General features: G+C 41.9%; 3 protein-coding genes across 3 annotated transcripts in view; 2 read left to right on the top strand and 1 right to left on the bottom strand.

Moving 5' to 3' along the window:
* Window positions 1-21574: 21574 nt before the first annotated feature.
* LOC311208966 (radial spoke head protein 6 homolog A-like) lies at window positions 21575-28235 on the top strand (the record flags this gene model as incomplete). The annotated part of the gene is made up of 7 exons (XM_084286016.1): window positions 21575-21757; window positions 21879-22240; window positions 22713-22941; window positions 23650-24405; window positions 25939-26083; window positions 26891-27008; window positions 28028-28235. The coding sequence occupies 7 exons, from the start codon at window positions 21575-21577 to the stop codon at window positions 28233-28235; spliced, it is 2001 nt and encodes a 666-aa protein (XP_084142142.1).
* A 1584-nt stretch (window positions 28236-29819) lies between these two features.
* On the top strand, window positions 29820-61533 carry LOC311208964 (uncharacterized protein; the record flags this gene model as incomplete). The annotated part of the gene is made up of 42 exons (XM_084286014.1): window positions 29820-29875; window positions 29962-30053; window positions 30839-30928; window positions 31007-31125; window positions 32018-32137; window positions 33171-33252; window positions 33460-33527; window positions 33612-33683; window positions 34376-34427; window positions 35244-35331; window positions 35513-35639; window positions 36114-36233; window positions 37624-37782; window positions 38167-38311; window positions 38559-38656; window positions 38945-39001; window positions 39080-39247; window positions 41481-41555; window positions 41817-41939; window positions 42324-42458; window positions 43024-43201; window positions 43433-43644; window positions 44232-44546; window positions 45410-45721; window positions 45927-46068; window positions 46867-47000; window positions 47872-48093; window positions 48950-49108; window positions 49307-49534; window positions 50597-50734; window positions 51609-51809; window positions 51892-52038; window positions 53684-53896; window positions 55047-55256; window positions 55726-55935; window positions 57142-57363; window positions 57976-58179; window positions 58741-58853; window positions 59364-59461; window positions 59946-60102; window positions 60592-60851; window positions 61436-61533. The coding sequence occupies 42 exons, from the start codon at window positions 29820-29822 to the stop codon at window positions 61531-61533; spliced, it is 6219 nt and encodes a 2072-aa protein (XP_084142140.1).
* Window positions 61534-68105: 6572 nt separating this feature from the next.
* The window catches only part of LOC311208963 (radial spoke head protein 6 homolog A-like), a gene marked incomplete at both ends in the record, with an annotated part of 12393 nt that continues 11652 nt past the window's right edge, over window positions 68106-68846 (bottom strand). Inside the window, one exon of the mRNA XM_084286013.1 lies at window positions 68106-68300. Coding sequence (XP_084142139.1) covers window positions 68106-68300 — 195 coding nt within the window. The remainder of the gene's footprint in view (window positions 68301-68846) is intronic.

Below are 68846 nucleotides of genomic sequence, written 5' to 3'. Positions count from 1 at the left end.
GGATGCCCCATCCCTGGAGGCATTCAAGGCCAGGCTGGATGCGGCTCTGGGCAGCCTGCTCTAGTGGTTGGCAACCCTGCCCAGGGCAGGGGGGTTGAAACTAGATGATCTTTAAGGTCCTTTTCAACCCTGGCCATTCTATGATTCACCTGGAGAGCTGCAAGAAAATATTCCTTAGGTGTTTTGTGGATCTGTGGTATGATCAGTCTTCCATTTTCCTGTAAGGTAGCAGCAATTAAACAGTCATCCTGATACTAAAGTCTGACATGTTGTTGAGGATATTGGTCAGCACCTGCTATCATGGAGCTTTTATTCATTTGTTTACAGATTCAGACAGAGCATGTTACATTAGTGACTCACATCTGAAGATTTATGTGCAATCACAAGGATCACGGACTTGTTTAAATAAGAACTATACTCATCACAAAACATCCACTTATCTGCCATAAGATGTAACGCTTCATTGAGCAATAGCCATTTGATTATTTTTTTCCTCTCCATAGAAAGATTCGGATTCAAGCACACTTCCTTACACCTTGGTTTGAAGTAGATGGTTGTTCTTAATGCACAATGGAACGATGCTATTATAAATATCTGGCCGAGCTTTCATCCCTCCTTCAGCCTCCAAAAAAGAAAAGTGTGAAATCTCCTAGACAACGTCACTCAAATTGCCTCAAAGGAAATAATTTATTCCCACAAAGTCAGCAACCGTGAGAAGGAAATGTAACCTTTCTTGACAGAGCCGGAACAAGCAAGCAAACAAAAGTCATTTAAGCATTCACAACAACCTTGAGAAACATGCACAGGTTCACACAGTTTAAAAACATAAGCTAATAGTAGGATTTTTAGTCTTGGCTAAAATCATATTTTTCGTTTCGGTTTCATACATGCATTCATCTAACAAATTTTCCAAACACTAATTACGTGTCCCAGAGGAACTCCTACTATGCTCATCACTCTTGCAAAGGGCTTTGGGGCTTCACTTGTGAAAACTGTTACTTTGCCAACTTTGCATTCGACAGCAAAGCTCCCTGTATGTTCGCATTTGCCAGAATGTTAGTGGCCTTGTTACCCACCTGGACCTTTTAGCTGGACCAGCTAAATGAGGCTTCCTTTTGTGTACTATTACCTAAATCCTGTATTAATGAATTTCTGATCTGTCTTCTAAATGAGCACTGGCATCCTACTGCACTATTACACCAAGATACTACCTATTACATTGCTACTTCCAAGTAACTAACTGCTCCAATTCCCTCAAAGAAATGAAGGATTCCTGCCCTTACGCACCAGATCAACATTGCACTAACATACAGTTTGAGTGCTGAAACTACAGTTCACACAGAACATAAATTGCACTGGAGTCTTGTGTCAGCATTCTGCTCCAGAGCAATGCTCATACACGTTTCACGTGTACAATCTGTGTTTTGACTTTCCTGTTAGAACAGAACTCACAGAAGATAATACCCTCCTCACAAAGTAATTGGCAATTATGCCAAACAGAATCAATGTTTCTACTAAAAGATTATAGCAGAATATACCAAATATTACTTCATTCCTTTAGAACATTCCGTCCATTAAGACATTTACTAACATCCTAACAAAAGGTTAAAAAGAGACTAAAAGACATACGAAGTCATACAAAACTGATGATTCATTCACATCCAAAGGAAACAAAAGAAAAAACAAAAGCCTCATCCGAGTTTTATCGTTATCTCATAACCATTTAGCTTCAGTTTTTAATAGCTTAGTGGAATCTACAATGAGACAGGTAGCTATGCACCCAGCAGGCAGCAGGTAACAGGACCTTGAGAAAGAAAAGGGAATCCACGGGTGGGACCCCAAGGCTCAACCGTTAATAATTTCTTCTGCCTCAGACTTCCTTCCTGTCTTTGAGCAAGCCACGTCGTATCTGGGAGCCTCTCCTTTCTGCTTCCTACACCATTTAACCATGGTTAAACTTTTAGGGGCTGCAGAAAGTTGGTATTCTTTGAAGAATATTAAGTATTTAGATGGAGGGGATACCTGGCTAGGTTTAGGGAAATGATCAGGCTTCAGAGGTCAGAGTGAGCGCAGCACTGTAACTGCAGTGGGGCTGTGAGAGGAGTGAACATTGCTGCCATGTGCAGTCAGAGGCTGCTTGAAGAGCACTCCTGTACGGAACACGGCCTGTGGCCGGGGGCTCGTCTCTTGGCCTGTAAAATACCAACTGCCCAGACTCACTAGCCGGCATCTTGCTAAACATGCTTTCCAGCCAGTGTCCAAATGATAATGCTCTACCTACCATTTGTCAACATGGAAACTTGCCTGCTCTGTGATGCACGCGTCAGATCTTTTTCCACTGCTTTTCAGTTTGGCGTAGCCTGTTTAAAGCACTGGGGTACTGAAACATCCCACAGGATGGTTTGGGGTTAGGGATGTGAAATTCATGACTCTGAATTCATCCTGCGTTCACTAATTGTACTAACAAAGATTCTCACACCTCATTATTGTATGTTATACCTAAATTCCCTGCACACAATTGCAAAAAACATTATTTCAAGAAAAAGGCCTTAAAGTAAGTGTTTTAGGGAGGAAGAAAAGCAATGAGTTCTATATAAAAAATCATGAAGTAGTTTTTCAAGATTTATTGGATTCTGCATTTATGTATGCTCAAGTTTGGAAATGATAAAATAATCTGATCTGTTTAATGTTGCTTATGAAATAAACTCTTATTTAAAGAGTAATAGAGCTAAGATTATTGCAACTAACAGTTGGAGGAATAGCCATCCAACTATTAAGGTGGCCTTTTGGACTCAAGAGGTGTTGATACAGTCAGAGGCTTTCTGTACCCAGATCCATAAAGTTACTAAGGTACTGGAAACTGTGGAGGACAGATTTTTAAAAAACACTTATCTACATATGGGAACAGATATATATAAATATATAATTGTGATTCTTTTACACATACTAATGCAAACACAGGAATAAGCGATCAGACCTTTACTATAGAAAACCATATAGACAAATAACACATGGCTCTGCATTGAAGAACTCACAACATTAGGTACCGGTCCTGCATTTATTTTATGTACAGTCATAACTTTGAGAAAATAGGCAGTCCACTAACTAAATTATGATCCCCAAATGTGTTTCTGTAATTAAACCCAAATTATTTGATGACAGACAAGTAGATGTATCACTCAGACCGGGAACAAAAATACCTAAACTACAACATGTTAACAAAAACCCCTTTAAAACACTCTCATAATTATTTCCCCAAGGGATTACAAAATGTTTACGCACCCAGCATTTGATTTCAAAGGGTTGTGGTAGCTAGCACTCTTCCAAACGCAATCACAGAATTCTCTAGCATCGCAGAAGTCAATTATCCAAAATATCGCTAATTGTGACTCTTAGTTATGCTACTGCTCATCAAGAACAGTTCTACTACTTCCTATCTCACTGTCTGCACACCAGCAGTGTAGGAACAAAGAACACTATTACCTCAATGAGCACTAACGGAGAATCAGAGCACCCACAACTATTCATCCAAAGACAAGGTCTGCTTTCCATGCCACGATACTTCATGGATTTGACTGCTGACACTTCCTTGACACCAAACAAGTCTCTCCACCACTGCAACCAGTACGCTCCACAACTGATGCTCTGGTGTCAATACCTGTCGAGTCTCTTTGTGAAGAAAGAGACTTTCCAGAGGCAACCCTTTCGTACAGCACTTTCTGCATGTATTCTCCGAGCTGTCCACCCACATGAGAACGACATCTCTGTCAAGATGACTACAACACAAGAATTAACAACTTCTTGCCAGGAAGTATGGAAGCGTTTGCTGGGTTATCTCCCTTGATTAAATGAACAACCTAAACAGAAGTATTCTTCTTTTCCATAGTGATTTCCATTACAAAATGTCATCCTTAGCAATGACATTGTGTCAACGTAAGGAGTCTCTACAGCTGTAGGACTTCAATGACTTCAACAACAAGCTTCATCAATGAGACTATTTATTGCTCTATTTATTAGCAAAATGGTGTAATTACTGATTTGCAGAGTAGGAAGACCTTTCAGGAAGACCATTTCAACGCTAACGTATGTTCACATCACATAAACTATGGTCAGTCAGTTTTCATCATTTTTAAATGCATACCTGCTTTAGTACTTGTCGTGGGGAACTGGATTAGTGGACTAGCTCTGTACCTGATGAGGCTTCAGAGACAAATCGTGAAATTCCAAAGCAGGCAATTACCCAGTGCCTCCAAGTTATGGTTACCTCCCAGTATGGTGAAAAAATATTAAATTCGGATCTACAAGTTGGTTTCTACCATCAAGCAGGAGCCTTTGAATTTAAGTTAATTCATCAGTTCTTCTACCAACTTTTCATCACAAACCCCCTACTACTCACCTTCTCCACCTTCCCAAAATGCTATTCCACCTCTCTTCCAAGTAAAGACCATCAGTTGTGCAAATTACATTTCTGTATAATTTTAACCTAGCTCATTCAAAAATCCCTTATTTTTCCACCCAGTAAACACAAAACAGAGCTACTAGATTAGGTATTAGAAAGAAATCCTTTGCTCTGAGGGTGGTGAGGCAGTGGAACAAATTGCCCAGAGAAGCTGTGGATGCCCCATCCCTGGAAGTGGTTGAAGGCCGGATTCGATGGGTCTTTGGGCACCATGGTCTGGTGGAAGCTGTGCCTGCCCATGGCAGGGGGGTTGGAACAGGATGGTCTTTAAGTCCCTTCCAACATCTGGCGATTCCAGGGTTTTAACACCCAACCTTAAACACACAAGGTCAGCTATCCCTCAGGACAGAGACTTTGCAGTCTTTCTGGACACCGCTTCTGTCTGAACACCCTCGTGGGCACAAGCTTTCCCTCTTCTCCTGCCTGGGCTGTCTCCACCTGCAAGCATGGGCCTGGTGCTGCTCACCTTTCTGCCACAGAGCCCCTCAGAGGACGCAGGCTTCATCTTCTCTACTCCTTCCCTGCAGGCAGCTGTCAGGTCCACCCCTGAGCCTTCTCTCCTTTGTGCTGACCCAAGGAGTTCCCTCAGCCTGGGCTGTGCCCACTCCACACCCATCAGGATCTTTCCTGTCTGGGGGAGACCAGAAGGGGATCCTGGAGTCCAGGCGTAGCCACAGAAATTACACCAAATCAGAGAGGAAAGTGGTTGTTTACTGGGTGTTGTTTATTGCTGTTGTTGCAATGCATTTATTTATTTATTATGATTATTCTATCAGTCTGTTGCCCCGTCCTGGGAAGAGCTGGTAACCCAGCACCTTGAAGGGACTTCACGCTGCACTCCCGCGCTTCTTCCTGGCAGGCCTGAAGACTTCTGCTTCTGCAGAGGAACAGCTGTCTGCGTGCCCGTTTCCAGGGCTCTGCTGCTGTTCTCTGTGCACCGCCATGCAGGGCCAGGCTTCGTCTTCAAGCACCTCTTGGCAGCCTTCTCCGAGACACCCCACGCCCAGTGTGGCCTTCGGAGGGCTTCTCCTGTCGCCCGGTGCAGCAGCCCAGAGGAAGCCGAGTGCGCTCTTGCCCAGTGCTTGGGGCTCCGTGCAGAAGAGATGACACTTCTGCAGGAGAGGTGGGGATAGGGGATGGGGATGGGGATGAGGGGAGGGGGAGAGGCCATGGTGCAGGCAACCCTGCATGATGGTAACGGGATGGCCTCTCCCCCCTACGCGTGGCGGCGGAGGCAGGGCCGGGAGTACGGAGTGGTCTGGGTGGTTCTCCGATGACGGTGGTAGTGTCTCGCTGGTGGGAGCCCTGGCACGATGGTGTTGTGCCACACCAGATGGGCTGGAGGTGGATCCACCTCCATCGGCTCCTCGTCCTCCGCAGGCGGATCCACCTCCACAGGCTCCACACCATCCGCCGCGGCCGCCCCGTCTCCACTGGCGCTCCTCCGCCTCCACTTCCTCGCAGGCTCCACGAACCACTTGGTCCCACACCGGGGTGGGCAGCTGTCGCCCCAGGTTCTCTTCAGACCAACCATGGCTGGCATTCGCTAGAGATCCTGGGGGATCAGCGAGGGGGGGCCAGGCGCAGGGGCTTTTATAGGCGCCAGGACAACGCCGGGGGGCAGATGCCACAGGGACATCAGGAGGCCTCTGTGATGGCCGCAGTGATGGCGCCACACCCCAGGCCCGACATGGCCGTGTTGGAAGGGGGCTTCTGAAAAAGGCCTGAAAGAGGCCCTGGGGTGGGAGGAGGAGGATGGTGAAGGGGGCTGGGGGTGTCTCTCCCGGGCCATTTTGCTTGCCAGAGAGACAGGCTGCCCCTTGGGCACCGGGACTGCCCTCTGCCTCCGCTCCTGCACCCTGAGTAGGATCCTTTTTCAGAGTAGCCTCAAGCCTCAGACACACCAGCTCTTCCCTTTGACATGTTTCACAGCTCCCTGTTTACTGACTGCAATATAAAGAACCCATCATCGTGCAGTGCAGTCACTGCAGCACTTGCTTTGGGCAGCAGCGAGGACCCCAGCGCCCGGGCTTCACTCCAGGTCTGAGATGCGCCTGATTTCCAGGGAGCTTTGCCTCTTCTCATGGCTTCTCCTGGGCCACAATCCACAAGCGAGTGAATCCAGTCCACGTGTTTCTGGGAAGGCAGTTCAGCGCACTTCTGTGTTTATCCAAACCTTGCTAAGGCCGACAGGCTTATTTTCTTAAATATCTCAGTACAAGTGCCCGTGGCTAACAGCCCACACAGCGATTAGCAGCACGCCAGCCACAATTAAGCTGAGGAAAACACTGCGTGTACAGCGCAGGGAACTTCAGGGCACTCGGCCTAGCACAGGGACTGAGGTTGGGAACTGGGCTCTGCAGATTTGAAAGAAATGTACGGTGTGGGAAATGGCAGCTGGCTAAAGATCTGTTGACAGAGGGCTGGAAAGTCACGGAGAGACCATTCTCGCACACTTTGCGAGCTCAAGCATAAGAAAACCAGTAATGTTATTTAAGTAGCAGCAATGTCTTCATCTTGAGGTAGAAAAACCATGCCAAAATACACCAAGGAGGAAAAAAAAACAATATTTTGTGTAAAATAATTCTAGACAAAAGCATCAAAAGTGTAGTATCTTGATAACACAGCAAAGTTTACCACCTGGAAAATAGTCACACTAGTTTTCCCAAGAATATTCTTGAAAGCTTTATGAATTGTGTGTCTACAAATAAGGAGTGGCAGGAAGGAAAACAAAGCAGAAAGGTTGTACAGGACTAGCAAGGTGAACTTATATACGTATGCCACGAAATAAAGTTTTACCAAGTACGGCTCATGGAACCTCATTCATTTATTTCAAAACTTTATCAAACTTCTGAGCTTTTTAGTTGAGAACAGAAATCTGTCCTGAATGTTTCAGACAGCTCCTTGTTCTGTTCAGCTTGGATTTCTACTCCCAGTAAATACTCCATCCAAAAATCTCAGTAACTTCAAGGTTGTCCAGAAATGTTAAATTCTGAAGCTACCTCTCCCTCTTCCAGGCTGAGAGACAAGAGCTGTGGCAACTGGTTACATGTTAGGACCTTGCTGCACTGAGAACCAGCACCTTGTAACTTCCCATAAAATACCTTACCCCCAGTAAAACCAAATCACACGGTTAACTCCAACTTTGCCTGCGTGCATACAGAAACATAATTCTGGCAGTTCTAACTAAGCTAGCGAGAAAGATTATGGGGGGGAGGGGGAATGAAATATTTCAGTGTTGACAGTGCCAATTAATCACTGACAAAGATCTACATAAAGCTTCTGCATTGATTTGCCTATGGACAGATACAGACGAATACACAAGGTATCTAGCTATATAGCAACCAGCTGGTACACCACAATCACTACTAATCGTTTACACACCGTAGTCTGCCTACACAGTGGAACAATCGGTGCCAAGTTCCAACTGAGTATCTGGCATCATCTGATTGCGTGTTGATCAAACCTGGGAATGTAAGGGAAGCGCCTAACTGCTGGTTTTCAAACATTTCAGTTTCTTTGCCTATTTTCAAAGCCAAGATGTATTAGGCAGTCACTCAAACATGGAAATGAAATATGAAAAAACCTGCACGGAGTAGGTGTGCTCTGCTGCGGCATTCCAAGAGCTGAGCAGCTGGCTCTGGCTTAGGAGACATCTTGCTGAGGAACAAGTTTTGGTTTTAGTTCAAACTCTGATGATAGGTAAAGCAATTTCCATGTTTAACACAAAGCAAAACTAGGTCTGAGAATCTTCAGTCAAATTTTGCTGCATTAACTTTATGTTCATGCTCCAAAGTATAATTCAGTCTGAAGCTGACAGTACTTATCTGGCGTACTTTTAATGTGTTGAGGGGAGCAGAGAAAGACAAATCAGTATATTGATTTCTCAAAACAAACAAAAAAAAAGTGCTAGGTACCTGCCTGCTCCTAATAACCTACAGTTTTACGGGGCCATTTCAGCCGCAGGAAAAGAGTGCTCTGTTCTCCTACCTCTCCATATCCCAGGGAGCTCTACAGAAAGTAACGTGCATTAGCAGATTACCAACTCTTCACGAATCTGGATAAAAGCTTACAACCCTTTTACGATATCCTAGCACAAACTCTGCAGAGATCTCTTTCTAAAGCCAATAAACCGCAAGAAAACAACGCTCTGCCTGGGACCTGGGCATCAGGAGCAGCCTTCTGGATTATAACCAACGTAGGTAAGAGTAGGAAATGATCAGATCATTCAAACTCTAAACTCAAACCAATTGTGTTCTAGGGCAGATGTTATCTAACCAGAGGACAGGAGTGGCCAAAAGAAAGACAGACTAGGATGGCATCATGAAATAAATTTTCATATCATAACACCTCTAACTTCTACGGAAGAAACCTGTTTTCTTTCTAAATACTCTTCCCAGAGAGAAAAAGCGCTCCTATCTCTTTTAAGGCTGAACTACTTCTTTTATGTTCTTGGACAGTAGTCAGTATTTGTACAGACAGACCTAGGATCCTTAATATTGGATTAAGGAATTAACTGCAGTGGGATTTGCAGCCTTTTCCATTTTCTCCCTCCTATCACACCAGTATTTACCAAGTTCATGCGTGCTGGAGGCAAGTTCAATTCCCATCTCTGCTCGGGGGAGTGATTAAATCTAGCTGATGCTGAGAAGAAGAAATGCAGTGCAATGACTATAGCAAGACTTGGCTGCCAAGCCTGTGAGGAAGGATTAGTACCAGAAGCAGAGCTACCAAAAGAAAACACCTGCAAAGAAAGGTTAGGGAAAAAAAAAAAAAAAAAAACTTGTAAATTTAATTTTTCTAAACAGCAAAGCCAAGTCGCTATAAGCATAGAACTTAAGTGCGTTAAACTCAACTTCAATACCAAAAAGTATTCCAGTAGTGCAATTTTAGATCCCTTAGAATAATCCCTAACTTTGAGGGAGTTTGGACCATGATTTAGGATTTCCATTTTGCAGCTAGTGTGGATCTTTTAACAGACCTGAAAGGAAATCCTAAATTTGAGGTTTACTGAAGTTTGGAGTTGATTCAGATTTTGCAGCATTGGCTTATTTCTAGCAAGGAAACACAAAATGTTTCCTCTGTTAGAGGGACCTATTAGTAGCTCGTTCCTCTGCCAAAATGGAGCTGCCTTTCCTATAACCTGAGACCTTCCTACCGACTGAAGAACAGTCACCTCGCCGCTCAAGGAGATGAACGAACACCTCAAAATTACCCGCTGCATAGAAAGGACAACTGCTACTCATAGAGCAGACCGAACACCTTATTTTGGAGCTACACATTAGTCCAATGGTGTTTTTTCCTGGAGCATAACTAGGTTCAGCTGGCAGCACTGACTTCTCAAGGCTGGGAAATACATGTGTCAACCCAGCAGAATCACATTCCAGAATTTTCCACGCTTTTGCCATTTAGAAGGAGCACGCTGCCATCTCAAAGGCAGTAGTGCCATCCTGCTTCTCAGAATGGAGATTTAAACGTGGCTTCCAAGACTGAGACAGGCATATGATGTATGATATATGATGATACAACACAGGCACCAAATTATTTCAACCCTTTTCTTACCAGGGCCATTCTGAAAGCACTTCCACTTGGAATTAGGGGAAAACACAGCAGTGGATTAAGCTGCCTTCTCATGAGGCTGAATTACTCATCACAACTATGTCAGATCCAATCATATCAATACGAACCAAAACCACATCCATTACAAATTGCACAGGAGCATTTATTTAACAATCAGCTCGGTTTGATAAATCGCCACTCACAGCACGTGTATGGCTCACTGTCTGCTTTCAGGAATGAGTCCGTACACAATTCATTTACCATTAGCTCCGAGCACCCAGAAGCCTTGGAGCTGATACACAGATGCTTTGGCAGGGCCTCCCAGGCGTGCTCTTTGCGTGAGCTCCTTTCAAAAGCTGTCAGCAGTGAAAGCTCCTCCATATCACTGCCGTCCCATATGCCTTGAACGCTTCATGACCGGGAATCTACCCGTTTCTCGTGCCAAATGACTCACATCAAGTTTGGGCTTGTTTTGCCTAAAGATCACGGCCCAAAATCCTAAGAACGGCCACCAGCGATTCACATACCCAACAGGAACGGGGATTCAGGGCTTGTAGCAGAAAGCTGTATCTCAGGACACCAAGGGAACTGGCCTGCTTCAGGCAACAGCTCTTCTGCAAGGGCAACCGTGGGCTGCTAAAGGAAACCAGGCCAGCTCTTGCCTGGTGTCTACATGAGCTTGTCTGCAGAAATTAAATCGTTCCCACCGGCTTCCAGGAAAAAAAAATATACATATGTATATCTTTAATTTCAGAAGTTCAGCGTATCAACAAATGGAAATCTTTGCCTAACACAGAGGGGGTAACAATCTATTCCTCACACTAGACTACAGTGCCTCTCAACAATTAGACTCGAAGACACTTGACACACGTTGACCCAGCTAACCCAGAAGTCAACTCTTGCTAGCATTGTGACGATGTTCCACTCACCAAATTGAAGTTGGTCCACTTGAAATACTCAGACAATGACAGAAGAGACGCATTTCAATATAAAATCTCTTCTCCATAGCTTATTAGAATATTTATGCTCTTGCTAAACGACACTAAAACTGTTCCTGCCGCAGTTAATCAGCACGATGCAAGAAATCCCCATATGCTAGAGCAGATGCCAGTCACAACAGCAGCTCTGGGCAGGAGGAGCTCCTGCCCTCTGTAAGACAGACACAGGCTGCTGATGCCATTTGCTCGCATATTGGCGACCAAAACCAAAGCCAGCACACCTGCCAGCACAAGCCGCAATTACCTAATGACAGAAGGGAGAGTTCCTTGCTTCTGCACGCTGAGCCATTTAAGAAATAAATATTTCTTGTAGCTCCCAGAGAGCTACAGAGCTCCCAGTTGCTCTCTGTCTGAAGTTCAGAAGCACAACTCTGCAGAAATGTAACTGCCTTCTGCTGCAATTCCCCTGGCTGGGAAATACATACGTACAAAACAGTCAGTTCTTTAAAGGCCCCCTCCCCATGACGGAGTTTTTCTCTCCCCACTCTGTTTCTCACCTGTCTCCCAGCAGATGGCACACAGATTATACGCCATAAATATGCGGCTCCCGTCACTTGAGGGAATCTTCTCTGCTCTTCCCAGGAGGCTGATTGAACAACTGCCCGCTGATGAGGCTTTTATAGCAGCAACATTGGCGACACGTCCCATCGGCTGGCGAGCAAGTGCTCCTACTGATGTGCGGTATTTACAACAAAGCACAGAGCTTACAACAGGCATTTAGCTTTCCATTTGTTTTCAAATTACAGAACTCATTCAAACGCAGATGAATCACCGCACACTTTTAAATCTAGGCCTGGAGTTAATCTGCAGAGCTCCACTACTTTCAGGAGCCTCAAATCTTGCATAGCAATAAAGCCAGAGATTCGCTGCCCTCAATACAACTCTTCCACGTAAAGCAAATGGACAGTGCCCAACGTCAGATAAACCCAAAGGCAGTGCAACAAAGTCATGGATGGGCAGCACGGGCAAACATGCTAATTCACTCCACATCCAGACTTAATTCAAACAGCACATCAACGCTAAAATCCGTGACAAGCAAAACCGTTTCTCACTCAACTAATTCCTCTTCTATTTATTGTTGAGTGTACTAACTGAAAATTGAGCACTTCAGACAAGCTGATCGGTGGTGTTTCAGGTTTGTATGATTTATTTACTCTGCATTGGTTGAAGTATTTTTCATTCTCTCCCCCAAAGATGTTAGCAGAAAAATCTTTCAAGAAGGAATTTAAGAGGCCCTTCTTGGAGATGAAAATTAAAAATCTTCATCAGCTCAAGGGTCAGATAAACAGAAACTAATGAGCAGTTATTGAACATCAGCAGAAGTGTCAGAGGCCTGAAGGAGCAGCGTTTCATTAAGACACGTGCCCTGAGTCATCTCCCAGACTGGTGACTCAGATCGCAGGTTCCCTTCATCGCCAAATACAGCCACTGGATGATGGGAACAGATCTGTTAGAAACACAGGAAGGACACGGCATCTCCTGCTGTTCATTCAGATCAATTGCTCATTAAACATCATTAAAAGAGGCAGGAGGGAGGTTGTTAACTGATGTTTACATTAGGATTTAATAAAATAATGGAGATGAGCAGTTGGAGCACTTAAAGGAGTTTGAGACATTGTTTGATCAGCAAAGTTTATACAGTTCAGGTGAAACGCATAAAATAACTAAGAACACTCATGTGTCCCTCTCATTCTTCACTCTCACGTACCTACAGGTTTAATAGATTCCAGTACCTGAATAATACAAGCCAGGCCTGATGGACCCTGTGTTATTTATTACAACAGATGAATTATGTTCTCCTGGCATTGAGCAATGGCTGCTCCTGAACCCAATTACCTCCCTTTACTGCCCGTTTACAGAAACAGATCTATTCCTAGAAGAAACTTGCAATCCTGGAAGTACATTGCACCTAAGTAGATAAATTGTTTCTACAAATTTGGTCTCCTATGCCAATTGCCCTTTCTTTAAATCCCAGAGCCGGAAGGAATCCAGCCAGCTGAAACTGAAGGAGCCTAAACCTGAAATAACACAGCCAGAATAGGTCTTTTCTGTCTACCGGTTAAACTCACCGCATCTTTGCCTGTTAGAAGACCGTACATCTTTCTGGGCCAGATCTCAGAAACCTATCAAGAACGCCTGAGCACCCTCTCTTGCAGTGATCGCTTGGGCAAAAGGCTCTGATTCAGGAAATCCAGCTCAGGAACAAAGCTCCTGCAACTCCAGCCTCTTTCAAGAGTGGCACCTCCACAAGTGAAATGAATTTTACCTTCAACTGCTAACTTGCAGCTGTGATGTCTTCTTTCTTCTGGCATATTACTAGCCAAATTTGTTTGCCTTCCCTAACAGTTAATCAACTCGCTGATTAGCAAGCGGTCCCACTGCTTGTTGGCACTTCTTAATCTTACCTGCTCATCCCAAAACGCTCTTGTTCCTTCACTTTCAAGATTAGAACAGGTAGAGAAAATTGGCAGGGAAGAAGATAGCAAGATAGCATCAGGAACCATCAAAAGATCCAGACACGCCACGAGAGATTTTCAGGTAGCAAAAGCTTGCAAAGTTTCATGGATCGTGATAAAACTGATCTGATTAAAACCAGCTGAGAACAGCCTTATAATTACAGCTGCCTTCATTTAGAAAGTCACTATGATGATTATTGCTCCTCCTCACCACCTTTGGCCAAAAAAATTAAGCCTTTACTTTTACTTTTGGGGTTCAGATAAATGCAATACTTCCAAATCGTGACACGTTTAGAAGCGTGGGGGGGTTGTGCGTGTTTTGTTTTGGCCACAACGTGGTCTCCTCTTTGTGCCACAATGCTGGTGGCAATTTCTTTGCAACTAAACTAGCGTGAAAACTGGCGAGGTATCGGAATTACTTTTGTGTGTACAGCAGAGCTGCTAAACACTAAAAATCTCATATGCAGATTTTCTTTTTCCTCCTCACATATGGAATACACACCTGCACAGAGAGCTCTCAAACAAAAAAAAAAAAAGAAAGAAAAAGGGAGAGAGGGAGTGAGTTAAAACCGGACCTGAATGTTCTGCGAGCTCTCTCACAACTATCCAGGAGGTTTATTACTGCCTTTAATTATTCACAGTTAACAGTCTGGCCAATAAATTATTGAATAAATGGGAAGAGCAAAAGGTTGACTAAGAACACATGGGAAGAAGTGCTGAATTAATCACTCCACAGGGGTCAATACAGGGTCTGCACATCACTTACATAAAGTTCAAACTCTGGATAAGGGATTTGAGGAACTCTGGAATAAGATCTTAGGCTGAGGAAGCGTCCCTCTTCTAGCAAGTACACCACTCACATAAATGGCAATGATGCACACCAGACACTATTGCAATAACCACGGAAAGAAGAATGTTAACAAGATGTGTTTTAAGGCTCAGGGATGCAAAACTGAAGCCAAATGGTACATAATTAAACCTGGTAATTAGCTCAGAACCACACAGCCATAATATTCTTTTGAATACCAATAACACAAACTGAGCAAACATTTTCATTTGAGTTTCACGTTTGTTTCAAAGCAGTAGTTAAACCTCAGAACAACACCGAGCAGTATTTATTGAATCTCCACCTAAAATGCTGATTACCATGAGTTGTCAAGGAGATTGGAAACGTAGCACAGGCAGGCACGTTAACCCTGCTAAATTTTTGTGTCTTGTAATTTATTTTCAATTTGTAAATGCACTCACTACTTTGAAAGTAAGAGATGTGGGCCTTTTTTCTTCTAAAACATGAAGGATAATTCTTCTTGCTTCACCACTATACCTGTGCAAAAAGATTATTACTTTTTAAATGTACAAACTTAGAACCTCTGTAGAACATCATTAATGAAAAACGTGTAATGCTGATTGATGGAAGACAGGAATTCAAGCCATAGCTGTCTCAACGAGGTGCAGAGAGCTTCAGTACTGAACTTCACAATGGAATTTGGCCCTTTGAATAAAGCGATGGTCACTTGAAGAAACAAAACACTGTCAGATTAACTGATGATGTTTGGACCCAGATTCTTCAAAGAGAAGTCTCAAACTACTGTGAGTTACTGTGATACCTGGAGTTTTTGCTCCCCATGTTTTCTTCTCACAGCTACCGCATCCTAGGAAACTACTTCAGTAGTAGCTCACTTGGAACCTCTTATAAGCCACTCATTGGCCTTGCTCTACAGCCGTGCTTTTCCTTTATAAAAGGTTAAAAAAATAATAATGAAATGCATGTTTTCAGTCTTAAGAAGAGCAGATAGCAGAATTTTGCCCTGAACCAGCACCCCTCAGACAGACCCAGCTGCCTTTCTGAAGCAGCAGGGAATATGATCTGAGGGAGCTGATTTCAGCCCTTCCCCTGCCCAAGCTCTGTCTAGGCTAATATGAAGGGTACGTGCCCTCAGCAGCTGTTCTTTAGGAAATAAATCCTAACTATTCCTTCAGACAGCAAAGGAAAAAGTCGCTTTCTACTTTAGGAGAAGATCTGTAAGTTGTGAATGTGAAAAAGATAGCCATGACCCCTGGGAAAAAAAAAAAAAAAAAAAAAAAAAAAAAAAAAAAAAGATGATAATGACCCCTTTAAGTTCTGAGAAGGGTGATTAAAGCCTAAAGAGAGGCATCACTTATAGCATCCCATGACAGAATTGCCATGTCAGACAGTTCAGCAATCCCTTGTTTGTAACATCCTTTTAATTCCCAAACATTTTATATTTACTGTGTGTAATAACTGTAAGTATTAGAAAGAGTTCTCAATCTCACTCCAGACAGCTAAAATTAAAATGTTTTAGTCCTTAATTTTTACATACTTAAGGGATGCCCTTAGAGTTTCCTACAAGGACACTTTTTTCCCTTTTCATATTTTGACAGAGAAATGCAGATCAATATATGGTTTAATCCAGATGCTCTGAACATATTAACATCACTGACAGCTACAGAACCAGTTCTGACCACCAGCATAAAACAGGGAAGCAAATCTCAAATCCAGGTGAGCAAGATGCTGTTTACAAAGGTTATATAAATATCATGCAGGAAAAACAGACTAATAGAATCTACTATCTAAATTCATGGCATGTTTTCTATGGAAAACTTATTTATATGTAAAATAAGATGGAAACCATTGTATCAGAAATCTGGTGATATTAGCAAAAGTTACAGATGTATAATACAGTGAAACAAACCTCAGAGAGGCTTTGTAGGTACTCCCGTTGCCTTCTCCTAAATACAGTCTTTTGATTGCTGCATCAAATTTCTGCCTTGTTTTTGTCATGTTTTTCACGGGAAAAAAAAAAAAAAAAAAAAAAAAAGTGAAAATAGAAGCAATACCCAAAGTAATAAAAAAGAAAAAAAAAATAGCAAAGAAGAAAAAAATATTTTTCCAGTGAACGTGCTTATTGCCAGAATAAGTTAATAAAGGGAGTAAGATGTAGAACTCACAGGAAATTCTACATCTCTGGAAGAAGAAAATGGGACAGTTATCTGCAACAATACAAACTGAACCGAGGTGGCCAATTTGCAGTGAAAGAATAGTTGAACTTCTAGAAATTATTTCCAGAGAAAATGACTGATCTAATGGCATTTCATAAAGTAACAATGATACAGCCGGATTTCTCCTTAGTGGAAAACATCACGGAGTGAACTTTATAGTCGTGCTTCCTCATTATGCTTTGAGTTATATTTCAAAGAGAGATCACAGCTGCAATATGAACTCAGCACACAAATTAAAAACGCTATTTCTGAGCTGGCTGCTATCATCAAACAAGTCAATTATTGCACATCACGCAGTCAAAATGGCAAAACACAGGGCAACTTGCTTGGACATTGTTAAAATAACATGGACTGAAAAGTTGTATTTTTGAATAAAAAAGTAATATGCCTCAGCTTTTCAAATACTTCTTCGTGCTCATGTGCTTGATCCAAAGCTTGCCAATTCAGTAATGCTGATTTTATGACAGGACTACAATATAAAGATGGATTTTTGAGCAGAATTTCATATTTATTACTGAACCTAACATGGCAAGCTTCTCCTGTAAAGAGTTTGTGTGAACATTTTTACACACGTACGTAGCCCTAGTGAACCACCTCTTGCACATCACTAAGTTCCTCAGAACCTCCTGGACATTTCCAGAGTCCATAATGAGAGCAATGCCATCCACACTCCTGCAGGATTTTGACGTTAGACTATTTAATAAGTATTTGACAAATAGCGCAGTATATGTTTACCTAGTCCTTTTCCTAGGCATTTGAAAGGGCAAAACGCCAGGCCCAGTTCTCCATTTCTTCATTTTTTGTAAAACACTGCTGAATCACCATGCCCTGATTTACACTGCTGCTGCAGACTAGAGGGTTTACCACAGTCGGGACAAAAATTATCAAATCCATTCTACAGTGAGAAGTGCTACAACACACAGCCGGGGAACAGCAAAATAGGAACTGACGGAAACGTATAATCCTTTCAAAGCGACTGCAGTTATTCTCATGCTGAAGCTGAGCAAAACTACCGCATGGAATCATTATAAATTCAATGCAGTACCTAATACAAGAGTTCATTTTATCACTTTCAGAAACACAGGTGGGGTTTTTTGTTTGTTTTTACAAACCTAAAAAGTGAGCCTCCTTTTTATTTACTATAAATTTTTGCTCCATTTTTATGACTTTAACTTTCTCTTAATCTAATATCAACAGAAACAAAACGCCCAAGAATTTCTCTATTGAACACAACCTCCCCTCCTTTTCATCCCACCACCACCCCAGGAGAACTTCACTGGCTTCTGTCTCCTTGCTGTGCTCCTGAAGGTCGCTCAAGGCTGCGAGAGGCAGAGCAGAACGGGGTCTTGCCCCCACACACACCACACCACTCCTGCACAGTCACACCTGGAGCAAGCAAAGACCTTAGATTCTGACCACCAAATTTGCCCATTTTCTTCAACAACACAACCACGAGGATCCGTGGGGCTCAACGCAACAGATTTGGCTGGTTCAGCTGATGAGAAATAGTTCAGGAACACGGTGAAGAAGAGTTAGACTTGAAGGCAAGGCACGGCTCCAGCCAGCCACTTGCACTTCTCCACCTGACAGCCTACAGCAGCACGGAAGAGAAGCTGAGCTGGCCCTGCATGGCTCCAGAACAGGCCCACCTGGTCTTATTGCAGCTGTAATGTACCAGCAAGGACCAGCATTTTCTTCATCTCACCCTCGCCATTATCCCTCCACACAGCCTGTGAAGCCTGCAGCAGCTGCGATCCAATCGACTTGTAAGAAACAGACAAGTTCTGAGCACCAGGACAAAGCATCTCAGCTCACACTGGTTAAACCCAGGATGTACTTAAAAGAAGCACAACGGCTAACATCCTTTCTGCCAGAAAACTATGCTTTCTCCTCATAAATAACAGCAAAACCCACGGCTCTGTGATGGTACTGAAAGACAAGAAACGACATGCCAAAATCAATGAAAGTTCTGATAAAGATTAGATACAGCACTTAGAAAGCACTAACCAGAGTGCCCACTGCAAACTGCAAGTTTTAGTCAGTCTCACAGCTCCCCAAAAGAGAGAAATGCCATTACCTCCAGTAACAGGAATCAGTCACACAGACGTTACAACCCACTATCTGAAAAACTTCCACGTCCTGCATTTTTCACACCAAAAATCCTCATCAGGTCGCTATCATAACATAGCTTGAGCAAGAGCTTTGTTCACAACACAGGTTTAGCACTCAGATTACCAAGTGAGAGAAGATTTTCTCCCACCTTGAAATTTCGCTGCCTTACACCACCACAATCACAGCCACGTAGAATTAAATGCATTTATTCAGCATTTTCCTGTAACTCAGGGTGATTTTCTGAACTCAGGGGATGCAAAATACACAATTCACACCTCTGGATGCAAAGTCATGCTCAGCCTTAACCATGGCAACTCTCCCCTTCAAATCAGGACTAAAATCTGTTCATCCACACAAACCGGGTTATGGGAGGCAAGTGCTGATGAAATGACAAAGGACATCATCTTACTTTCACTAAGTCCATAATAAAGCTCCCACCGACTGCAGCAAGAGCAAAAACCAGCATCGGATTTCTACAAATGATTATTATTCTCTGCAAAGCACCTTCCACATTTCCCATCAGACCCCTCCAGAAGGAGGATGGTCTCTCAGCTTCCTAATAATATTGCCTCATGGAAAAGCACCTCTGGCTGCCAGCACTAATTTAGCTTAGGGTTTAAACAGAATAAAAGAAAATTTACATAGTTAAAGCCACTTGTGTATTTAATTGAGTATAAATTTGTGTGAAACTGCTTTGGAACTGAGGAGAAATTAACATTGCTAGCTTCTGAACAGAGAAAAAACATAAGAAGTAGTTTTGTAGGTCACAGTCTTTTCATACCTTTTTTCTTGAAGTCTTTTAGTTGCATGCAGATTGACCGTAAGTATTTAATTCATAAACATACATTAAAGAAGAAGGTAAAGTTCATCTTCACGTGCTCGGGGGCACTTCAGCCTGAAACATGATTTGCAACCTAAAAATTGACTAATTAGGCCTTCCTCTCGAGCGAGCTGACAGACAGCACACCTGGCAGCTGCTTGCAGGAATATTTTCTGCACAGAAAGCATTGGCACCCAGCTCCTAACACAAGGGCAAAATGCAGATAAACTTGCCTTGCCCACTTCACAGGAACCACCTCAGTGGTTACAGCTGCTACTCACCAGTCTGATGGTGAAAGCTTCTTCACACCTGTGGGACCTGCAACTGGGCTTTTTAATTCAATGATTGCCTTCACATTAACAGAGCACAGAAGGATTCCCATGTGAAATGGGAAGCTCTATTCAGATTCCCCTACCAGTGCAAGCACGTCCAAAATTCAGCAATGAAACTGCCACAGTGCAACAAACGTTCAGTTCTACATGTGGCATTTTATATGTCACCTCTGGATCTGCGACTGGAAGTCAGCAGACACCAAGATTTCAGTTTAAAAAGTGCTGTTGGAAAAATGTCTTGAATTCATAGTACAAGAGAGACCATTGCATCTGCTGTGGTCAGGTATCAACACAAGCCATTAGTACATCTCCCTTGGAAAGAGACAACATTAGGGAATGCTTTAGTTACTCTTCAGCTAATTAACACAGCCTACTGATGGTGTTTGCCACAGTGAAGTTCTGCAGTATTACTGTATGTATTCAGTTGCTCTTCTTCTTTAGTGATAAGAGCTCACGACACCATGTTGAGAAAACATCCTTCTGCACTGAGGTCCTCTCTGCCCTGAGCCCCTCGTACATTTCATAATCTCTATAATAGGAAAGGCAGAGAGTAACACTATAGCAAATTACACACGCTCTTCATTTTCTCTTTCTTTGCTAACAGAGATTGTAAAGATAAAGCACTTGACTTTTCTTGAGCAGGTGCCTCACGAGACATTACACAAATAAGGATAATTTTATACATTTTAGAGAAATTAATTACTAACCAACAAATCAAGGTTTTCCTCCAAATAAGAACTACAGAGAGCAAATAAAAAGCAATTCACAAGTACTGTCGCGCCCTCTGCAGTTGATGTGTAAGCTCTGCAAATACATCTGCAAAACGAAGAACTTGGGCAAATTCCTTGCCCATACCAGGAAGTCAAAACCTCTTCGTGCTGAAACTCAGCAGAATTAACATTTTCATGACGTTACCTTACTTTTTGGCATCACAGGGATGTTGTATGGGAACTTTCAAATTCTCCTTTTGCCCACGAAAGGATGTGGAAAGCTGTTTTGTTGTTGCTGCTGTTCAGAGTCAGGTTCCTCAGTGGTACTTCTGGCATTCCCTCTTGGAACTGGAAAGCAATTTGCGATGCCTCATCAGAATTCGTTCTTTCTGGTTACTTCTAAGAAGTACCCAAAATAAACTGCATTTATGAAAAGTTGTGTTAATTCATCCATTGATCACAGATTAAGCATGTTTTACCAGTCAAACAGCTGCGGTATTTGGTTTTATAATGTGAACAGGGCATTTTGTAGAGATGCGTACAGCATCGATTTCTTCCCTCGGATACCCTGGCACAGTACTGCTTTTCACGTCAAATTTTTAGAAAACATTTGACACTTACGCTAGGGCCAGCCACCTTTAGATGTCTGTTCAAATGTGCTGGCCTAAGGGCTTAAGAAAAACACAACTATTTGTTTTAGAGCCTCCTCATTGAATACTAGGTACGTGTTTAGTCAGCTAGTAAGAGATCTTTACTGTCTTGGCCATAAGCAATTAAGAAGATGAGACGAGCCTGACCATAAGCAACGCAGGAGATGATTTACACGAGCAGCTTTCTGCCACACGGTGAAGCTTTTAAACTTTAACCTCAACCACCTGTTGTAGTTGGTAGCGCTGCAGCACGACACCTGAGGGAGCTGCAACAGCATCCCCCACTGCGCTACCACGCTGCTACCAGGCAAATCTCGAGGAAGAAGCCAGCAGGCTCTTCCCCTGCACCTCGTCCCGGGCATTTGAACACTCGGGTACAGGGGGGAAGCGGGGACTCCCCGCACGCTGCCCCCTCGCAGCCCACCCGTGATGGCGGACCCCAGGGGCGCGGCGCCAAATGGCGGCGGGGTCCGGCCCTGCCGCCGGGCACACCCCTTCCGGGCCCCGCGCCCCTGGCAACGGCGGCCGCTTCATGGACGCCACGGCCGAGCCTCCCGAGGAGCCCGGAGAGAGCCCCGGGCGGTCTCCTCCTGAGGAGTCGGGGCCTCGGGCGTCAGAAGCGGGAGCAGAACGCCAGGAGGTAGGGCTGGGGGCTGCGAGGGAGGGTCTCGCCCTCGGTCCCCTGCTGAGAGCCCTGCTGACGAGCCGGTGCCGGCCGGGCACCCTATAAATTACTGACCCGAACTCGGTGTCGCCCACAGGGGATGGAACAAGCCTCTCCTGAGCACCAGGGGCCAGAAGGATTCAGCCAGCTGTATGCAGAGGGACAGGACTCGCAGGAGGCGAGCCGAAGCGTGGATCAGGCGCGAGCACTGGGATCTGACCCTTGCCAAACACAGGAGCCAAGAAGTGCCTGTCAGACGTACGGAGGAGGACAGGAGCATTACCAAGCCCATGAGGATGGGCATGGCCCCTACCAGCCACACGAGCCCGGTTACGGGCTCTATCAGCCAGGATACAGCCCGTACGACGATCCGATACCAGATCCCGAAGCCCGAATGCTGGCAATGCAGAATGCAAAAGCCTACTTGCTGACGAGCAGCACAACATCTGGCCTCAACTTGTAAGTCTGCAGAAGAGACAAGAAGGAAAGGGGCAGGATGAGAGCAGTGGTGACAGGGTAAGGGGCTATGCTGTCAGGGACGGCAGAGTGTGGAAAAGCAGAACATGTTATAAATGCAGTGTTTAATCGCTATGCTATAATTGTGTGTCCGGCCCCTTTCAATCGAAATTCCAAAGGGAATTTATGGTGTTCAAAGAGCCTTCGATTAGATTGAGGCCAGGCTTGAATTCTGCTTTAGCTCCTCGGCCAGATGTGGGGTAAACGAAAAATGGAAGGTGAGGCTACTCTTGATTATATTGCAAAGAGGCTAGTTTCAAGTCTAATTTCCCAAAATGGTGCGTGATCCCTCTGCGTCTAACTGTTCCGATTTCTTTGACGCCCGGGTGATTACCTTGTACTTTTGATATTAAAAACAATATTGTAAGACTTCCGTAATAGTAGGTCAGTAATAATACTTATATTCCTATGACAGATACGATCATCTTGCTAATACGCTGACAAAGATCCTGGATGAACAGCCCACAAATGTGGTAGACATAATTGAGAATATCAGCAAGGACGTGAAGTGGGCTCAATTTCGGAAAAAAATGGATACTCTTCGAGATGAACCTGCAATGCCTCCAACGTTTGAATCTGCAGAAAGGAGTAAAAGTTTGTTCCTAAAGTCAGATGAAGAAGGAGATGAAGAACTAGACGAAAAGGTAGCGAGTTATTATCAGGCACCAATAGATAGCAAATATACTGGAGAGATGGGTGGCAGGAAGGCAGAAGAGCAAAGGTGGAAGTTGTGGTCTCCCTCATAATATTGCCTCTCGTGATTGCATGAAATGATTACAGCCACAGTAGCGCGTACCCTCTTCACAGTTCAGTTGGTCCCATGTCAAGTTGTGAAGAAATCACAGCTGGTTACGTAGTTTGGAATTTAGTTGCTGCAGTAAGTCTCATATCCTGAGCTTTTAAAACCATAGATGTTCTGGAGATAATAAATAGAAAGTTTACAGTATCTCTCATACGCTTGTTGAACCTTGTGCCACAAACACGAGGCAACACAGCAGCGCTGTTTCCAGGCATCAAGGCCTCTTATACAGCAAACGTGTGCTAGCGCTGAAGTCCTGTGCAGATCCCTCGTGAGAATTCTTTCTGTACTTTGCAGTAATTAAAAGTGAATTTGAAAATGGAGATCTTGTATTCTAAAAGCTGCGCTTCATCTGTGTTCTCTTCTTTATCCTTACAATGTGATTTTTAATTTTTCTAAGTGATAGTGGGAGATGTAAATGAATGTCAGCAGAGCTTTTGGAGAGAGCGCACTATAGGAAAGTGAAGTATGACTTTCAGTAGATAAATTGTTCAATCTTTCAAATAGATAATTTTTTTATTACTCAGCTCTAACTCACGCTTTCCTTTACTAGGGAGAGACTCCTCTGCCTAATGTGATGGAAACAGCCTTTTATTTTGAGCAGGCTGGAATTGGCTTGAGCAAAGATGAATACTATCACATATTTCTTGCCCTTAAAAAACTCATTAGTGCCCAGCCAATCCAGGCATGTCGCTTCTGGGGCAAAATTTTGGGCCTGGAGATGAACTATGTTATAGCTGAAGTGCAATTCCAGGAGGGAGTAGAGGAGGAGGAAACAGAGGAGGAAGAAGAGGTTCCTGATGAAGGAGAGAAAGGGCTGGGTGAAGTCGAAGATGAAGATGAGGAGAAAGAAAAAGAAGATGAGCCACCAAAGTCTACCTATAAGCCCCCACCTGTCATCCCAAAAGAAGAAAACGGAACTGGGGCTAACAAATACATCTACTTTGTTTGCAATGAGCCTGGCAAACCCTGGGTGAAGTTGCCTCCAGTGACACCAGCACAGATTGTCTGCGCCAGGAAAATCAAGAAGTTCTTCACTGGCAGGCTGGATGCCCCTGTTGTGAGCTTCCCTCCTTTCCCTGGAAATGAGGCCAACTACCTGCGGGCACAGATAGCTCGGATCTCAGCAGGAACCCACGTCTGTCCCATTGGATTTTACCAGTTTGGGGAGGAAGAAGATGAAGATGAGGAAGGGGGAGGAGGAAGAGATACGTGTGAAGAAAACCCGGATTTCCAGCCTCTTTCTGTGGCTGAAATGGTGGAGTCTCTCTCCACGTGGGTACACTACGTGCCGAGTATTTTAAAGCAGGTAGGTCCTCCCATAGGCCACGCTGACCTCAGATACCATTCTCACGGTAGTGCTTCAGGATGTAAATGAAGCCCCTCACCCACCCATTTGAACTATTCACCAGAAACAGGACTGGACTGAAAAGATTTCCTACAGAAAATGTATTAGAAACCTTCTATCATATATAAATGTGTTGCACATATTTAAATATTAGAAGGTTCCTAAATCTACACGTGTTTCATGATTTTTTCCATCTTCAGGTGCAAACCTATCTTTAGATAATCATGTAGGATTAGGCCTTGATAGATAATTATTTCTGGCAGTCTTCTACATTGGGTTACCTCTCCTGAAATCCTCGCTTGACAGAAATGTTTTTAATTCTGTTTTCCTGAATAGGATGCTAAATTTCAGATAGCTTGTGCTTGTATGCTAAACGAAACTTATTTGGTGTTTTCTTCTGGTTTGCCTTCCGTTGCTTGCTTTCTGCTGTGAAGCATGCAAACAAAAAAGCTTCAAAACTTAAAACCAAAACTTTGTAAATAAAATTGTAGCATAAAATATTTATTGTATCAGGTTAGTGCTGGAAAGAGGTTGTACTAATGCAGTCATCTTTCCTGGATACCAACTTAAGAATGGTAGTGTAAAATAAGAGCAAGTGCTAGGAACTAAAGTTTAATTTTATTGCCAACAAAGCAATAGTTCTAAAAAAAAAATCTGTTACCATTAGAATTTTGAGAACATTTTGTAATGTTCCTCCAACTGGTAGCTAAAAAACAAGGCAGACTTTAAAAGGAATTAATTCTTTAAAAGTCTGTAAGTGTTCATCTCTCAGCTTGCAATAACTGGCAATCCAGCAAGGATACAAACCCAACAGACAACAGGCAAGAATTGAACTAAATTCCTGTCTTCTGTTCACTGTAAACATAAAGATAATTTGGCATAAAGACATGGGATGCTGTGGTCTTTCTCGTGCCTTCTGTGTTCAGTAATTGTTGAACTGAAATACAGAGTACAAGGTAAGACTTTTCACACGCATTGTTTGGACTTGGGCCCAGGTGCACAGGGACAGGATGTTCTGTCTGTCTTCTGTGCATATTCACAGCCTGTGCCTGACAAGGAAGGGACAGGTAATGCCAGCATGTTTGTGCCCAGTGAAGGCCAGCAACAAGTTACTGTCACTTCACAAGATGAATATTGAAATATGTGTTTGCTTAATGATATGATCCCAGCCAATAAGTATCAGCATGGATAAGTATCAGCATGGATTGATTGTACTTAAAAGAACTGAAAACTACAAAATAGCTGGAAGCTGATCAGAGAGCCATGGGGTCATTCTGCAATAGTAAGCAGGGATAAGGAATGAATGAGGGATAAAGAGAGCGCTCTGCCAAGAGGATACGTACAGCTCTCTGTCAGCAACGTACCAATTCTGGAATACATCTTTTTTTTTCTTTTTCCCCCACTTGTGCTTGTGTGTGAACCAATTGTTTTAACTGGCTTGCATTTCTTCATTGATTGTTGCGTGTATTTATTATTCTCCCTTACTGATTATAGGGTCGTTGTGTTTGGATTAACCCTTCACAAAAATCAGAGGAAGAAGAAGAGGAAGGTGAAGAGGAGGAGGAGAAAGATGAGGAGCCAGATGAACTCCAGCAAGAAATAGGACCTCCCCTTCTCACTCCACTCTCTGAAGATGAAGGTACTCCTCATGGAGTACGATTTTGGATAGAGCCACTGGGATTGTTGGCATTTAGGTAGTAAATATCTGAAGTTATAGGCCTCTGACGCTTCACAGAACAATGTAGTTTGCCACGGTAGGGTAACCGCATTCTTTTACAAAATTAATCAGATGTGAAATGGTTAACAGGATCGACCTTAAAACTGAAATGATTGGGTTTACTGGTTAACAGTCCTGCTGAGAATAAAGGGAAAAAATATTCAGATGTGTCAGGCTACTGGAAGTTCCAGACAGCTCACCCCTGAAATACAGTCAGCTATTTTTCCATCACCTTTATAGGCAGAAGAAAAGCGTGGACACAAAAATAAATATATATTCGCACATGCATAGATATACAAATAAGAATTTATATCCTCTAGCAAAGACTGCAGCAACTCATAGAGATATGGAAACCTAAATATTAGATTGTAGCCACAGCAAATTATTTTTCTACTCCCCATTCTTTGATCAGGGTGAAATACGTATGTAATTTATCCCTCAGTGATAAACAATCCCTGACAAAAGAAACAGCAGCGAGTACTACTGCATTTCAAGAACGTGATCCTTTCTGTATGGGACTGTTGGCATCCACGTGATACCTGCCCCTGCATCCAAACCACCTGTCTGAACACAATGTCTGCATTTATTGCTTGTGACTTAGTTCTTCTAAGGTGCATCTTAATATAACCGTTGCCTGAGTTCTGTGAAAGCCTTGTAGCTCAGTCCTAAATATTTTGTAGTGGCTTGTAAGTCAATTTATTCACGTAGCGTGTGTTTGGCTGCCTGCAGGAATTCAAAACATCCCTGCTTGGACAGCTCAGCCTTCTACAAACCTGATCCCCCAATATGCTGTTGCAATCCTTCAGTCGAACCGATGGCCTGGAGCATATGCCTTTGCATCTGGCACGTGAGTAGCCAGCTGACGTGGTTACAAGACAGACAATACGCTGAACACAGCCATGCTCGATGAAGTCAAATTTGGTTTCTTATTAATGTATTGACTGAATTGTAACTATTTCTGAGACCGCTAGAGAAAGCCACTTAAGAGTGCGCAGCATCAGTATGTGTTCAAGACTGGAAATGAAGAATCTTTGGAAATGCTAGCATGAAACTGATGCATGCACATGTCCGGTTGGTGTCTGGCCACAGTCCTGGATTTAAAACCTGTATTCTTGAGTCTGTGGTGCTTTTTACAAATGAGCTTAATTCTTTTGTTCTAATTTTCAGTTGTTTCTATTAGGCACAGTACAGTCACTACCACTAGAAGCTTTAAATGGGCACTGGAGTGGGTGTCGGGAATGGCTCCATGTTACTAAGGTGAAGTTGGAGTCATACTGCAATATCACACAGTGACAGAGTGTAGCATTCATGTCAGCTTCTGCGGACAACCTGTTCTGGTGCCTCGCCACCCTCAAAGAATTTCTTCCTCATATCTGATCTATATCTACCCTCTTTCCACTTTAAAAGCATTACCCCTTATTCTGTTGCTACGTGTCCTTATAAAAAGTCTCTCCTTGTCTTTGTTTTAAGATCCGTTTGAAGTACTGAAAAGCTTTGATACTTCAGGACTGAAAACTTTCAACTTGAGGTTTCCTTGTAGCCTTCTCTTCCCCAGGCTGAACATCCCCAGCTCTCTCAGCCTGTCTTCACAGGAGAGCTGCTCCAGCCCTCTGATCGTTTTCATGGCCCTCCTCTGGACCTACACGAACAGCTCCACATCCTTCTTGTGCTGGGGGCCCCAGAGCTGGGTGCAGTGAATCCAACAGCTAGGAAGAGATGTGTTCCTTTAAGCACCTCTTACAGGGAGCTTGCACTCTATTTGCACAGCAGAGTAAGGAGCCCTGAGAGGATCTGCACTGATAGATATTTTGTTGCAGGCAGATGGTGTGAACTTTTCACTGTTTTTTTTTTTTTTTTTTCCCTCAGGAAATTTAATAATATCTACTTTGGCTGGGGTCACAAATACAGCCCAGAAAACCATACACCTGCACTGCCTGAGCCAGTGCAAAAAGAGTACCCCGATGGGCCGGAGATCACCGAGGCCGCGGACCCGACAGTGGAAGAGGAGCTGGCTTTCAAGGCTACAAAGGAGAAAGCCAGAGCTAAGAAGAGGAAGACGAGGAAGAATGAGTAGGTGATGAAGAGGAAGACACGATTGCGATATAGGAAACACGAATACTTGAAAAGATTAAATACTTATAGGGTTTTTATACATGGATCCTAAATGAGTTGATCTTCAGTGTAAGCGGAAGATGCTTATTTGGGGGGTTTCTGTAGGCTCCTTGCAGCTGCCTCTCCCAAACAGATGAATAGTGTTTTAATAAATGGAGCGTAAACAAGCTCAACTTAAATGTGAGTTTCAGATGCCTTATTTTGGGGGTTTCTGTAGGCTCCTTGCAGCTGCCTGTCCCCAAAAGATTGTTATATATGGAGTGGTAATTCGTGTCGAGAAAATGGTTGATATTAATAAAGAAGGGGGAGATTTGGGAATGTGGCCATGGGGGTTGGAAAACCCCGTGACTGAGATAACATTTGACTCTTAAGGATGAGGCCATAAGGAATATAAAAGAATTTAGATGGAAGAAAGAAGGGTGATTCAGGAGACTCCATGCAGTCTCCAGGTTCTCTCGTTCTCCAGCCATTGAGGCATGGAAGTTTCTGGGTGTTTGCTGCTGTTGTTACATTCAAAGTTGTTTGACCAATGAAAAGTTGTTTTGAAAAGAACTGCTGTGGGGTGAAGGGTATAAGAGGGGAGCCTGCCCTCAAGATAAAAAAAGAAAAAGGCAACACGATGAAGTTATGTCATTGTCGCGTTAAGGGCTGTAGCTGATTAACCCTTACGGGCCCGGTCGGATTCAGGGTACTGAACCAGTCGGACATTCACCAAAAACACGTTAACCGTCTGGGGGTCCCGTCAGACATTCACCAAAAACGCATTAACGGTCTGGGGGTCTGGTTGGATTCAGAACACTGAACTATCACGGATAACCACCCTCACCCTCGTTGCACTTGATGAGAGCTATCACAATGCAATCAAGTATGGTTTATTACAGCAACAGATAATCAGGTTCTTTTGGATTGCCGGCGATAGGGACTGTCTGCAACAGCAAGCTAGCATGCATGAAATACACAGGTGATACAGGAGTCACAGGTGTTACAGGTGTGCAGCCTAGAAATAAATGCGTTAAAAGGATCAAAGACTCTATAGAGATTTCTAAGCAAGTATTCAGATCTCACCCAAAGGCGTCCCAATGGGGGAGAAGAGAGGCTCAGCCCGCCGACTGGTCCCAGGGGTCAGGAGGTCCTCAGGATGTCGTATTCCCTCGGGATGGTCTCTCCCCTGACGGTGGGATCTTCCCTCACATCCCCTCTCTCTTGGGCCAATTTATACGATTCTCTATCTTTTAGGTGGAGCTTGAGTGGCTCTAGTCAAGCACATCTTAGCTATGACTGGTGCCAAGTTCTCCCGTCTCCGTTTGGGGCTTCTGTGGGCTCCTTGGAGCCGCCTCTCCCTCGCGGGCGCCATTCCGCGCCCTCCCCTCAGCCTCCCCTCAGCCCCGTCCCGGCTCCCCTCAGCCCCGTCCCCGCCCCCGGCAGCGAGCGGCGGGGCCAACAAGAGGCGGCCTCGGGCCCCGTTCGAAGCCGGCGGCCGGGCCCGGGCTGCGGGACGGCTCCGAGGGGCTCCGGCGGCTGCTGAGGCTGCTGAGGCGCCGCGGGGATGGCTGACGAAGGGGCCGTTACCGTCTGCGTGCGGCTGCGGCCGCTCCTCGCCAGGTGAGGGCGAGGGCGAGGGCGAGGGGCTGGGCGGCGTGGGGGTGCGGGTGGAGCTGGTGAGCTTAGCGGGGTGCTTTGTCTCGTAGGGAGAGCGCTCTGGGGGACGAGGCGGCGCCTCACTGGAGGAGCGAGGGGAACACGGTCTCAGAAGTGAGCGGTGCCCGAGCCTTCAGCTACGGTGAGTGTGTGGGAAGGAGCAGCTGGGGCTGACGCGGGCCTGCGGGATGCACGGCCGGAGTGCGCGCTGACACTGCTTGCCGTGGCGTTGGCAGCATCGCAGCTCTCTCGTGTGGTGTTTCCCGGCCTCGTAATGCCTCAGGGGTTGTGTCTGCGGTGTTTGTGTGGCAGTGCTGGCCAGGAATTCTCCTTTGGGAGTCGACGTCCTGCTCTCAGCGCCTTTTGCTGTGCTGGTCTGCGCTGCAGAGTGTTGTTGGAGCTCTGTTGGTATGGAAGCGAGGTGGAAGATGCCCTCTGTAGCGCTCCCATCTCAGGGACAAGTGGCTGCGCTGAGCCCAGAGCATTGGGGTGACGTGCACGTGAGATCCTCTTGCTTGAAGCATCTTCCTGCTGCTCCACCGTACTGCCTCCAGACACGATTTACCAAAGCGTACAGGTGAACGTGGCCCAAGCGACAGCCTGTCTTGTCAGGCTTACAGTCCTGATACATAGATCAGCCTTAACCGTTTTTAGGATTGAATGGGACAACTGCATCTGACATTCTTAGCTCCTTTGAGGCTCTGTTGTCTTTGCATCATCACTTTTGGTGTTGAGTTTAATCTTTAGTTCCTGAAGTCTGGCACAGTAGTGACACAACTGTGTTTTATGTCTAAATCATCCTGTAAAGACTCTGTCCATGATACAATAATTGAAGTCAGCATTGCTGAATAAGATGACAGCTTGTTTTTGATTTGCAGTGCAATGTTCTTATGTGCTTTCTTTTCTTTTTTCTTTTTATTTTTTAAGATCGTGTCTTTCACTCAAGTGACAACACACAGCAATTATACGAAGGTGTAGCTGTTCCAATTATACAATCAGCCGTGCAAGGATACAACGGTAGGTTTTACAATTGTCTTTTAATCCTATTTGTAATGCAGTTTGGAAATAGTCAGTAAGACTTAATCATCTTCCTAGGCACAATCTTTGCCTATGGACAGACCTCCTCAGGGAAGACGTACACCATGATGGGGAACGAAGAGTCTGTAGGCGTTATTCCTAAGGCAATCCAACATGTCTTCAAACTTATCTGTGAGGTGAGTAACTCCATGAAATTGAGGTGACTGAAAGGACTAGCAATATTTTGGAATGTTAAAGGAAAACTAATTTTAGCATTAAGGAGTTTGTGAAGAAAAGAAACAGTTTATATTGGAGGATATGTTGCACTCACTTTGCTAAGCTTGCAGAGATGCCATTGGTTTTGAAAAGTAAAAAAAAGTGAAATAGTTGGAATCAAATCAGTAACAAAACAGTTGCTTTTAAGCTTGCCAATACATTACACTTGAATTACAAACTTAGGCAAGGGGATGTGCAGCTTTCTTCGTTTTTCTATTTTAAAACTTAGCTTCAAAATACTAACAATATTAATGACATAAAGGAGAAAGTACAAACTGAAACGTTATTTGCAGAGTATTTGCTTCTGCCTTGAGTATTTCGGGTTATCAATATTGGTTATGTGAAATGTTCCTGCTCCTTTGAGGTGCAGAATACCTTAGGGTCTACAAAAGCATTTAAAGCCAAGTAATTAAAAAAAATAAGTAACTAAATTTTCTGTGGTGCTGTAGTCTAGTGTGTGGCCTTTCCTAGCAAAGTAGGTCTGAGAGAGAAGTGAAGCTACGCCAAGAAGAGAGAAAAGAATTAAATATGGAAAGGGGAGTTGAATTGGCCTATTGTCACGCTTCTGTAGACCAATTAATTTGCTTTTATGACTTAATAAATGTGATACACCATTAATGCAGCTGGAAGGAGATGGAACAGAAGGAAATGCATCTGCATTTGTAGACGCTCACATGCAAAGGGCAAAGAAGTCTGTGGAATGGTATCCAAGCGTATAGCTTTGAGTTCAGAGTACTGTAATTAAAAGGTGTTCGTTGTTTAGTCTGATCTAATTTGCTTAATATTGTTTTTATTTCCTCTTGCGATCATTAGATTCCAGACAGAGAATTCTTGTTAAGAGTTTCCTACATGGAAATCTACAATGAAACCATTACGGATTTGCTTTGTGATATCAGGAAAAAGAAGCCTCTAGGAATTCGTGAGGATGTTAATGTGAGTGGATATTATGTTAATGTAAGAAGACATAACAATTTCATCTGCTTGAGGGGAAAAAAAAAGCTTTGAAGCATCTAGGTGAAAACATTTCCTCATCAAACTGTAATTGTTATATTCACAGACAGCAGAAAGGCACTTTCTGTAATAGAACAGCGAGAGTGAAGCTGGGCTTGCTGTTGCTGACTTATCTTTATAAATGTTTATAAAATGTAGACTTCATTCTTGACGTTTTCCAAGAGAGTGTATTTTATTTAACAAAAACAGTGAATACTTGGGATTTTTCTAGCTGGTGGAACTACAAACATGGTATTGATTCCCTAGCTCAATGCGTTAGAGGTCTTCAAAAGATAGAAAGATGCTATTAAAGCAGCTCTGTATGTCATCTACAAAGTGGATAGAATTTTCTTCTACTGTAATCGCAGAAAAGTTATCAGAGTGGTACTATCCAGTAAAATAATCTGTAGGGAAAAATAAAATAATGCTATCCTTATGTTCTTGATATCAAGCTTTGTGACAAACTGTTTTTGTTTTTTAATTATTTGGATCAATGCTTTTAGAATCTGGGAAGAGGGGAGACGTATAAGCTCCATGATTATGGCCTTATAACACTTCCAGATATATCTTCCTGGACCTATTCTGAGGGAATCTCCCTTACCAATGTAATTTTTAGGATGGTTGCTGGAGCTCTGGTTTTTGTCTCTTCAGGTTATACTGTTATAGGTCTAAATATAGGTTATACTGTTATATAGGTTATAAATATATATGTAAATATAGGTTATACTGTATATAAATATATGTAAATATATTATATATAAATATATGTAAATATAGGTTATACTGTTATAGGTCTAAATTTTCCTCGTTTTTTCAAGAGGCAAACTAAAGCAAAAATACATTCAACTAATCTCACTTCCCTTTAAAAGTACAGTCATAATTCTTGGTAATGTTACCTTAATGTACTCAAGTGAAGTATAAATTTCAGTAAGTTATTTATTACTGGTTTTTACCTTTTTTTTTTGCTTTGTTTAAGAGAAATACATTTGTAGAAGACCTCACTGAAGAGGTGGTTATTTCCCCAGAAGAAGTTATGGAATGGATCAGGAAAGGAGAAAGTAAGTTGTTTAACCCATGTCAGCTGATATTTTAGGAAAGTATTGAATTGTATACATCTAGAATCCTGAGTGTCTTTGAGATTATATTCAGAAATTGCTGCTTGCGAGCTTAAAGGCTGTCCTTGTCTTTTATCTCCAGTTTATTGGGTTGTATTTCTACACGTGTATTTCAGAAACAGAAGTATTTCTAATACTCTTTTTTGACAGAAAATCGCCATTATGGGGAAACAAAAATGAATGAACACAGCAGCCGTTCTCACACCATCTTCAGAATGGTAAAAGCCTTTTCCTATGAGAAGGCTGTTTTGTTTTACTAAATATTTGAAGTGACAAAAGCTTATTGTGCCTGCTTCTGCTAGATAATTGAAAGCCGAGAACGAAGTGACCTTGCAAATGCAAACTGTGATGGAGCAGTGATGGTGTCGCACTTGGTAAGAAGTACTCTAAGAAGTTGTTAAGTAGGCATTTAAGCAGGGAGTTTACTGTTCCAGCTTGCCTGTGAGAAAAATGTTATTTTAGAACGACATTGCAAGCATGTTTTGTTGTTAATTTCTATCAGATGCTTCTTGGACATAAATCATGCTTCTGATCATCTGTATGGACGGAGACTACTGGGGCGTTATCTGGAGGATATCCTCCCAGCAGAGGGAATGTTGGTGTGGTTAGAGTTCCTAGACAATACATGCTGGACTGAGGAGTGTGATGTCCTCCCCAGGAGCGTAAGGGACTATTGTCAGCGTGTGTCCACATATTTGTCAAACATAGCTTACCCTCTGAGTGTTCCTGATCACTGACAAACCCAGTGAAATAATTCTGAAGTAGCAAACGTTAAAGCTTCTATTAATAGAGTTTCTATTAAGAGAAATTCTATATAGGAATTCTATTCTATTAATAGAGTTCCTATGACCTTATTTGATCTCCTCAGGCACTTTGAAAATATTTTTTTGAAATGTTGTGGAGTTGCGTATCTCTTCCAGTAATGAGAGAGCAATTGTTTGTTTTTTTCCTATTTCTTCCCAAAGCATAGCTATATTTTAAATCTGTGCTAAGAATTTCATAGAATTAAGAGGATCTAAAATTAAATTACCCCCAGCACTAATCTGTGAAACGTTTAATGTTGCAGAACTTGGTAGATCTGGCAGGCAGTGAGAGAGCTAGTCAAACAGGATCTGAAGGTGAGTGTTGAATGAAGTTCTCCTTATGACAATTTCTGTTAATTAAGGTTTAGTGAGAGGCTGTGATGGAAAGGAAGCTCCTATCCATGTGATGTTGTTATTTCTAAGTAATGTATCTTCCACTTGGCAGGTGAGGATCTGCTCAGGAAAATAACAAAAGTTGTAAAGTGCAGACAATTGTGTAGTTACATGGCTTTTCTGGAACGGCAGGTCCAGCAAAAGTTGTAGGCTGTACTAATATAATGAAGATGAATAATCTGTAGTAAAGAAATCATTAGAAGCTCGTACGGACTGTTAATAAATATATAAAGCTGCAGAGTAAGTAGATAGCTCACTGTGTTAACAATCAGGCTTAGTTAAAAAGACAGCATGAAGAACAAAAATGTCTTTATTAAAGAAAATAAATCATAATCTGAGAATAACACGTTAATATCCTCTCTTAAAAGGTGTGAGTACCCTGCAATTTGAATCTAAGGCTGGTTTGGTACACTTAGATTCTATTTTTTTTCCCTGCAAATGCCAATATTAATTGCATGTCTAAATACAAAATAAACTTTGTAAACAAAATTCACATTCCTCTGGCCCTGACTACCTACTAAGTGAAGACTATTAATGCTCATTTGTGATAGACTTTGATTCATTTGGGTTATTCTAAAAGACTTGATACTGGGTGCTGCTGTGTCACAGTGCATTTTGGTACTGGAGATTTAACTCTGGACAATCCCTCTGAGCATAACATAACACAACAACTTGACATGTTGAATAAAACAACATTTAGATACATCTTCAAGAAATAAAATAGTGTGTAATACCTAGGTGTCCGACTGAAAGAAGGCTGCAATATAAATCGGAGTTTGTTCATTCTGGGCCAAGTTATCAAAAAGCTTTGTGACGACCCTTCTGGGTAAGTGCTTGTGTTGACATACCTCTTTTTGGACAAGTCACTGATAAATTAAGAAGTTAAATCTCTTTAGACATCAAATAGTATTCTATATAGCTCTCCTAAATGTTCTGTCACCTCAAGACAATACTGTTTTTTCATAGAAAAATGACTTTTAAAATCTGTTTTCTTACTTTCCCCTCAGTTTCATAAACTACCGTGACAGCAAGCTGACTCGAATTCTACAGAACTCTCTTGGAGGAAATGCTAAGACAGTTATTATTTGTACGATCACTCCTGTTTCTTTTGATGAAACACTCAGTACTCTTCAGGTAAACCTTCTTGCCTGCTGTCCAGCATCATTCTGCCTCTAGACTTCAATATTGATGGCTTGGGGTGGGGGGAAAAATGTGACGGGCAGGGGTCTTTAGTCACTGGAACCTTCTAAAGGTCCTCTGCACTTGGGACATGAAATGTGTCTATTTTGTACTCTGCGTGTTCTCTCAGTCCCATTGTTGTACTTGTTTGGCTAGCTAGAGCTTTTTGGCAGTTCGACAACGTTTTAGACAGCTTCTACAAGACGAGAGGGTAAATGAACTAGTGATGAACTTTAGGCAGGATTGTCTTCCCTTTGGTGCTCTCTAGATCTTTATATTGAAAACTAATTAGGTGTGGTTTTGCTTAAGCACACTTTTCTGTCATTCAACTGTTCCCTTAACTCTGTTGGGAAATAAGAGAGAAAATACGTCTCTTGATGCATTTGTTCTTTACCTGTTGTCCATGAGAGATGATGGTTGCTCTTCCAGTTTGCCAATACAGCCAAAGGAATGAAGAATACTCCAAAAGTCAATGAAGTTCTTAATGATGATGCCCTCCTGAAGAGATATCGCAAAGAAATTCTGGATTTGAAAAAGCAGCTGGAGGAAGTATGTAACAAATACAGTAAAATTTATAGTTTATATGTGCATGTGTGCATATATAGTGTGTGTGTATATACACGCACATGTACTTTTGTATATTTACAGTGGTAGCTATTTGGAAACTGTTTTAAACCAAGACCAGTTAAATCTGGAGGGGTGGGGAAACCCTTTAAGCTGGTAATTGTTGCTTATATTCAGAGAATACAAATTGAAAACAAAGCGAAAGGTAAAGCAATTGATAATGACCAGTGTATCTGGGTGAAAGCTAACGCTAAATGAGGCCAACTGACTGACGAATGTTTTTGTAGGTGAGAGAGTTTAAGAAACTTATCGTGCCTCATAGTACACTTCAATAGTGCTACAAACAAAAGCAATAATTGACTGACGCTCAGTAACCTCCTGTATTATAATTGAAGGTTCCAAATGGATTATTTCCTCCTTCCTAACTGATGTTCAGCCTAAGCTGCAGCTGTGTAAGATCAGTGGCAAAGTCTGTCGTGTATATGTTGAAGATATGTTTTAAAAGTGGATGACTTGAGACTTCCCACCATACAGTGTAGTCTCATTCATCTTGCTCAAAACAAACAAACAACAACAAAAAAAAAGCCAATACAGTGTTGATGAGAATCCTGCAGGTGTTGTAAGAGAATGCATCATAATGTGTAAAGCATGGGAAAATCGCAACTTAGACGTGATGCATCTTTTGATGATTTAAATCAAAGCAATATTTTTTGCGGGGGAGCAGGAAGAGTTATAGAAAAAGATTAAGGAAAAATTTGGCTTAAAAAAATGAATTTGAAGTATAGATTTCCACCTAGTGGTATGCTTGTTCTGTTATAACATTACGTAGTCAGGAAAGTACTTCTGTTGAGTACAGAAGAGGTTATTAGGAAATTGCGTGTATTCATCTCTAAATACTTAATTATCGCAAGATAACTAAGCTGTCAAATAACTAGTTACTGCAATGCAGTTGCTTTACAACGGAATAAATGATCAGTACCCCAAATTTTGAGACATTGCTTGCATCAGAGAAGCATATTGTTATGTGACAATTAAATCATAGCTATGAAAGAGCTTCAGGCTCTGTAGAAAGGTGAGCTTAAACTGTTATATTTGAAAGCATGCTTTCTCTGTCTCTATTTTTTAAATTCCTAGAGAAGTCTGTAGCTATATTGCTTTGCTTTTCTAAATACTTGCACATACAGACTTCAAATACTAAGTCTATGGGTAAATTGTGGACTAAATTGTCGGTTGCTTTCTTAAAGACTAGAGACAGCTCTTCCAGGCTTAGAAGAATATATGTGCGTGGTGTCATTTTTGATTACTAATAATACCTTATCTCTTGTACCAGTAGTTTGTACTCTTTATGTCAATATGATTGATCTTTTTATGGAAGGTGTCTCTGAAGACTCAACTTCACGCGGTGGAAAAAGATCAACTGGCCCAGTTGCTGGAAGAAAAAAATTCTCTTCAGAAAGTGCAGGAGGACAGGATACGAAACTTAACTGAGATGCTGGTGACTTCTGCCTCGTTTTCAGCAAAACAGGATATTAAAGTAAGAGCAGCTGTTACAGATCTTGTTTGTTAAATCTTACATAGAGTCGTTGTGAAAATGAAGAATAAGTTTGAGTTATGCAGTCCTGAGACTTCACTTTCAGTATGCCCCGACCAATTGTAAGTGTTTGTGCTCAATTTTCACACTTTTAAGGAATAACCTCTTAAATAACTTGTGAGTAAGCATTCATTCCATTTTGAACAAGACTTTTGCTTACAAATAATCGTGCTGTAGTTCAGTTTTGAAGAAACTGCAAAGCAGAAGATACTGTAGGTCAGCCTGCAGGACTGTTGTAGCAGTAACTTATGCAACATCTACTCTCTACGTAGTGCTTAGATCACCATTTTCTATAAACAAAATTTTTAAATGAATATTTTTTTGAAGGCCAAGAAAAGAAGAAGAGTTACATGGGCTCCTGGTAAAATAAACCAGAAGAATGTGAATTATTTTGAAGACTTTGAAAAAACGGAATTGACTGAAACAAAAAAAATGAAAGCGTCCCTGTCTTTCCTACCAGATGGAGAGGGTTGTAAGTATCTTTGTGGGGTGGAAGGAGAACAAGAAAATTCTGCAAGGCAGCTTTGAAATGAAGACCTGAAAATGAGGAATAATCCCTTGCTTATAAATCTAAATGTATAGATTCAGAAATGTTACTCACTGTGCTACATCACTGCCATTGAATGATTATTTCTGATGTGATGAAATCTTTGACAGAACTCTTGATGTCTAGTTTAAAATGTACTCTCACTCTATTTCTAACGCATCTTCCTTTTCAGCTACGTTTTCTGAGAGTTCTGAAAATGACAACCAATGTTTAACTCTTCCCGATCAAATTTCGGATACAGAGTGGACTCCTGGACCTAACATGAACTGGGTAACTTCATAATCTCTTCAGTTGGCCTTACATGGTGTCTACACATTCCATGCTTCTCAGTAAGGTCAGCCTTACCCTTCTTTAGGGCATCGAGAATCTTTTTTGCATCTAGCTAGTTAGAAAGCAAGTCTCTGCCATCTGTTTGAAGTTGAGGGATGTTTTTGTGGAGAATGGGCTAGTGAGCTTTGGTATTTAAACAGGACTAGCAGTGAAAAGACAAGCAACAAGGAATATAATAAATTTGCTTCGGCTTGTACATCAGTTAACTCGAAGTGATTCTCTTTCTAGACTCTGAAATTCTTTGAAGAATCTACACAATGCTGTGACGTTTCAACACTAGAAAAGGTAAGCCTGTCCATTACTGTCTTAAAAATAAGACCAAAATCCCAATAACCTCTCCTCAAGTTTGTTGTCTTTTTTTAGGACCTTGCTGTAAGTGAAGTCAATGTCCTACAAGCTAACTTCAATAAACTCGTATTAGAAAATGAACAGCTGAAATTAGAAATAAATGAAATGAAGGAGAAACTGAAGGAAAAGATAGAAATAGAAGAATTTGAAACGCTGGAAAAGCAAACACAAAAAGAGCATGAGGTAAGGTGCACTGAAATACAGATAGATAAGAATTCTTTATGCTCAATTTTTTGGAAGAGTTAAGTCAGTATACATCTACTTGGATGTTTATTCACAGGTGGTGCTAAGTTGCGCTCAACAGCAGAATGAAAGAATCCAGGATTTGAAATGCGCTTAGTGTAAAACTCGTATTTAAACTTTGAATGTTATTTAAATTCGTATTTCATTTTTGAATTTTAACTAGAGGAAGTCTAGTTAAACACATGTATATATTTGTGTGTATCCACACTATATTTTTTGTGCGCATGTATATGTAATACATGAATGGTCTAGATTTCTGCAAGAGGTTCTCCCTTTCCAATGTGTAATAAACGCGCTGTTACTAAATAGGCTATGGAATATTTTGAAGTTAGTGAAGTATGGCTTATTAAGCATACTCGTTTCTTGTATAGGACAGTTCAGTGAGTTACAAAGATCAGAGCTATGTCAGCATTAACCTTAAACATTGTTTAACTCGGTCATAACGCGAATGATGATGTCTGTAAAAGGAAAAAATAAAAGCTGTTTTGTGCCACAAAGTCAGAACATTCTGTCTAGTGGATAATATGGCATAGGACATGCAGACTTCCAGTTCCTTTCACCTCCTCGTGCTTTTTGTGGACATATCTTTTTTTGTCCAAATGTCTGTTTTCTTTCTATGCTCTGTTACAAGTAATACATACTTCTATTTAGGCATTACGTTCTAGTTGCCCAAGGGCTAGTCTGTCAAATAAGTTACAGAAGGAGAAGAGACATTTGAGGTATTGAGACATGGGTGTACTTTGTTCCATTTCTTACTGTTGAGGGATTTTTGGAACAGCAAAGATCCCACGGCTTGCTGCAGCTGAGCAAACCAAGTCCCCATGACAGTGTTCCCACATCGCCCAATTGAGGAATTCAGAAAAATATTGTTGCCAGTAGCTGGCTTCAAGGACAAGGTCTACGTGACTGCTAATCACAAGGGGGTTGTTTTCTTGCAGGTGGGGTTGTTTTCTTGTAGCTGTTTGTCTGAGTGCTTTTGACCAATAATCTTGTGTGAGACCCTATCCTCCCGTTTAAGTTCACCAGAAAAGTCAGGCTATTCGGGTAACAAAATGGAGCATGATCTGACCCTACTGGTGTCTGTCATGTCTTTGGCCGTTCTTCCTGCAACATTTTACCTAATACCTTTTCCAGAAGGAGCTGATTCTTTGCTGTGTTGGCTGCAGACTGGTTGTACGCCCTAGGCTGTTTTATATCCTCTTACCGTGATGCTAAGGTTGAACTGAAGTTGCATCCTTTCGCCCTGTTTCAGGTTACAATTTAACAGCCTCACCTATTATTTGTGTTCCCCACAAAAATGTATAGGTATATTCTGAAGCCAACATTGAACAAATCCTGTTAGAATTGTCCCCTAATGACAAATAGTCTAAAGTACCTTAAGTTGCAAGAACTGCTTTTTGAATAAATCATACCTTGAGATCCGTATCTGAAGATAGTCCCTAAAATGTAAGCATTTGACACCTGTGTAGCAAAGTAATTACAGCACAAGTGACAGGTCACCTCCTTTGCTGAGCAGATTTGGCTGAAATCATCAATTTCAGCCGGCAGACACACAGAGATAAACTCTGCTGTGAATAATGACAGGAAGTGACTTTTAACAGGTAGTTTGATACTATTTCTACAGCTCTCCTCTGACCTGAAAATTACAGGTTAGGTTTCCTCCTCCCTATGCTTGTAGCTTTTCTCTGTAGTCTTCTACTTGTGCCTCCTTTCAGAGGATGCAACTTGAACGTGTTTCTGGCTTGCTTACTTCACCTCAGCTCTGACACTTCCTAATTGTTGTCACTGAATAGATTGCATTAGATAGCTGCACTGTTGTAAAAAGCTGCTTAACGTGACCAATCTGAAGTTTCGTACCTTACAGATTTGTGCATGAAATGGCTTTGATCACATTGCTTTCACTTCTTGAGCTGTTTAAAATTAAGTTGGATTTGAATTCTTTCAGTTTGCTGGGAAGCCGAAATGGAGCTTTGCATCTTATCTATCAGTTTGAAAGGGCGTAGCAGCTTGCTTTGTACCTGTTTAAATACATATACATGTATATGGTTTGCTAACTAACAGAAAAGAAAACATAAGGTAGACCTTGCTTATTTTCATGGCGATGGCAGCTAATACCATTGGTTGTGGTCGCTTTCTAACCTCCTCTGCAATTTTGCTTCAATTTGCTCCACAGACAGAACTAATGCATGAAGTTACCAGCCTAAAGAATGTAGTTTCAAATGTGGAAGCGCACAATGTAGAACTTGAGGTGAGTCTGTCTCAAGCTTGCATGCAGTAAGACTTCTATGGAACATTGGTTTATGTTGATTAGACTGTCCATAGTAGATAAGAGTATAGACTTACAGGGCTCTGGTTAGTCTTACCAGTTGTAAAGGGGATATTTATAAACTCAACCTTACATAATAAGCGTTACTAAGTTTTCTGTTAGATTTCTACCTGAAGAAAAAAAATGGAACTAGGTTTTCCCTTGTGTTTTTTTTTTTTTTTCCTTTTCTCCTGTAACTTTTAGGCAGAAATAAGCTCCAAATTGGAACAGCTGAAAGAGAAAGAGAACAAAATAAAGACGTTACAGAATCGTGTAGAAGAATTGCAGAAAGCAGGAGTGGAAAAAAAGGACGCATCTGTTTCAGCTGTAAATGTGAGTTTTCTTCTGGGGTTGCGAGGCTATGTTGGATGTTACTTTGTTGGGTATGGGTTAAATATAATTATAGCTTTAGTTTAATTGAAATATGCTGGCAAGCGAATTAGCTATTTTTTGAAGCTTAAAACACTGGCTACATCAACAGTTCTCCTGCAAGAAGCTTATTTTATACAGCAATGCTCTGGTGAAGTAAAGCTATGGGAAAGGTTGCACTTCACTCCATCTAAAAGGAACAGCAGAAGGACAGAGCTCAGATAATGAACCATGTTCACGAAGTCTCTTCTGTACTTTAACTGTATTCTAATGATCAAGTTTGCTTTGTTATGGCCTGTTTTAGCTTTTTTTTTTTTTATTATTATTTTTCTTCTCTTTTAGAGAGATTTCAGTAAACTACTTGAGGAAGTTCAACAGTTGACCAAATCCCTCTTAGATAGTGAAACTATAGCCTTGGATGCCAAAAAAGAGTCTTCTTTTCTCAGAACTGAAAATTTGGAGCTGAAGGAGAAAATGGCAAGTATTTGTTAAACCACTTTTGTTGCTGTACCAAATACGGTTGAGGTACTGTTGTCTTACAATCAGTAAATACAAGATTTGGCTAGTGACTCGTGCTCCAAGTGATGTTTTCACTCTGGAACTCGTGGAAAACAGGTCTTAGGAAAAAGATGAAGAGATACTAGAGGCCTGTTGTGCAGGAGTAAGTGTGCAGTCTATCAGTATGGAGAGAATAAGCAATAGTGTTTGGGGAGTTCCTGGGAGAGAAGACTCCAAGTCTAATTTTTCCCAGGGAATAAACCAGTGAGATGAATGCAGGAAAGTGGGGTGGACCGTGCTTTGAGCTTTGACGGAGTAAAAATGAAATGGGGAAAGCGGTTATGGTTCAGCCTCTAATGTAAGGTACGTTTTGGTTAGCACTCTAACAGGAATTAAGTTCTTTAACTGCGACTTCTGTTGTATTGATCATGATCCAAGTTGTTCAGGGCAACAACAGGAAATGTGATGGGATGCAGTGTTTAACTGTTAAGCAAGTAGGCTTGGATTTTGTGTGTGAACTGCACGTTGTTTTGTCTTCCTGAAGAATGAACTCTCAAGTAATTACAAGCAAATGCAAAAGGATGTGCAACTCTATCAAAGTCAAATAGAAGCAGGAAAAGCCAGCTACAAAAAGATGGAAGCTGACTTGCAGAAAGAACTGCAGTCTGTATTTCAAGAAAACACAAGGTTAACTTCACTGATGGAGGGTAAAGTTCCAAAAGGTACTGTTCGGTTTGAGTTGGTGCTCTCTTCCCATCCCTTGCCCCTTCTCCCTTTCCCCACTGAGGTGGGTGGTAGGGTACATTTTGGCTCTAATGTATGATCATTACAAAATACACTTTTCTAGACTTTAATGTCTACGACGTTCAGGGTGCATTATGCCTCTTCTGCTTAATTTAAAACCTGCTTTTCTACCCTCACACTTTCTAACGTAAATGTGTTCATTTTTCTAGATTTGCTTTCTGTTGTGGAGCTGGAAAAAAAGGCATCTGATATAAAAGCGGAGCTAGAAAAAGCATTGGAAGAGAATGCACTCCTACAAAAACAAGTAAATGAGCTACCAGAATTTCAGTCTCTACCAAGTAGTGTTGAGATGCAGCAGAGAGAGCTAAAGAAAAAAAAATTCTGGAGAAAATTAAATTTTTCTGGAGCTGGGCTTCCTTATGTGTTCTTAATATTGTGCTTCCCGAGTTACACATTAGAATATCACACATTAGAATCTAATAGGCCTCTTAAAGACAAAAGTAGTCTTGAATCAAATAACATGAAATTCTTAAACAAGCAAACAAAAAAAAGCCATTAAGGTGCTTTCCCTCAGGTATCTGATATTTGCATTCAAGAAAAAATCAAAGATCACATGCTGAGTCATAAAGTCTGCTATAACTAATTAATGTAAATTTCTAATAACTAATGTAAATTTCTATTACAAAGCTTGCTTATTTGCCTTGCTATAGCTAGGAGTATTAATCCATTCTTAGCTCAGATATATTAAAAAAAGTTTTAAATATCTAAAAAAAATAATTAGTTTGTCTTTTTGAACCCAATGGGGCTTACCATCATCCCTGTTATTCAAAGATACGTTTGGGTTTTATTTTGTTGGGGAGAGTCTGAAGTCTAGCACCATACTGTGCTCTGTGTTTTGCCTATGTTTGTTTCCAAAGCCTGCATATGGACACGTTTTGGTTTTCTCATTATATAGTTGTGATAAATACTGACTTAGAAAACGCTGTTGATGTTTTCTTTTGTTCGTAGACTCTCGAAAAATGTGAGGAGCTACGCTTACTAGAACTGGAAAGAGAAAAGCTGCTCTCTGAGGCAGCTGATAATGAAGTTAAACTGAAGTGTATGACTGAAGAAATTGGAAAACTGAAAGAAGACCTAGCAGATGCACAGCTTAAGTATGAGAACTGCGATCAGGAATATGTAGCACTTAAACAGCTGCATGAAGAACTAGAACTAAAATACGTAGCTGCGTCGGAGAACAGCGAACAAATGAAACTCCAAATAGAACATCTATCTAAAGAAGCAGAAGAGTCTGAAACAGCCTTGGACGATGTGAAATTGGAGGTCAGTGTCATCTTGATCCTTTAGACATGTAAGATGCAAAGAGTTCTTCCGTAGTATTAAAATCACTTGGAGAAGTGATCTTGAATGTATAAATAACATTGCAGCTGAAATTCTTGTAGTGTTAGTGGATATTACTTGTTCTTTGCCAGATGTGCAGTCACAGGCTTATGCATCAAAACGGTCCTTCATGGGGAAAGAAACATATAGTTTACAGCAGGCTGTGTTCTTCTGTTCTCTAGTTCTAATTCTTCTTTTCCCATTCTTAAGTTTATTTATAGGGCAAATCGTATTTAAGTTTATTATTCAAATGTTATTTATTATGAAAATATATTTTAAATATCTAGCTACGACTCTCTGAAATCGTAGAAACAAAGGTTTCTCCTCAGGGAACCGTTTAGGATTCTGCTTTAAAAGAAACAAAAGGACAGATCTTCCAAACCAGAGAAAACCACTGCATTAATTGGGGAATACAAAGGTGGGGGGGAGGAACATCCTTTAGAACAAAAGGAAACTAAAGCTGCATGTATTTCTGACAAGCCTTTTGGTAGTGCTATGGCTGTCATGATCAGCTACAGATTTGATTGCTTCCTAAGCTAGGCTACAGTGTCCTGTGTGTTGTGTTTTAGCAAGGCTTTTCCTGCTAGGGAGAAACCATCAGAAGGTTTCCAGAAACAGATGCTTATTTAACGGGGGCCAGAATGTAAGTGGAGGCTTAAAGTGAAACAGTGAAACTTCTGTTCTTTTGCTGAAGAGTGAGAGGATGCTATCATTTCTAAGTTAACGTGAGTCTGTGAAAACATGTATGTAACATGCTGTTTCGCATGACAATGAAAGCGTCTGGTCTTTCCCTTTACAAACCAAAGCTCTCTAACAAAATGAAAGAATTGGAAGAAAAGACAGCAGAGCACGAGCATCTTCTTGGTGTCAGAGAGGATCTTATTCAGACTCAGCAGAAGCTAAATGAAATGGAACAATTGAAAGAGCAAGAGAAGATTATGGAATCGAGATTGGAGGCCAAGGATTCAGAGTTACAGGCAGTTCTTCAAGAGCTTCGTGGATGTCGGGAAGAAATAAAAGCTCTCACTCAGGAAAGAGATGACCTGAAACAAAGAGAGGAGTCTCTCCAAGCTGAGAAAGACCAGCTCAGTGAAGATATCAAGGACACTGTTTCCATGGTAGGAATTCTGCCTTTATTGAAGTGGACCGTACATGTTAAGGGGCAAGAATATCAGAACGGTTATAAACAATATTGAAATACATAGGGGATTAGGAGAGTGGAGTTTTTTGTGGAGCTTTTTGTTTTTATTCAAGGAGTCCTTAGTAATGTGGCAAAATACCTCAAGCTTCTCTCTTGTGGATTTTCTTCCTTTTATTCTAAAGAACATTTTAGCGCATGACGAACTGAGAAACGCACAGAGTTCTTTGAAGCAGTCCCAGGAAACTGTTAAGAAATTGGAGAAAAGCCTTTCTGAAAAAGAGTCTCAGATGCTGAGTGTTGAGGAGACGCTAAGGAAAACCATCAGTGACCTTGAAAGACAGGTGAGGTGATATATCATCATTCAAAACTTGTATTGGAAAATGCTTTGAACAAGTGTGAAAATAAGCCTGGTTAACGTCCCTGCAGTCTCTGCTGCTTGCCCTTAAATTTCTACACCTTTGGCAGAAAGCGTGTGACAAAGGTGTACTGTCTGATCCAAGCCTTCCCAGCTTGATGCTCTACAGAGAGGTCAGCATCTGCTGATGTACGCTAATAAATCTGTGCTTAACTGATGTGCTCCAGAGCTGCCGATCTGAGTGGTGGCATTAGATGACAAAGGGAAGAAGAGACGAGTTGCCATAAGCTTTATGGTTTGTAACACTCAGGTCCCAGTGAGAAGAAGTCTAGCAAGTGGTTGTAAATGGCAGCTGAGCTCCAAGCACAGAGCAGAAAGCTGATCCCATGTCTTTATGCTTGGGTACAACAACTCGCAAGGAAGGGTGCTGAGAATATTTTCTTGTGCAGTTGCTTCAGGGGCAATTTCTTTGGCAGGACAACCTGTAATACATGAGACTGGACTTTAGCCTGCAGTAAGTATTTCAGCTGCCAAACCCAGTAAGTCAGCGGTCATTAATTCAGTATTTGCACGGTTGGTTTTTTTTTTTTGAGTGGATGCATAAAAATAAGTGAAGAGATCCTCTCTTATTTGGCTTCTTCCTCCCAGACATTTTCTAAATAAAATGTGGCTAGTTGCAGAAGAGATTGCTTAAAAAGTTAAAGTTTAAAACAGGCGACAGAAAGGCCAAAGGTCGTTCTGTATTTTTTTTCCTATTTTAATTACAGCAGTTAATACTAGAAATGCTGTAGAAGGAGGGAGGAATCAATTTTTTTGTATTTCAGAAAGTAGTTCAGAGAAAGAAGGTCAACTCCTGAAAGTGCAAGAGGCGTTGAAGGAAACAACTGAGCTGAAGCAGAAGGTCAGATGTAGTTCTGCAAATTAAATAAGATTTCTATCAAGGTTGGGCAGCCCATGGCCTCTGCAGACTTCAGGTCGAAAGGGTTCAATAAATGTAGTAATAAAGCTTAATTAAAAGCTTTTCCTTTTTTTTCCTGTGTTGCTTTTCAAAAGAAAGCCATAAAAATAGAGGCAGTGAAAAGACGACCGAATTGCAATTTGACCTGTAAGCTACAACCCTTTATAACAAAACATGCATTAGTACTGAAGGGTAGAAGGTTAGACATCAATGCTGCTATTTGACTTCAATTTATTTTAAGTCTTAATTTTTTTAACGTTTCTCTAATAGCATGCTGTCTTTCAGCTATGTGACTCTGAAGATTCTTGAGCAACTAAATGGCAGTTTAGTGCAGCAAGTTAAAGAACAAGCTGTTTATAAACTTAGTGTCTGCTTGCTTTCATATCTGAAGCTACTGGGTCTTTAAAAAAAAAAAAAACAACACATGAATGCTTGTTAGAATCAAGCCTGTCTGCTGCAGATACAGTAATGGAGTTGTTTTTGTAGAATTATAGTGGATTGTAAATTTTTACACACTTCTGCCAGTGAGATAATCAAACTTCAGTGCTTCTAAATTTTAAGCAAGATTGTTGTCATCCTTTGCTTTCTACCTTAGTAAAGTAATGGGCATGTCTTCTGTAAAATGATCCCGTTATAAGAACGCGTGTAGATGGGTAATGCTTGTGAAATGGGATCCAGTAGCACTTTTCTTATATCAGCCTGATTACTGGGACACAAAAAAATAGCATGGTAACGTTTTTTCCAAACTAACACATTATTTCCACCTGTGCTGGAAATGATCAGCGGTATTAATAACAGGTATTTGTTCTTTCAGCTCGCTGAAGTAACTGAAAACCTGACTCGTGTCTCTTCTGAGTACGACACGCTACTTGCAGAAAAAGAACAGGCTGAAAGAATAATGAATGAGCACGTCTGTCAGGAGCCTGAGAAAATTGCTGTACTTAATCAGGAGAAAGAAGAACTGCAGCAAATGGTAGAGGTCTCTAAAGCAGAGAGAGACCAGTTAGAGGCTAACTGTCAGGAAAGCAAGAAGAGAGTATGTATTTAAATCTTTTAATCTTTGTTTGAAAGACACGTTATGCTACTATGTTCCTTGATTCGTGAAGCCTGTTCAGTATCTCTTCCTTTCTTCATTTGTTCTCAGAAGCAGTAAACTAAATGTAGGTTACTCATCCAATCTGGATCTTGGAACTTGTTTCTTAATTTTATTTCACCACCCCTTTGGTCACTGTGCCGCTCTGGGTTTAGCAACAGTTGTTTGCTGCCTGATAGACAAACACTGCACAAGTTTCTGTGACATTTTTCATCTCCGGTAGCTTTGCGTTTAGCACTGAGCAGTAAAGGTAATACGAGTTTACAGAAATCAAAGGGCTAAAGTCTCCTACCATTTCAGTCTGGGATAAATTGAACAAGAGAAATCTAAACCTGGAAAAGAAATGATGTAATGTATTTCTCCTTCCTGATGTCTTGTTCTTGGGGCAGAGTAGCACTTCAAGGTTCCAAGTACTTGCCTGAAAATGTGTTTATGTTGGCACAGTATTTCAGACAAACTTAACCTGAGGTGTGGTCAACAAAAATGGAGCTAGTAAGTAGGTAAAGGGAAGTCTGGTAAATCTTTCCTAAGAGATTTGCAGAGCCTTTCATAAGAATTAAAAGCTCTCATGAATTTGAGCAAACTTCAGATAGTCTATCCATACGTAAGAGACCAGAGGTCCTAACTGTTCCAAAACCTAGAATCAGTTAACTAAGATGAAATCTTCAGAGTTGTAGATCTTGCTACAGCACAACTTGACAAAACATTCCCTTAACTGGTGACAGTTGCCCCGAGAATTGTAAGTAAAATTGAAGAAAGCCATACTGGGTGATCAGCCGTGTCACGCTTTGTTCTGCAGTTGTCAGAAGTTCTGACAGAAATGGAAAGTCTGCAGGAAGAACTAAAGCATCATAAAGAGCAAGCTGATATTCAGAAGAACTTGATAGCAGAAGGAGAAGAGAAACAGCAAAAGACTGAAGAAGAACTAACTGAAGAAATAAAGAAACTGAAAGAGAAGGCAAGTACGCTAACAAAAGCAACTCTTAAAGCTGATTTAGAGAATGTCCCCTGAAGGACTGACGGGAATAACACCTACCTACCTATTTTAATTTGTACTGTTTTGCAGGTCTGCTAGATGAGTTTTTGCAAGTAGACCGTGCCATCCTGTTGATAAATAGCACGTGTTGATTTTGTATTGTTTTTTCTACTTTTGTAGATAAACGCGTTGAGTGCGGACTTAAGTTTGGTAACTAAGGAAAGGCAACAGCTGCTGGGAGAACTAAAAGAGAAGACTGAAAGTGAAAACAAAGACAATGAACTTCAACAACTAGAGAAAAGATGTGCTGTGTTAGCATGGGAGAGAGATGAGTTTGAGGAAATGCTGGAAGCTGTTCGAGCAGAGAAGAACAAACTGGAGGTTAACCTGCAGAAGAGTGTTGATAAGGTGCTTTATCTTTAGATTAAAGTAGAACAACGATAAATGTTTAGGAGAGAAGGCTGGCTGAATCTCAAAGCTGTTTTTCAAAACAGCTATCTTGCCAGTATTACTGTTACATGTACAAATTGCAGATACCGGTGTGCTTTAATTTGTGTCTTGGGGAATTGTATTAAGGACCTATGCGAAGATGCATTCTTTCAAAAAATCTGAGACCTCTTTATTTAGGAAGGCATGAAGAACCAGAAAACATGGATGCAGCTACCCAAATGCTTAATGGGCATTTCTGTGAATTTGGTGGTGCGTTTTGGAGTTCCAAAGCTGACACTGAAACAGAGCAGTTCTCTGCGTATCTCTGTTTTGCTTCTGGATAAAGAGTAGCTTCGTAACAGAGCCCTGGAACAGGTTGCCCAGGCTGGCTGCGGAGTGTCCTATGGAGACATCCAGCAGCTGCCTGGATGAGGGCCTCTGCAACACGCTGTAGGCAACCCTGCCTGAGCAGGGGAGCTGGACGAGATGATCTCTAGAGCTCCCTTCTGCCCTCAGCCACTCTGACTTTGTAACGATGAAGATGACAGTTGAAGTGGTTGGGTGGTGTCCATCGAGCAGCAGTCTTTGTTCAGACAGGGAAATCACCTCGGTGATCTGTAGTTGATTCAAATCCGTGGCAGGCAGAGAATCTTCTTACGCGTGCTACCACTATTTTCCAATTCATCTATTTTAGTGTATCTGTTGCCTTGCTGTAAAGCTTAAACTTCACTCATGTTACATCTCTGCTTTGTGTTCCTCATCTCTGAAACAGGGATTGCAGAAAATAAGTCAAAGCGTGTTTGTAGCATACTTTGTATACTTGACACGGAATACTGAGGATTTATCAGTATTCTAAGTTGGTAGGTTTTATTTAGGAGAAATGTTCAAAGACAAAATACGCAACGTTTTAAACTAAAGCAACTTCTGTTTCTGTTAAGTATTTTGACTCGTATGAAATATTGAATGGTCTGGTGTGTTAGAAGTAGATTCAGCTAATATCTGAGTTTGGATATGTGAAACCTCTTTCTGTTTTCACTCCAGCTTCTTGAAACAGAAAAGGAATTGAAGCGGCAGCAAGAACTCCTCAGCAATGAGAAGATCAAAGCTGAAGAAAGGGAGGAACATCTGTTAAAGGTTCAGAGGAGGTCAGAGATTGTACAGGACTGCCTAACAAGTAAGGTGAGGAGCTTAGGTTTTTAGCTAGCTCCTCCACAATTATGTTTTCTGACGTTTCATCCCTGATGAGCTAAGTTTTTGCTCAAGACAAGCCCAATTTAATTTTAAATTGTCAGCCTATCACTGTTGTGTGACATAAGCATGAACACGAGAGGATTTGTAAATGTTTATTTAGCGATATTTAGAAGTGCCATCCTGGACTCGTGTCAACCTTATAGCCAGCTGGGTTGGCTGCTCCACTGGAACGGACACAGATTTGTCCAACTTGTCCGGGTTTGGTATGATGGTGACTCTGTATGTGTTGGTTGAGACTTTAAAAGGCACCACATAGGCTGTTTGAACTTAAGTGGGCTTCGAATCCTTGGTGCTTTGCACGCTTTCAAACTGGCTGTTATTCAGCAAATGCTGCCACTTGGCTCTTCCCAGCTCGATCTTTTTGCGGTTTTCATTTCTTTGCTTTTCACCTGCCAAACTCTTCCTTTGTAGATCAAACAGTAGAACGAAGGATTGCTCCAAGCTGGCGTATGTGTTGTTGATCAACTGATTAGAACAGATGGATGGACTATGGAATTGTCTCTGTCTCTTGCTAGTTTTTCGATTTTCCTGAAGCAGTCAAAATGCATTTACCTTACATGTTTTCCTCTTGCTTTAGTGGAAACCAGAGTTGACTGGAGTAGAGCTCTCTGGATGCAATGCTATTTCTCTTATTTATTTTTTGAGTGATTAGAAAACTGAAATTCATGTTTAAACTTCTCTTGCTGCTAAGGTGAATTTTAGAATTACTGGAAATCGTATTTGACACGACTAATTTTAGTACTTGACAGTGAAGTGTAGAGACGAGGACAAACCCAGTTCTTGTTTTTCTCCATCACTATAGATTCAACAGTTAACTGAGACACTAGATAGTGTATCAAGTGAAAAAGACCAGCTATTGGCTGAGAGAACTAGTCATTCTTCTCAGCTTAAAGAACAAATCTCATCCATTAGTGAAGAAAAAGATGAGCTACAAAAACTTCTTCAGGACACCAGGTCTGAGCGGGACCAGCTCAACGTGGAATTGCAAAAATCCTCTGAGATGGTTGGTGTTGCAAGTTGCATACCTGGGTTAGGAATAATTTATCTTCTTGAATGGTACCTAAATATGCATGTATTTATTTTAGTATATTGAAACGAGTGCTAAACTGGAATGTGCTCTAAGTAAACTGAAGGAGAGAAGCCTGAGCGACGCGTCTGTTCAAGTGGATGCACTGGATAACGCAGAACAGACGGATGATGACAGCCTGAAGGCAAAAACCATGCGAATTAAGGTAAACTACCCTGTTTATGTAAGGGTACACGTTAAAACTTAGTACCACTTGTTCCAGAGCATAAACCTTGCTTCCACGCATCATGTGCTAATGGGATTGCATCTCTTGCTAAGATACTACACACCACGGGATTGGTTGGTTTGTGGTTGCTCTTCGGTGACAGTGCAGCCTGTCCTGGGAAAGTTAAACCGAACATCTCAATTGAGACATCTCGCTGGATTTACTGTCCAGTCACCGATATCACCTATTTTTATTTGGAGCAGCTTCCCTGTCTTTTTTTGTTTTTCAAAATCCCTCAAGTTCTCTCTTCGGTGCATCCCACCCCCAGAAGTAAATTGATTTCCATGAAATTGGTTTCACTAAATAGCTTCTCTCATCAAAATAAGAAGTTCCTCTAATTCTTTATTAATTAACAATCCTGAGTATGTTTTCTCACAAATGCAAGAGCCACTACTAAACTCTCAAAAGCCTAAATAAACCAGCTTTATGGAGGTATGAAGTACTTTAGAGGTTACCATCGTATTTATTGCAGTCTGCACGTCTGTGCAGCACGATCAGACATCATCCTATACCTGCCAGAAGCACGCTGAGGGCTGCTTCAGTCATCACCAGGAGTGATGAAGAAAGGAACGAAAGTGAGAAATCAGCCACGTAGCTTTCTCCATTCACACTGGTTCTGTGCTATACCAGCAGTACGAACTAATAATGAGGGAAGTAAAAAAACAAAACCAAAAAACCTGCTGATAACCTTTTAATGGTAGTCTCCCCTTCTGACTTGTAGCTGGGAGCTTTCCTAGTGGTCACTAGAGAGCTCCTACCTCTTTCACAGGTAGAAACAAGGAGTTTGAAACTCCTTTAGGGGAGGGGGGAAAAAAAACTTGAATCACATTGCTAAACCTATGTTAGCACAGCCTCTCTCGCTACCTTATTAGTGTTTGTGGATGCGTGTGCAGGTACCAGTACAAAAAAAAAAAAGGAATCTTTGGTTATGGGAATATATGCTAGGAAGCTTAACTGCCCTGGGGGAGTTTCTTCTGTAAAATGTTGCTGTCGCCACAGAAGTCATCGCGATGGCACTCTGAGCCGAGCCACCCATGGCTATTGAAAACGTTCTGGGCTGCTGTATAAAAGCTTTCTTTCCTTTTAATGTTGAAAAAGCACACGTTGCTTCAGTGCACGAGATGGGGGGAAAAACAGGTATTGTAATGAGAGAGCTCTTGTCTGTTTCTGGTACGGGTGCTACTGACCAATGAATTTAGGCTGTTACATGTGCCTTAAAGTGTAATCTAGCTTCATGTATCTCATCTGAGCTGCAGTTCACTAGGAGCGCCTCGAAGCTTGTTTGGCCTACGTGGCCTGCTCATGACTTGCACAAAAGGAGCCAGGAGACCAACTCAAAGCCCACTCTGAGGGCAGTCCCGGTGGCGAACTCATGAACAGGCAACAAATTTCATTTCAGACCCAGCTGTAGTGCTTTTGTCATGCTCCTGTGGCAAGTCAAAACTTGAAGGTCTAGTCCTGTTAGCTTTTTTCTTTTTCGTAAAACCAAAACATTCTGTGGGGCTTAACCTGGAATCTGATGTGAAGCTGCTGTTCGTAGCTAATGACTCTTTCTTGTGACTGAATTTACTTACTTTGTATTTAGGAGCTTCTGGAGCTATTCCCAAGTGTGGAGAAGAGGTATGAGTGTCTCTCCACAATGTCTTGTCGTAAGAAGGAGGATCTGAATAGCCAGAAAGCAGTGATAGCTGCGATACTGACTCAGCTTTCACCAGAACAAAATAAGCAAGTCAAAAGACTTCAAATGGAAAATGAGAAAATAAACACTCATTTCCAGCGTTTATTGGACAGACTCAAGGTACCGACTTCAAATGCTGAATGTGTGGATGCTTCATGTTGCTTTGTTTCACGCTTTCTTTTTCCGAGAAGCTCTCAGTACTAACAGCAAGGACTCTGTGTATATGCTCAAGCTTTGATTTTTGTTTTCTGTAAGTCATGCATTCACGAAGCCCATTACAATCCTGGAAAACTGGAGCTATTTAGATAAGCTAACCTTAAGTTTTGACTATAGTTCAGCTGCTTTGCACAGCAACATTTCATTAGTTTTAATCCATTTCCATTGGTGTGAAAAGAAGTACTCTGTGGTCTGTAAATGAAATTATGGACCCCTGAGCACATATTTCATCAGAGAGGAAGGATGTGTGAGATGCTTTGGAGGAGCATGTTTGTTCTGAAAAGTTGCCAAGCAGTTTAACTTCTATGGTCTTGCAGACCTTCCCCAATCTGTAGTTGAGTGGAGAAACAAATTCCAGTTATCAGGAAAAATTGAGGTTGAGAGAGAATTTGTGTGCATTAACAGAAGCACATCAAACTAGATAGTATTTTTGGTTTGTTTCGGTTTCTTTATTTACCGTGAATGTTTAGGTTGGGAGGGGTGGGGGTGTGGAACAATGATGGGGTGACAATTCTGGTAATAAAAATATCAAGTAGTTGTATTTTAGGATTACCTATTAACTAAAAATGTTAACAAATATTCTGAAGAACATGATCTTCCAACTTCATGGAGACTATTTAATGTTTTTCTTATTTCAAGAGACGTTTTTCAACTTTTATGCTCGAGATGTTTAGGCTTGAGATTTACTCGGCTAGAGTAAAGCTTTAAATTAGCACAGTGATACATACTCCATACCTTTAACAACTCTAGGATAAAATCAGTATAACAAAACTACTTTGAAAACCAAAGTCTAGATACGTAGCAGGCTGTCTTAGCCTTTTAAGCTCTTTTTTTGTGGACTCCTTGAAAAAAGAAAACGCCGACCCAGCTGAAAGTCTCACACGCCATTGCTATAGGACACGAGGACGTAGTTTTCGTAGTCATGTTTCAGTTGTCCTAAACATCTATTCGCTAGGAGAATAAATAGACTGAATGATAAAATCTGGAATTTGAGCTGGATGCAAGGTAGCGTTCTAAAGCTTACTCACTGATATGTCCTGTGCTTCTACGACAGTTCCAATTCCATCTTCTTTGCTCAAAGAAAATGGAGTATCATGCTACTGTGAACAAGTATGCAATGGAATTGCTTGAGGAAAAGAGAAAACAAGATCAGCTGCAAGCTCAAATTCGGGGTCTCAAGGAGTTTCATTTGACCCAGAAGGAAATACCTGCTCGAGTGGTAAACGTCGGCGAAGTGCTGCAGAGTTTGCATTCGGATGCAGAGGTAGCGGTTGAAACAACTTTTCAGCCAGGCTTGTTTCTTTTGAGACAGGGCGTAATGTGGTTGTGCTAGCGTGATGGGCATTGGTTTTATCTGTTTAAACTCAATGTGGTGAGGGGAACACAGAACTCACATTTATTTAATACCACCAGTTCCGTGAAATGATTTCTCTGTTTCATAAAGCGTTTCTAACTGACTTGCCCTTTAGAATCCGTACTACCTGATCCTAAGATGATTTTTGAAGCAATTCGTTGACTTTTTCTCCTTTCACCTTCCCACCTATCCCCAGGAATGTGGATTGTTTTCTAATTTTCCCAGTAAGGTACAGCAAAACTCATTTTAGCTTAGCAAATATGCTATAATTAGGTGTTAAAACAAACTTACTGTAAGTATGGATACCTAAGGGGGCGAAATTTATATTAAACGTGTAGTCATCAAGGCAATGCTTAAACTTGCTCTCTTCTTTCTGAAGAATATTATCAAAGACGTATCAGAAATGGAAAGTGAACTTCTCAGCATAGAGGCAGAGTTACAGAAGGAAGAAAGGGCTGGAAAAGAAACAGCACGGTTCTGGGAAGCTTGTTCAGGACTCCACTGTGATGCAGAAGAACTGAAAGAAGCGCTAAGAAAAGATAATGAAAGGCTTTTACAAGTCATTAAGTTCTGGACTGCAAAAGCAAAGGTAAATTAACTTAATGAATAAGAAATACGTTTTGTGTAAGCACTCTGCAAGTACCTCTGTAACCTGGTTGACAACAAACACAAAAAGCTATCTTAAAGTTTACTCATTTAATTATTTTCAGTTTATCCAACAGCAGTGGCTACAGGCGTATTTATCTGTAAAATGTAGGAATTTTTTTTACAAAGATTTTTACAGGCTTTCTTCCCCCTACATTCAAACTTGGAAACTTGTGTTTAAAGAGACTTTCAGGGAGATACACACAGAAAGCTATGTGGTGGTGTTTTTGTGTGTGGTTTTCTTAAAGAGAATGAATCTTAGAAACTGTAGGTTCGTAACTGTTACTCCAACCTTCCTTGTAGAACTTGGCAGCCTGATGCAGTCACATTCTGAGGGCTTTCTGCCTACGAGATTCTGTTCTTTTCAAACCACCTTTAGAATGGCTCAAGTGTTTTTTGTTGTGTTTTTTTTTTTGATAGAGCTTAATTGTAATTGACATTCTCACACCTTTTCTACCTTCAGAAAGCTAGATTATCCTAGAGGTCTTTCAGCTGTGCTTTCCCTCTTCTTTCTTCCTTATACCACCCACAACTGGGAAAAAGTCTGTTCTGCTGTCTGAGGTGAATCATGAAGAGCATTTCATGAGGTGACATCTTTTAATAAGCACATCAGAGACCTCTTGGAAGACAGGCTGTGGGAGGGACTCCTCTACCTCTGACTAGTTCTTAACAGCAGTTGTCTTGACTTCCAGCATACGCTTGTTACTAGGCTGTTCGTGCTGTTCTTTCGGGTAGATTATGAAGAGCTCGTCATCCTTCTGCACACGTTGTGACTCACTCTCAGCCTACTGACAAAGAGTTAAGCTGCTTCTGTAGAATTATTTGTCAGCCTTGACTTCTTCCTAAGAGCCTGTCAGCATTGGGAAATCCGGTAGAATTCTTTGGTAGACATTCTGTGAATCAAAGCTTTTACAACCAAAACAGCATTCTCTTCTCTGCGCTAAACAACCCGAGGTCTCTCAACCTGTCTTCATAGGAGAGGTACTCCAGCGCTCTGATCATTTGAGTGTCAGTAATTCCATTTTTGGTAATAACTGTCTTCAAGTGTGCAACTGAGTTCAAATTAATACAGGCTAAGAAACTTGCTGCTTTTTCACTTATTTCTAGCTGGTTCCAAAATTTAATCTGTTCTTCATTACTGATTTTTCAGACATTCTCTCCGCTTAATTCAGAGTTGAATGACAGAACTTCCAACTACTGCAAAAATGCTGATGCTGAATATAAACGGACAAAAGAGAAAACTGAAGAGTTGCTTCAGGAACTAAACGCCCTTAAGGAACAACTGGCCCCTGGTGGCTCTGCTCATCTTCTGCTAGAAGAAGAAAACAACAGACTTCATAACCACTTGAAGGCTGCAGAACAAGATAAAAAGGTGCAAATATTTTTCTAAAGAAAACCCACTTTATGATTATTTTCTAAGTGAGAGTACTTTCGACTGAAGAGAAAATGAAGATTAATGACTGTAAATCTGTCACACAATACACTGGCCCACAATGGACTTTTTTTTGTAGATTTCTTTTTTTCCAAAAGTGGGAGTTTGAGCTATGCCTGTGATGTGATTTAACGGTCAGTTTTCTGTGTGCACACATGCACAGATGTTAGTTTATAAATCTCTGTAAACGCACCCAGTTATTTCCGAAGTATAGGTTCCAGTAGTGTGATATTCATTAACTATACAGCAGTCTCTGTGTCAGACTGGAAGCTGGATAAAAATTGTCATGACTCGTAGGGGTTGCACTCGTTTGCCCTCTGTCCATACTTCTAATGTCACAGTTACTTGTGTTCAAAGCATGTTTTCTTAGAGTTGAATGTCCCAGAACAGTAACAGATGAAAGAGAACAATGCTATAGACTGTATAGGAACTCCTCTTTTGTTTGTTGTTTTGTTTGTTTTGATGAAGAATATCACCCTGTGCTGTGCAGGGACATAGTTATAACTCTTGGCTTGGTGTTACTGCTCATAAGCGGTTGGTATATCCCAACAGGCTATGGAAGCAAAAATCCAAAAGTTGGAAAACATAGTAAAGGAAGCAGAAAAAAATGTCAGAGAAAAAGATGACAGGATTGATCAGTTACAAGCACAGATGAAAGTAAAAGCAGCTACGAGTGAGCTCACCCAGCTGGAAGCCAAACTGAATGAGACAGAGAAAAGCCTCAGCACTGTCCTAGCAGAAAATCGGAGTCTCCAGGTAGGAGTCAAATTATTTTCGAGTTTCATTCTTACAGCGAGGGAAGCAGAGAGCGCTGTAAAGTCAATTTGTAGTTCTGTGTGGTTTTCTTAGAGAAAAGCACTCTACTCACGTGTTGTAGCATGCTGTTCCATGTGCTACTGGTGCTGCTTTCAGAGACAAAATTTAGAACCCATGTTATGGTATTAGAAGCTAAATTGATTGCTTCTGATATATTGCTGAAACATTCTTAAACTTCCAATTTAGAAACTGAAGCATGGGCTGTTTTTTTCTGCATAATCTATTGGCATGCTAGTTCAAGATTCCCAGATGACATCTGCAAGCAAGTCAGCAAAACTGGCTGAAAATGGGAGTGCATTCGTTATACCAGAGTTCAGATGGCAACTGGTGCTATGGTACTGGTTAGTGATCTGGGCGTTCTTAGCCCGGAATAACGTCCTGCTTCCAGCTCTGTCCTGTAACTTCTGGCAGATTGCAGTAAAAGCGCAAAGCAAGCAGTCCCCGTATTCGGTGCTACCTAGCAATCCTTTCTTCATAGTCGGTGTCTTGTTTTATTTTCAGGAAAAATTAAATAAAGGTGCTGAGTTGTACAAAGAAGAAATTAATGATCTCAAAACACAATTGGTAAGATATGACATGGACAGAACGAAGCAATCAAAGATTTTTGATATGCAGTAAGTTCACGTGTTTGTTTGGTTTGTTTGTAACTGGTAGCTCTTCCCTAACCCCCACACCCCTGAATAAGAAGTGAGCGTTCAGCTTTGGGTCTACTAGGTTTTTATCATAGCTGCATTCCAGAGAAAGTAAAAGCCACATGCACCTCAGTCAGGTTGCTTACCAAACCAACTCCATCCCCATGCACCCACCAAAATTTCTCAGCCAACCTATGCTCAGCCATAAATGAAACTGTTCTGACGACTGTGAGGGGAAGGCATCAATGGAGAGCGCTCTGAGGCTCAATGGAGAGAAAGGATGCACACAGAATAATTTAATAATAATAGTTTAACTTCTGCTTTTCTGTACTTCACCTGAAATCTTAACTGGCAGCCAGATGTAGTTTGTTTTGTTTTACTTCAAATACATTTGTCTTAGTTTGATTTTCAAGCGTATTAACAAAGTCTCTTGCAACTTTAATTATTAAGCTTAAAATTTTTCTGTTTCCCTCTCCCTGCGCACCAATACAGACTTGCTAATTATAAAGCTATTGCAGAACACCAAGAAGAACAGTTAAGAAAGCTAAAAGAAGAACTCAGAAGAGCACAGCAAGATCAAGACGTTACTGGTAAATTCTGGATCAATATAAGGGATTGTTTCATATTAAACATCTGGTTTTAAGGTTGTGTGGTTAAATTCTAGGCTTAGATGCAGGCCTTTTACCTCAAAAGGCCATGAGAGGGGTTGGATGCTTTGGAAGAGGTGGAAGGCTGAAACACGGGAGCTGCACATAGGCTGTATTGGAATCACAGCAGTTCTTGCCTGGTTTCGTTTGTTATTTCTTGGATTGTGGTGGGTTACGTTCCCATATCTAGTTCTCTAGTTCTAATCATGATATAACTAATCACATAAACTCCTTAATATCTCCCTGGCAGTGTGATTACTGATGGTGGGTTTAAAAAAGAGCTGTTGTAATGATACTCCGAACCTAGTGAGGTTTTACATACAAGGCTACGGGAAGGAATTTTGCATAAGCATGGCTAAGAGAAATATTGACGTGGTTTGAAACCCTGACCAAGTAACACGTGCTTTTGTATAAAACTATTTTCTAGTGGTGTCTAAAACTCTTCAGCAATACCAAAAGCCCCTTACTTGTGGTGGTGGCAGTGGTATAGTTCGGAGCGCACACGTGCTTGTTTTAAAATCTGAACAAGCGAAGCTACAGGAAGAGAACTTGCAAATGAAGAAACAAATTGATGATCTACTAAGGTAAGCATACAGATAATAAGCACCACGTTAACTAAGTCATTTCTCTTTAAGCTATGCTGTTACAGTTTCTTTCCTGGACATCTGTAGAAGTGGAGAATTTTTAAGTGTAAGATGTGAAAGAGTCTAGCAAATCTAAACTTCGAAAGGTGGTGATGTATGTATGTATACTTCTTGATGGCTTTTAAGCTTTAAATTGTGTTTTTTTTCCATGAGAATGGAATTTTAAATGCTTTTTATCAATAACTGGAGAACACGTTTTGTTTGGATCTCTTTAGCTTTTGGGAAGAAAAAAAGAAAATTATGCCTCCAAAACTAAGAATACATGTTTGGTCGTGGTAAGGGGGCTTGCATTGCCATGTCTGTGGTATGTCAAGGGAATTGTCGTACAGGAACACGCAGGAACTGTCTTGTCAGGCATTTTTCTTGACTTAGAAGAGTTGTTTAATGTTTTCTGTAATTAAATGCTGGTGATCTTTTTTCCCTGTTCAGTAATGAGGCTCAATTGAAAGACGAACTTAGAAAATGGAAAGAGAGAGCGCTAAAATTGGAAGAGAAATCTTCGAGAGAGACTACTCGAGAGACAGTACCAAGGTCTCCAGCGAAGAAAGTGTTGGATTCCCTCAAAGAGCAAAATCCATCCTTCAAAGAGCCTATTTCTCAGGAAACAGTGACTCCGGATGCATCAAGGCCTCCGCCACTGTCGCCTCCAATAAATTTCTCTGATAATTCCAATTTAGGTAAGCTAACAGGTATGTAGTATGGTGTCTGATTAAGATTAGGAGAGGCAAAATATAAGGAGTGGTCTTCAAGTAAAAGTAGGTGTCCTGTGCTTCCTGCATTCGGTCCCAAAACTCTCACGGAAACTGTTCTTGAATGCCTTGTTAGTACCTTGGTGGAAGGGCTGACCAGCTGGTGCCAAAAAGATTATATGTGCTGTACAGCACCCAAATACTTAAAACATTCATGAAGATTAGGCAGACTTTATATTTCTTTTGTTGTAGTGAAAGCATTGATCGATCACTGCAAAGTGACTGGGCAGAGTATCGTTCCTAGCAGACAGATGATGCTATAGCATCTTTTGCTTTCTGACGTTCCCTGAGTTAAGTACCTGCTTCTGGCAAAACTGATTCTCACAGGTTGCTCAGTCATCTATTCAGAGTTAACTGCTGGTTAACTTTTTTTTCTAAATTTCTTTGAAGTGGTCGATTTTAGTCTTCGATGTGAAATCTCCTAGTCTGGCAGCTTCCAGCTGCAGTAACAGCTGCCCTAGTCAGGCTGTCTCTGATTGTGAAACTGGGAAAGCATTACTGTAATGTTCTTGTCTTCTTTATAGATGTGCCACCTGCAGGAACAGAGCCCACAGAACAACCTTTTAGCCAGTGGCTTGGAGCTTCAGAGAAAGATAAAGCCCCTGATTGTACTACCCAGTGAAGGTATTCTGTTGTAAGCTGCCTTTGCAGTGGTAACATCCAGAATCCGCCTATATGGAAGACGGTTCCGTCGGGTTAAATCATCAGCTGTGGGAAGAGCTCTGGCAGCTGCAGTTCCCTTGTTGTCCTGGAGCTGCTGCTGCTTCCCCCAGCTGGCAAAGCTGCAGTACAAGAACAAAAATTAAAAAGCAGTCACGTTGCCTGCAACCTGCTGCTGATGTTCTTCTTTGGTTATTTTCAGGATAGCAAAAAAAGAAGAGCTGACATACTGAAGAAAAATGGACACAGGAATGAATCACAAACTAAGCTGCGGTGAAGCTTCCCGAACTTCTCTGGCGTTCCTGCAAGAGCCCTCGTCTGGGTGGCTTGTACCTTCAGTTCTTTCCAAATCAACATCTCTCTGTTCTAACTAGTTACTTTTTGTTTCTCAATATAGAAGTCTTATACTTGCTCTTTTTTTGAGACCATGGAAACTGCACTTTTACTACAACTTTAACCTCTATATTGCGCACTTTCCCTTTTTAAGGCACAAAATAAATCAAGGACTTCTCTTAAACGCTATGCAATATTTCTGCAGCTCTGTCAATTATGGTGCCAGGAGTAACTTTGCATTTTGCATCATCTTTGAGCATACTTCTCTTTCCTGTTTGGAGTGTGACATCTGAATATTTTTTTCCAAGCAGTAACCAATGGATCTAATTGATGCTGCAGTTACTCCAGTGAGTGAAAAATAAATTGTAATCAGGGCTGTACGGCAGACTGTTTTGCTACCCTGCCTACCTGAATTTTGAAACTTATTTTTACGTCCTGTATAAGGTTTGTTTTGACAATAAACTTTGTGTTAAGTATCTCAAAATATTTCTGCTGGTCTCTTCAGTTTTGTGGAGACATGATGGTACGACTTGGGGATGCTGATTATAATATTCAGTCTAAAAACAGACTTCGATAGTGATCTTACCCCTTTCATCATTATTATGCTGCTTGTCTGTCTTACAGCTTTCTGCAGTCAGTTTGTGCAGCGAATTACTGTTGCACAAATCTGTGTCACCAGTGTTTAATTTTTTCTAACTGAATCTTTGCTCTATCAGGAAATGTTTGAAGTCTAGATAGAAGATAGATCCTTCCCTTCCTCCAAGCTAGAAGAAATTTGGCACTCAACACCTGAGATGAACTCCTTTAAGAATGAAATCATCATGAACTGTCAGTGTCATACTGAACAAAGACTTTTGTATCAAAAGTCTTGTCTTTATTTTGTAGGAATGAAGCTCTGAACGTTACCAGATCTCTTCCTAAGTACTTCATTTTAGGATAGCCAGACTGATAAGCAAATGGTTACATCATCATTTTTCTGGATGCACTGCAGTTAGTGGGATCGGAAGGGTAATACAGGGGTTGTTTGCCTGACAGGGGTACTTCTGAAATCCTTACTGAAGACCCAACTATCTATTCACCTTGAATAGCCAAAAACTGCCAACTACTGCAACTACTAAGAAGTTGTGAACATTCATATTTCCAAAACTTTGTCATGGAAAGCTTATAACAATTTCTAGCTAAAAATACACAAGTTCTAAATACCATTGCTGAACTCAGCACTGCACTGTTTCCTTTCCTGTGACAGCCATAGATATGTAGGAATAATTCATTCTCCTGGCAGTGATAAATGCAAGTTGTCCCATTTTTTCTTTGCAATTTCCCATTATTATTGAACGATATTTCCTTTGGCTACCACACTTTTTTCATTTCTTTCATTCTGGTATTTTATTAAAAGAATACATTTTAAGCTGACTTTTTCCTTCCAAAAGAGAAAAGCAAGGTGTCTACCTTGTGTTTTTTTTTGTTTGTTTGTTTTTTTCAGTTTCTGGATATTTATTAATTGCTTGCTAGAACATTTCTAGATTTAGAGATTTTTCTGGTGGTTGAGCTGATAAGAGCTGTTGCAGTGTATTCCTGCTTGTGTCTGAATTTATTAGTTGTAAGGCTAGGGACAGGAGAATAAATGATTCTAGAAAACCTAAATACTTTGTTAATGGGGGAGCTGATTTTCAAAGCCTTAGAAAGCTGTTACAGTTCAAGAGTGGCATAATGTGACTGAACGTGCCTGTGCGTGTGTCCAGGTTTACCCACAGAAATGTGCCCAGCTGGAATTCAGGCAGCTTTCTGAATTCATTAAGAAAACTATTAGGGTGGCCTTGGATCTGGTGTGAGCTTATAATTCAATTTTGTCATAGAATCTTTGAGTCTCGTGATGTTAACTGCCTTAACAGATCTAAATTAAAGCACTGATACAAATTTAAGAATGGCTACTTTGGTAAATCAACAATTAAAAAATTATTTGTCAGGTATTGTCCTAGCTTAAAATTTGATGATGGATAAAGAGCAATTGCTTGGGGAAGAACATTGTTGTGGCCTTTTTTGGTGAGAATCCTGTTAATTTCTTGCATTCTTTATGGGGGAATGGATAGCTAATGTTCATGATCGTCTTCTATTCCTAACCTGTGCAGGAGAAAATCCCACTTAAAATCTTGAGTTTCACTAGATGGCAGCATCTTGGTGTTTCAACATCAAACTGCGTTGGTGTAGAGAAACTAATCAGTTAGACTGCAACTCCCAACAAGCATGGCAAAACAAATGAGCGTAAAACTTCCTTTTTCCAAAGGTCAGTAAACCCAAGAAGCTGGTTGAGATCTTTTGGTGAGTGACTATACTAACCTTTATTTTGAAAAGTTTCATAGAATTAGTGTGTCAAATATTCATTAAAAATGATTGTTAGGTTAAAAAAAGCTTCCAAAATTATGTGGTGATCCAAGGAGGTGTTGAGGGATTTTTGAAACAGCAAAGATCCCACAGCTTGCTGCAGCTGAGCAAACCAAGTCCCCATGACAGTGTTCCCACATCGCCCAGTTGAGGAATTCAGACAAATATTGTTACCAGTAGCTGGCTTCAAGGACAAGGTCTATGTGACTGCTAATCACAAGGGGGTTGTTTTCTTGCAGGTGGGGTTGTTTTCTTGTAGCTGTCTGAGTGCTTTTGACCAATAATCTTGAGCAAGTAACTGTCCGCCCCTGTTAAGTTCACTATAAAAGTCAGGCTATTCGGGTAATAAAATGGAGCATGATCTGACCCTACTGCTGTCTGTTGTGCTTTTGGCCGTGCTTCCTGCAATGAACAGGGGCCCAAACAGGCTGCGACCCGGACATGCTGAGATGCTGAGAGATCTGACAGAAACAGAGAGGCTTCAGAGACACGGAGAGCCCTGAGAGAAGCTGAGAGACTTAACAGATGCTGAGAGACCTGAGACGCACGGAGAGACTTCAGAGGCACAGAGAGCCCTGAGAGATGCTTCAGAGACATGGATGGCTCTGAGAGACACTGAGAGCCCTTACAGAAGCCGGACCACCTGAGAGACATTGAGAAACTCCAAACACTGACCCGGACACAGGACTTGCGGTGAGACACAGGGGGGAAAAAAAAAAGCAGGGAAACAAAGGAATGGTGGGGGGATGCGGGACAGCCGGGATCGAGTTGCTACGGGAGACCAGAGGTGTCAGTGGACACCGGCAGCCGACCCTCACCATGTGGTGAGTGGGCACATAGAGGGGCAGAGATCAGGACCCTGCAGCCTGTCTGACGTGACCATGGAGGCAGCAGCAGCTGTGCTGCTTCTCTCTGGCATTGTGTTTATGAGAGGGTTACCTTGCAATGCAAAAAAGACTGTTTGTCCCCAGATCGGTGTTATAACTATGTTCCTGGATAACATTCCGTGGGGTTGCCATATTGTGCTGATTACTAACGATGACTTAGCTCTATTACTGCCTTTATTGCGGGGCAGGAGTGCAGAGCCACGGATTACACCGCCAAATGCCCACCGGCAGGCTCTGTCACAAACAGCTTCTAAGGTTGCAGCCGGCACTGCCTGCAGCCGTATAGCAGACGTTACACTCTTTCCTAACTAGCAATCATGTGTCTTATCCAGTTGTGGTGAATGGTCAGTGGCAAAAAGAAAAGGGGGAGAGTAAGGGGCGACGAAGACAGAAACGGTACCAGCAGGATGCCACTGACACTAACAGCACGGGTAATAGGAGTAGTGTAAGTGACACAGGTGATGGCAAGGGTGGAATGATAGGGCAGCATTTTTGAGTTCTGGAATGGATTTTCCTACAGATTCAGCCTAAAATGAGTGTTCCATTTTCTCCCACAGGCCAAGTGATGGTTGAACAATCACATCAGGTTTTAAAGGAACAATTAGTGAGATCAAAAGAGATCAGGAACATCGATGAACGATTCTCCGAGGCATTGGGTGTCTTGAATCACTTATGTTTGACTAGGGACCGAGAAGACCTGCCTGTAAGTATTAATTTTCAAAGAATAAATAGAGCAGCACCAAATGTGTTACCACGAATAAGAATGAATTACCGAGATCCTGCTACAGGAACTTGGAAAGGGCCATACGGGTACAGAAACACAAATAACACCTGTGATTACAATGACACTGCTAGGCAGGGTTTAGGGGCTTAAGGCACAGAGACAAGGGGTAACAACTACAGTGTTTGTAACAATTGTACAGCTTTGGCCTTACCTCCTGATGTTTTTCTGATTTGTGGGGATAGGGCCTGGCAAGGTATCCCTGCAAATGCTATTGGAAGTCCATGTTACTTAGATAAACTTACTATATTTGCTCCTAGCTTGTCACAATTGTGTGAGATCACCAGACATAAATGGGCATTGCTTGCACCAGATTGCAATGATAATGTTGAATTGCTTGGTGTTGCAGCTAGAGCGGCATTGGCAATTTTAGTGCCAGAAGTGGCATCTGTGGCCGCAATTAAGAACTTAGAAAAATTGGTATGCTGGGCTGAGAAGCAAGCCTATGCCCCGACAGAGATACTCGAGGAGATGTTACCAGGTCAAAATAGTCTGCGACATGTGCTTTTACAGGATCAAGCTGCTATTGACATCTTGCTTTTGGCTCAAAGCCGTGGGGGGGAGGACTCTGAGCAAATGTGCTGTTTAAACCTTTTTGATCATAATGAGTCAATTCACAAATCCATTACTTTCCTGAAAGAGCACATGAGAAAGATTCAATATGATATCAATCCTTTCAATCAATGGTTCACTGATTTGTTTGAAATGATGCATAGATGGTTACTGGGATTAGTCAAAGAGGGATTAAGGATTCTGTTTGTGGTAGTGTCAATCATCACTGTGTTGTATTGTGATAAAAGTGGTTATAGGGTTACTTGCAAAACTGTTACATCAGGCTTGGTTTGCTCAAAGAAGAAGAAGAAAAAAAAAGGCGGAATTGTTGAGGGATTTCTTGAAACAGCAAAAATCCCATGGCTTGCTACAAGTCTTTTGCTGTCCATTTGTTCTCCAGGCCCCTCACCAGCTTCGTCGCCCTTCTCTGCACCTGCTCAAGCACCTCAATGTCCTTCTTGTAGCGAGGGGCCCAAAACTGAACACAGTACTCGAGGTGCTGCCTCACCAGAGCTGAGTACAGGGGGACGATCACCTCCCTCGCCCTGCTGGTCACACTGTTCCTGATACAAGCCAGGATGCCGTTGGCCTTCTTGGCCACCTGAGCACACTGCTGGCTCATATTCAGCCGACTATCCACCATCACTCCCAGGTCCTTCTCTGCCTGGCAGCTCTCCAACCATTCCTCTCCCAGTCTGTAGCTCTGCTTGGGGTTATTGTGCCCCAGGTGCAGGACCCGGCACTTGGCCTTGTTGAACTTCATGCAGTTGACCTCAGCCCATCGGTGCAGCCTATCCAGATCCTCCTGCAGAGCTTTCCTACCCTCGAGCAGATCGACACACGCACCTAACTTGGTGTCATCTGCGAACTTACTGAGGGTGCACTCAATGCCCTCGTCCAGATCATCGATGAAGATATTAAAGAGGACCGGCCCCAGCACCGAGCCCTGGGGGACGCCACTAGTGACTGGCCTCCAACTGGACTTGACTCCATTCACCACGACTCTTTGGGCCCGGCTATCCAGCCAGTTTCTAACCCAGCGAAGCGTGCGCCAGTCCAAGCCAAGAGCAGCCAGTTTCTTGAGGAGAATGCTGTGGGAGACGGTGTCAAAAGCCTTGCTGAAGTCAAGGTAGACCACATCCACAGCCTTTCCCTCGTCCACCCAGCGCGTCACTCTGTCATAGAAGGAGATCAGGTTCGTCAAGCAGGATCTGCCTTTCATAAACCCATGCTGACTGGGCCTGATCGCCTGCTTGCCCTGCAAGTGCTGCGTGATGACTCTCAGGAGGATCTGCTCCATGAGCTTCCCTGGCACTGAGGTCAAACTGACAGGCCTGTAGTTTCCCGGGTCTGCCCTCCGGCCCTTCTTGTAGATGGGCGTCACATTTGCTAGCCGCCAGTCAACTGGGACCTCCCCCGATCGCCAGGACTGCTGATAAATGATGGACAGTGGCTTGGCCAGCTCCTCTGCCAGTTCCCTCAGTACCCTTGGGTGGATCCCATCCGGCCCCATCGACTTGTGCACATGGTACTTTTAAGTACCACTCAAGGAGATAAATTATTCCTAACTTAGGTGTGCAACTTGCAACACCAACCATCTCAGAATTTTTGCAATTCCACGTTGAGCTGGTCCCACTCAGACCTGGTGTCCTGAAGAAGTTTTTGTAGCTCATCTTTTTCTTCACTAATGGATGAGATTTGTTCTTTAAGCTGAGAAGAATGACTAGTTCTCTCAGCCAATAGCTGGTCTTTTTCACTTGATACACTATCTAGTGTCTCAGTTAACTGTTGAATCTATAGTGATGGAGAAAAACAAGAACTGGGTTTGTCCTCGTCTCTACACTTCACTGTCAAGTACTAAAATTAGTCGTGTCAAATATGACTTCCAGTAATTCTAAAATTCACATTAGCAGCACAAGAAGTTTAAACATGAATTTCAGTTTTCTAATCACTCAAAGAATAAATAAGAGAAATAGCATTACATCCAGAGAGCTCTACTCCAGTCAACTCTGGCTGAGGAGTGAGGAACGGCCTTGCAGGCGCCAAGGTCAGTGCAGAAGGAGGGGGAGAGGTGCTCCAGGCGCCAGAGCAGAAGTCCCCTGCGGCCTGTGGTGAGGACCATGGTGAAGCAGGACGTCCCCCTGCAGCCCATGGAGTACCACGGTGGAGCAGGGTTCCACGCTGCAGCCCGTGGAGGAGACCACGGTGGAGCAGGTGGCCCTGCACCGATGGAGGCTGCCGCCTGTGGAAGACCCCTGCCGGAGCAGATTCCGGGCCGGACCTGTAGCCCGTGGAGAGGAGACCACGCAGGAGCAGGTGACCTGGCAGGAGCTGCTGCCC

Source organism: Netta rufina, assembly GCF_964035555.1.
Source record: "Netta rufina genome assembly, chromosome: 4".
Taxonomy (NCBI): domain Eukaryota; kingdom Metazoa; phylum Chordata; class Aves; order Anseriformes; family Anatidae; genus Netta; species Netta rufina.
This window is presented reverse-complemented; position numbering and strand designations above follow the sequence as displayed.